The following is a 72,089-nucleotide window of genomic DNA, read 5'->3' on the forward strand; positions in this document are numbered from 1 at the left end:
ACATCATTTTCCCTTGATTTTCCATATTTTACGTGTTTTAGTGTATTATTTTGAGCCACAAGATGCATGTTTTTCTATTTTTTTGATTATGATCAACAAATAGTCATGGAAAACAGCAACATAAACAATTTTTATCCCACATGAACAACAGTTTATCAATCAAAAGCCATGAAATCTCAAATTTCCTTTGAAGAAATTGAATTACCGCTTATTTGCGTGTTTTGGGTTTCATGTCCATGGCTGCAAATCTAAAAATCAGCAGCACTTCATGCTCATGCCGATCACACGTCACCATTTCCAGCCCGTGGAGCGATCCGATCGATGCCGGACAAGCCTCCATCATTCTTTCTTCTTTCTTTTTCTTCCCGCATGAATCCCCCCTTAGAGGAGAGAGAGGGAGGAGAGAGAAAGTCTGATTTTCTCTCTCTCTCTCTCTCTACAGGCTGCCATTTCTCGCACAGCATGGAGCGATGCGGAGCATGGAATGAATGCAATACCCTGCTGTGATTTGTTTCATGGCTTGCTTGACAGCCATCATCTCGATTTGTGGGGGGGGGGGGGGGGGTTTCGCGGCGCCTCTCTGCAGCCGCCGCCCCTCTCCTTTTTTGTTTTTTTTAAAGGGAGGGGGGGTGCCCCTTCCCAAAGGCACCCCTTCACTCCTCCTTTTGGGCACCTCCCCAATTTTGACCGGCCTTTTGGCCCTTTTCTCGGCCTCTCTCGCATACGGTGTCCGAATCCAGTTCTGAAAATTTCTGTGAGCTCGTCTTGGCATCCCACAGTGACTAACAGCTCCACTGACTGGCACAGGCACATGGAAAAATTACTAAAAATTTGCAAGTGTTGCCCGGGCGTCCTTAGAGCACTTTGATGCTTAAAATCGTCCTAGGTCAAGCCGCCGCCTTTTACATTGGATATTTTTCCCTTGATATTCATAATTTTTAGCTATTTTTAAGAAATTTCCGGCACCAAAATTCTGCTCTCACCTGCATGTCCTTGGCCCTGAAGCTCCATACAAAGAGGCTGTCAATGAGTGTGATTGCTGAATCTCAACACCCCTCCTCAATCACAACTAGAAAGGCACAAAGTGTGTAGAGGCTGTAATGAGAACCACATGCAAAGTGTGGGCACACCACAAACATGGTAGACACCAGAGGTTGTCACAGAAAATGCTAAGTCTGGGCACCAAAACATGATGGACATCCAGAGGCTGTAATAGGGGCCTCACAAAGTGTACAGGGACCGTAATGCCAAGTTACATGAGGAGTTTACAAAGCTTATGACAAGAAACATTAGGGCAAGGAAATACAAGGCTTTTAAAACAGTCTATCAGAGTAATGAGAGTAGAAGGACTGATGAGTCTTGTCCTTCCGATCCTGGTGGTCTTCATCTTCATCTTCTTCTTCATCTTTTGGTCCATGGTCTTCTTCTTCTTTCACAGTTGCAAGATAGGCATTTTGGGACCCCTTTCTAGCATGACAGAACTTCTCAGTGTGTTCGGTCCTTTTGAAGAAGTCACAGAAGAGCAGTTCCTTTTTACCTTTGTATCTGTTGTTTACATATAACATTTGTTCATCCTTTGAAGTGCTAGGCTCTTCTTTTCTTTTAAGTTTCTTTTCTTTCTCTAGCAGAGAGGCTTTAATGTCAACAAGTTGAGGATCAGGCATATTGGTTAGAGTGGTTGATACATTATCATAAGCAGGAGGCAAACTTTTTAACAAGACACCAATACAAACATCTTCATCCATTTTTAGCTCTATCCCTACAAGTTGAGTAAGCAAGCTTTCCATGTAGTTCAGATGGGATGCTAGGGATGTATGAGGCTTCATATCAAGTCAGAAACATTCAATTAATAGACCATACTTAGACGACTTTGACCGTGCACCAAATAAGGTATCCACTTTGTCCCAAGTGTCATGGGACGTGTCACATGCATCCACATGATGGATGTAGCTATCGTCCAATTCTAGTTTAATGATGGCTTGTGCCTTGTCATCATTCTTCTGCCAAGTAACTACAAGGTCCGCATCTCGAGGTTTCTTCTCTTTGCCATTTGTGATGGCCCAAAGACCCTTCTTCATCAGGATGAGCTTGATGCGGGTTTGCTAGGTGTGAAATCCGACTCCTTTGAATCGAGCATTTGGAGAGTCTTTTCCCATGTTGAGGTTGCAAGATCAGCAGCAAATCAACTCCAGAATTGTGAGATTTTATCAATGGAAGAGCAGATTACAATGTGTCAAGAGACACAGGTAATGACAGTGTGAAAACACATTATGTTTGTGCTGATGTTGAGTTTGAATCTTCTTGTTCGGGGTCGTTGGGTCGTTCTTCAATCTTCTCAGGTCCTTCCCCTCCTTGATTTTGTGCTGGGATAGTGGGTCAGATAGGCTTTAGCTTGGTTTAGTGGCAAGAGTGAGAAAATGAGAGAAAAAATGAGCTTGGAAGATTTTGGCTATGGTGGAATTAGGGTTTCTGAGACAGGGCCTGGTTTTTCAACTGTTGTGACCTTAATACTTGATCATTTTCAAAAATGTTTACATGTCTAGGAGGCTTATGTCAAGGGCTATCAAAGCCCCATGGAGATCGTCCAAATCGCAGGTAGTACGACGCGAGCACTCGATCAGAATCGGTGCAGTTCAGGACAGGCGCAGTCGATTTCTGTAATGCCGGGGCCAGAGAGCAACAATTTCATCAGTTATTGTGATAGGGAGTTGCGCCTAGTGTTGGAGAACATCTTCCAAGAAGAGGTCATAGGCTGATTTGACCTGTAGAGGGAGATCTCAGCCCTCTATCAGAGGTATTTCCAGGCTGGCTATGGTGGCCATAGGACAGAAACACAGAACAATGACAATGCTGGAGCTATAAGAGCCCAATGTTGGATTGTTATGCAATAGAGGGAAGCTCAGGAAGTTTAGGAACAATCCTCCAGAAGAGAGCTTGGGGAGATATTGCCTAGTTCAAGAGATCTAAGAGATCAAAGGTAGGTAGGTGCAGGTTTGGCTATGGCTGCCAAACAGGGCAGTGAGAAAAAAGAGTAGAAGATGAAGTCTTGAGCTGGACTGAGCTCAAGCTGAGCTAGATGAAAGTGAAATGGAGCTGAAGGAGTAGTGCCATGCCCGTCTGTGCTTTGATACCATGTGAAAGATGCGGGATCTAGGACATGGCAGTGAGTTATGGCGGATGGAAGGAGAAGTGTGGACTCATGATGGAGAAGACAAAGACACTGTTTGTTACACAAGTGAATTAGGTTCCAAGATTGAGACTTGGACTCATAAACACAATCTTGTGTATGTGGACAATGACACTGACACTTCACTGAAAAGAAAAGAGTACTATCATTGCATTAAGAAAAGGAAGCAAGTACAATGCTTTATAGGAAAGTAGGAAACTGCAGTAGGCACCACTGTGCATATGGGATAGGTTAGCTTGCATGTCCTTGGCCCTGAAGCTCCATACAAAGAGGCTGTTAATGAGTGTGATTGCTGAATCTCAACAATTTTGGGTCTTCAATATTTCATAGCCCAATGGCCTCGAAGATCGCCCTCCAAAAGTGTGATGTGAAGAGAGAGTCACGATCACTAATGATTCTTCTAGGTAACCCATGTAATTTGAAAATCTCCTTGATGAATAACCTCGCGATGTCTGAGGCTTTATAGTTTGTCTTAACAGGGATAAGATGTGCTACCTTGGTGAGCATATCCACCACAACCATAATGGAGTTGTATCCTCCCTGAACTTGGGGCAGCAGGCTAATAACAAAGTCCATACTAATGAATTCCCATTTCATTTAGGGAATGTCAAGTGGTTGCAATTTCCCTGGAATTTTGACATGTTTGGCCTTAATGCGTTGACAAGACAAACATTCAGTGACAAATTTGAGAATGTCACCTTTAAGCCTATCCCAATAATAGCTCTTTCTGACCACATTGAGGGTCTTGGCATAGCCAGGATGTCCTGAGAAAGGGGAGTCATGGGCTTCCCAAAGTATCTTCTGCTTGAGTGATTGGCTTGTCGGAATACATAACCTTGTTCTATAGTAGACAAGTCCACTATTGATAGAGAATTCTTGATACTTTGTTTGTAGCTTCGGGTCTTGATCTTTGATGGGGATCTCCTTTAGCAATTTCTGATAGGTTGGGTCATGGCATGCCTCTTTCCTAGCTAGCTCAAGAATTGGGTTGTTTGGCATGGATATCTTTGTGGCTAGAGATCTTGCTATTGATGGATCTTGCAAAATTAGAGAATTCAGAAATGCCTTGCGACTGAGTGCATCGGCAACTACATTCTCCTTTCCAGGCCAGTATTTGATTTCCAAATCATATTCTTCCAGCACTTCAATCCATTGACATTGCCTCATATTGAGTTCATTCTGGGTGAAAATCCATTTAAGACTCTTGTGGTCTGTCACTAGGGTAAATTTGTTACCCAGCAAGTAGTGTCTCCAAAGTTTGAGAGCATGGATAACAGCCAACAGCTCCAGATTGTGGGTAGCATAGTTCCTCTCATGGCTCTTCAGTTTCCTTGAGGAGTATGCTACAGGATGACCTTCTTGCGTGAGCACACATCCTAAGGCTAGTGCGCTAGCATCAGTTTATCACTTCAAACTTCTTACTAAGATCTGAAAGTTTCAGGATGGGTGTGCTGATACCAAGCTTTGCTTTAGTTTGTCAAAGCTGGTCTGTTCAGCAGGTGACCATACAATTGATACTTGCTTCTTTAGTAGATCCGTCAAAGGCGCTGCAATCAAAGCATAGTTTTTGATAAAGACACTGTACCATCCTGTCAATAAAGAAAACTACGTATTTCTTTGACAGAAGTTGGTGTTGGCCACTCCAGAACATCTCTGGGGATCTACCAAAATTCCTTTTGCTGATACAATGAATCCTAGATATTCAATCTGTCACTTGAAAAATGCACACTTCTTCTTCTTGGCATAAAGCTTGTGTGCTCTCATTGTTTCAAGAACAATGCAAAGCTGGGGTTCATGATCTTCTTCCTGCTTGGAGTAGACTAGGGTATCGTCAAAGAAGATGAGTACGAAGTCATCAATATAGGGCCTAAAGATATCCTGCATCAACCTATTGAAGGTAGCAGGTGCATTTGTCAGCCCGAATGACATGACTAGGAATTCAAAGTGTCCATACCTTGTGTTGAATGCCGTCTTTGGAATATCTTCTTCCTTGATCCTTATTTGATAATATCTAGACTCGAGATCTATCTTAGAGAAGATCTTTGCACCTTGAAGACGGTCAAGAAGTTCATCTATTCTTGGAATGGGGTATTTGTTCTTAATGGTTGATTGATTCAACCCTCTGTAGTCAATGCATAACCGAAGCATTCCATCTTTCTTCTTCTGAAACAGCAGTGGAGCTCCCCATGGTGAACTGCTAGGATGGATGTAGCCTTGGTCTAACAGTTGCTTGAGTTGCTCCTTTAGCTCAATCACTTACGGGATGGACATCCTATATGGTCTCTTTGCAATTGGTGTAGCTCCTGGCGCTAGCTTGATTTTATGATCGACTTCCCTTTGAGGAGGAAGTTCAGTCAGCTCGTCAGGAAATACGTTTGCATATTCCTTTAACTATGAAGGTTCTTCCCTAGATTCTTGATTCATAACTATCTTATTTAGTTTAATCAAATAGACAGATAGCCCCTTTCTAACTCCTTTTATTATCCGTGTTGCTTTGGCCAGTTGAATTTTTGGCCTACTAGCCTTTCCTTGAGTTGTGACCAATTCCCGTTTAGAATTTTGAAAGGAGACTTGGCCCTTTCCACAGTGAATGTGGGCATCATTAGGTATTCGCCAATCCATACGGAGCAAACATTCGTGGAAACTTAGGTTCATTACCGTGAATCTGACCCTAGTCGACTTTTCACCTAGTAGGAATTTCACCTTAGCAGTTTGCCTGGTACAAGAGACCTCACGACCATTTGCTAATTCCACAAGTAAGGTAGGTGCATCTTTTTGGCTATTCCTAATCTTTTTGCACAGATTGGTGAAATGAAGGAATGTGTACTACCACAATCAATCAGGGTTTTTAAGCTTTTACCTTGGTAATCTGAAGGGGTTTGAATCACCGAGAATTGGCGATCCGGGCCTTTTTTGTGAAGAGCGGCATGAACTATTGAGCTCTCAATGTCAACTTCCATGGTTGGGTCTTCTTGTGTAAAATATTACACAGCGCAGTGAACAGAATCTGAGAAAGAGATAGAGAGTACACAATAGATAAGAGGAGAATCAGTAAATTCTTTAACTTCAAACAACTGATACAAAGATGGCTCTGTCCACCCGTGCGCTTCCACTCTGTGAAGCTTAGATGGCGATCTAGATAGAAGATAGGTGAAGAGATTAAGGCTAGCTGGAACAACCTCTGACTGGGTGAAATATGAGTGAGAGATGGCTGCGAAGGGGTTTAGCTTTTATAGCCCGCGAAGGTCGTTAGGTCAGCCTGCTGACCGACCTACCATATGAGCCTCCACTAGTCGGCCAGGGAATATTCCCTTTACCATCAGACCCCACAATAGGGGCCCCTTTTAACTCCCTTACCACGCAACTCAATGCAATGTGCCTCGAGTTGCTACCAGCTTAACCACTCCGTCTAACCCAAAGATTAGACCCACAACAGTCACCTTTTTGCCATTTGGTCACATAGACCTCATCTGATATGCAAGTCAGGACTCAACCAATGTCCGGGCTCACACTTGGCTTCTCCTCATAATGGGGGCCTTACAAATTTGAGCACCATGGATCATTGGTAGCACCTTATGAGGGTGGGGCATTGATCATATCTAACACCCCCCCTCAATGTCCACCCATAGGTGAACTATCTCCTCTGCCCAATGCCGAGTCTCTGAAGATGAACTTGAAGCAGATCCTTCGTAAGTGCTTTGGTGAAGATATCTACTCCATTCTCCTCTGTTGGACAATAGACCAATTCCACTATCCCATCCTCCATCAAATCACGCACATAATGATACTGGATCTCTATATGTTTTGTGCATGCATGAAACAGTGGATTTTTGGCAATGGCGATGCAACTCTGATTGTCACATCTCAACACAATTGGTTCTTCATCTTGCACTCCCATATGCCATAGAATCCTTCTCAACCATATGGCCTCACATGCAGCAAAACAAGTTGCCTTGTACTCTGCTTTGGTAGAAGACAATGCCATTGTTGGTTGCTTCTTACTAATCCAAGAGAAAATTCCTGAACCCAAAGAGAAACAATAACCAGAAATTGACTTCCTGGAATCAATGTCTCCTGCCCAATCTGAGTCACTGTTCCCCACAAGAGAAGTTCCGAAACTATATGTGATACCATAGTCAAGAGTTTTCTTCAAGTATCTGAGCACCTGCATCCCAGCCTTTGAATGACTCTCATGAGGTTTGTTTGAGAACTTGCTCAAAACACCAACAGCAAAACTGATATCTGGTCTGGTGTTACCCAAGTAGATCAGCCGACCAACCTCCTATACCTCCCAATGTCTGCTAGTGCTGATGTATCCTCGACGGATAACTTTGCATTCACCTCCATAGGTGTAGCTATCTCCTTGCACTCGGTCATGCCAAATGCCTTCAAGATCTCCCATGCATACTTCTTCTGAGAGATGAAGATCTTTCCTAGCTCTTGCCAGACTTCAATCCCCAAACAATAGTGCAGCAAGCCCAAGTCTGTCATTTTAAACTCAAAACTCAAAGCCTTTCGAGTTTGGTTGATCATATCTTCATAGTCACATGTAATAAGAAGGTCGTCCACATATGGGACAATCACTACAGACTTTTTACCATCCCTGTAAATATACAAGTTAGCATCTGAGGCACATCTTTTGAAGTTTAGGTTTAAAAAGAACCTATCTATCCGCCGCTGGTACCATGCTCTGGGGGCTTGTTTTAGCCCATACAATGCCTTCTTTAGCTTACATACTTTGTTCTCAGAATGGGGGGCCTCAAACCGTGGTGGCTGAGCCACGTACACCTCCTCCTTGAGGTCACCATTTAAGAACGCTAACTTAACATCCATTTGGTACATTGGCCACTTCTTGTGGGTAGCCACTGCAAGTACCGTGCGAATAGTGGTCATTCTGGCAGTTGGGGCAAATGACTCTTGAAAATCAAACCCTTCAACTTGTGAAAATCCTTGGGCAACCAGTCTAGCTTTGTACTTTTCTAAGGTACCATCAGCCTTGTACTTTACCTTCTAGATCCACTTGGTGCCAATAACCTTCCGCTTTGCTGGTCGATCCACTAGCTCCCAAGTGTCATTCTTCATTATGCTGTCATACTCCGCCTACATAGCAGCCTTCCATGATGGATCTGCAAGTGCTTCTTCTAAGTCAGTTGGCTCCTTTACTTCTCTCATAATCTCAACCATCAAGGCCATATTGACTATGTGAGCAGAAGCCCTCCTTTGCTCCTCTATTGTCTGAGACCTCCTTGATCCGTCTGCCTTCTCCTCAACAGATGCAGGCATAGGATTATTGTGGTCATAGAGCTGCTTCACCCAGTGCGGCAATTGCTTTTCCGGTGGGGTGATGTCAGGTTGGTGAACTTTTTCCTCATCATCTGAAGATGATGCTTCCTCCTCCTTAAGGATAGGGATAGCTCTCGGGACAGGTTCATAGTGGACTACTTCTTCACTTGATGATAAAGTGGAAGAACTTGCCTTCTCCTCCTCCACGTATGCGGCTCCTCCTTGAACACCACATCATGGCTCACGATGATCTTCTTTGCCTCTTGGTCATATAAATTGTAAGCCTTCTGCTCATCACTATAACCCAAGAAGATACATTTTCTACTTTTTGGTTGTAACTTGTTTCTCTTCTCATCTGGAACATGTGCATAACATTCACATCCAAAAATTCTGAAATGTGAGACAGATGGTTTCTTACCAGTGTAAGCCTCATGAGGTGTTTTTCCCTTGAGAGCTTTTGTATAGCTCCGTTTTAGAATGTAGACTGCAGTATTAACAGTTTCAGCCAAAAAATGGTTAGGCAATCCCTTGCCCTTTAGCGTGCATCTTGCCATCTCCACAATGGTGCGATTCCTGCGTTCCACAACACCGTTCTGCTGAGGTGTGTGAGGCATCGTCAATTGACGCTTGATCCCTTTGCTCTTGCAAAAGCCTTCAAACTCCTTTGAGTTGAACTCACCACCACCATCTGTTCTAAATTTCTTCACACTTTTCCCTGTTTCATTCTCAACAAGTATTAGCCATTCTTTAAACTTACCAAAAGCTTGAGCCTTATCACGAAGGAAGTACACCCACATCTTCCTACTGTAGTCGTCGACAATCAACATAAAATAAGAAGATCCCCCCAAGGCCTGTGTAGGCATCTTACCACACAAGTCAGCATGCACCAACTCTAGAGGATTCTGTGCTCTATTCTTGCTTTCTTGTGGAAATGCCTTTCTCTGTTGCTTGCCCATCATACAAGCTTCACATGGTTCCTTCAATTCAGTTATTGTAGGTAGGTGAGCAACCATACCTTGCTTTTGTATCTCCTTCAATACTGCAAATCCGATGTGTCCAAAACTTTCATGCCAAAGCTTACTTGTGCCCACTCCAGCGGTGGCTGTAAGAGCACTTAGCTCATACAGGTTGCTCATTCTTTCTCCTTTGCCAAAAACTGTGCCATCACTATCAATAATTTCTGCACCTGTCTTCTTGAACCTCACTTCATGACCAAGATCAGTTATGGCAGCAAAACTGATAAGAGATTTCTCCTGATTTCGGGAACAAACAACACATTTGAAAGCTTTTTAACTTCACCATTTGGAGCAACAAAAGAAATAGTACTTGTGCCCATAGTAGGGCATTTAACATCATTTCCAACCGTCACAGTGATGGATTCTTGTAGAGGCTGCATAGAACTGTATAGACCTTTCTTGTTGGTCATGTGATGGGAGGCCCCACTATCCAACACCCATGAGTCAGTGATAGATTCTTCTTGCGCCGAGGAGCACACTTCCTCAATGGTCGTCATGAATAATTCCAACTTTGCTTCAGCCGTATTGGCTGTCTCTTTCCCTTTACTTTTAAGGGTACCATTCTTTTCATCTGCCTTCTTGACACGACAATCTGCAATTGCATGTCCTTTCTTCTTGCAGTAGAAGTACTCTCCTTGAAACTTCTTCTTGCTGCCCTTCTTCTTTTTGTCACCATCATTTTTGGTGGAGGAAACACATTTGCCTTTTGCATTGGCAGAGAATGCAGCATCTCCATTGTTGCTTCCTCCTCGGACTTTTAGCCTCAACTCCTCCTCCATTAATAATGCACAAAACTCCTCAAAAGTCAAATCTTGAGGTCTCACCTTAGTATTAAGGGCAGTTACTAGTCCATCAAACTTTTGTGGACAAATCCGAAGACACCTCCAAGCTAGCTCTTCGCTAGTCTTTTGTATCCCAGCGCCAGCCATCTGGTCGCGCAGATTCTTAATCCGAGTGATGAATGCTTCAACCATCTCTCCTTCAGCAAACTTCTCCGCTGCTAGTTGATTCTCCATGTTTTGAATCCTTATTTGGTTTCGTGTTTCATACTGACTCCTTAGTACATTCCAAGCCTATGACGCTTTGGTTGTATGCTGAATCAAAGTCAAAACATTGTTAGAACAGCTTGTAACTAAGGCACACAATGCATCTGCATTCCTTCGTTTCCAAGCTTATAGAAGATCTGCATTCGAAGGAATCATCACACTAGGATTTGATGGGTCGGGGGTAGGCTATGGTTCTACGTCAATCCCCAACACAGTCTCCAGAAGCTCATAAGAATCAAGGATAGTTGTAATTTTAAACTTCCACAAGGCGTAGTTTGTACCATCTAACTTGCCTTCGCTGAAGGTTGGTGGATGAATCCTCAGTGTTTGAATAGCCGGTATAGCAACACCACCTCCTGCCCCGCTTTTGGAAGTTGACATAGTTTCTCTTTTCTATTGAAGCCTTTGCCTCTTACACACTCTCTGATCTCTAGAGCCCCCTGGGCTCTGATACCATGTAAAATATTACACGGCGCAGCGAACAGAATCTAAGAAAGAGATAGAGAGTACACAACAGATAAGAGGAGAATCAGTAAATTCTTTAACTTCAAACAACTGATACAAAAATGGCTCTATCCACCCGTGCGCTTCCACTATGTGAAGCTTAGATGGCGATCTAGACAGTTTATAGATACAGGAGAGCCTTTCACTTATGATGAGGCTATGTGTAGGGGTGACAGTCACTCTTGGGAGAGGGCTATGCAGTCTGAGATAGACTCCCTAAATAAGAATGACACTTGGGATTTGGTTTCCTTGCCTACGGGTAAGAAGGCCTTTGCCATTCAAGTGGGTGTACAAGCTAAAAAGTACCCTTGGACACCCCAAGCCGATATATAAGGCTAGATTGGTAGCAAAGGGTTTTAAGCAGGAGCATGGTGTGGACTTTGATGAGGTCTTTTCTCCTGTGGTTAAGATGACCACCCTGCGCTTAGTCTTGGCTTTGGTTGCTCAGCTTGACTTGGATTTATACCAGATGGATGTCAAGATAGCTTTCTTACATGGGGACTTGCATGATGAGATTTATATGGAGCAGCCTAAGGGCTTTGTAGAACCTGGCAAGGAGCACCTAGTGTGCAAATTGAAGAAAAGTCTTTATGGCTTGAAATAGGCACCTAGGGAGTGGTATCATAAGTTTGATGCCTTTATGCAGTCACAGGGCTACAGCCGGAGTGCTATGGATCCGTGTCTTTACACGAAGAAAGCTTGTGATGGTTCTTTGTTGATTTTGGTACTCTATGTGGATGATATGTTGATAGCAGGGAAAGCTCATGATGAGCTAGATGCTCTTAAGGCTCAGTTCAAGAAGAGCTTTGAGATGAAAGATTTGGGACAGGCCGCTCACATACTTGGTATGTGCATTACACGCGACAGGCATCAGGGACTCCTCTACTTGTCATAGAGGGAGTACATTCATAAAGTCCTTAAGCGCTTCCACATGTAGGACATAAAGCCTATTGGCTGTCCATTGCCTTCTTATGTAAAGGTATCATAGGCTGATTATCTGCAGACAAAAGAGTAGAAGGCCGAGATGGCCAAGATTCCCTATGCATCCGTAGTGGGCAGTCTTATGTATGCCATGATAGCCACTCGTCCAGATATTGCCTTTGTAGTTGGTGTTGTGGCATGCTATATGGCTACACCTAGCAAGAAGCATTGGGATTTCATGAAGGGTATCATGAGGTACCTGAAGGGCACTGCAGATATGTGCATATGCTATGGCAGCCAGGATACAGGAGTCGTGGGGTACACTGACTCTGATTATGCAGGACATACACATAGTAGGAAGTCCACTTTCGGCTATGTATTCACCTATGCTGGAGGTGCTGTTTCTTGGATGTCCAGGGTGCAGAAATACACGGCCCTTTCTACTATAGAGGCCGAGTATGTTGCAGCCACTGAGGCTTGCAAGGAGGCCATTTGGTTGGGTTGCTTAGTTACTGACCTTGGTATTGATGCTATCCCTACACTGCATTCGGATTCTATGAGTGCTATTCAGTTAGCCAAGAATCCGGTCTTCCATGTGAAGACGAAACACATTGAGATGAGGTATCACTTCATATGTGGGGTCGTTGAGGACAAGTCTGTTGATCTTGTCAAGATCTCGACTGACCAAAATCCTGCAGATTTGCTCACGAAAAGCCTCTCTACAGAGCGCTTTGCCTTCCTCAGGAGGTTGATGGGCATAGGATGAGATGATGTCTTTCCTCATCCTATTGTACATGTGTACATGTTGTACTGTCTTTTTTTTCTTTTTCTTTTCACTCCTCACTGGGGCAGATTCGCCTTCAAGTGGAAGGTTGTTGGGGGTAAAGGCACCTCTGCTTAGCCGCCCGTGTATTACTACACTGATAGTCATCGCCACTGCACACTGTAGGTGGCAGGCGCCCATCACCATCACTTTATTCTTTATTCTTTTAGTGACAGTTTGAATAAAGGAAGGCCCGGTCACACATTGTGACTGTTGGAGTTCCCATTTCTAGTCTCTCTCTTTCTTGCTCTTGCTCTCTCGCCATAGCTCTCAAGTGCAAGCTTTGATCCTTCTCACCTTTCAAGCTCTATTTGGTGAATGTATTCTTCAAATAGACTTACTTTAGTATGGATTGAACTCGTATCTTTTTACAAATGTGATTTCTTGTAGGCTTGTTTAGCCAACACTATTCGGTAAAAAATAAAAATGAAATCAAATAAGGATAAAATATTTAAAATTGCATCTTAAGTGAATATATCATCGCCTAAGCTATATTAAACATATGATACAATTCAAGCAATCTTTCAAACAAATAAACTTTATCAAATTTAATATTATAGCACAAGTCAAGTAATCTTTTAAATAAACACGTATTATTATTTTAACAAGCAAAGAATGGATGTAGGTACATAGTTCACTTATTAGAATCTCATTGTACTAATTTGGATTATTGTCTCTTAATTTTGAAAACAATATTCTAAGCTACACTACTAGAATATAAGTCAATGTCTAGAGTAGCAAATTACTAAAGTTAGAAATTATGACCTTAATTTATAAGTTATAGATCAAAGGTATTAATGGTTCATCAAAATTATGGTTGGTCCATCTCTTTAGTATGGATTCCATTCTAGAGACATATTCTTTCACCCATTCTCCAGAGGACGACATGAACTCCTCTCACATTTTCTCTTCAAAACCTTCACACCCAAATTTGGTGAGAAAGGCTACCTTTAGGTCATCCCATGTGTCAAAAGCTCATGTTGATTGTCTCTCATACCATCAAAAGGTCATACCTTTGAAAGTGGTAGGAAATATTGCCAACCAATGCTCTGGGTTTCTGGCATTGTTGCCTTTACATGCTACCATGAACTTGGCTATATGAAGATTGGGGTCTTCATTGTATTCTCCCTTAAAGATTGGCAATGAGACTACATTTGCTGGCTTGTCATCAACATTCCTAGGATGAATCAGGCTTAGAAGGGGACCTTGATTTGCCATTGGGACTTCTATAAAGAGTGTCACAAGTGTTGAGATATCGAGCTCCACTCGTGATATGCCAGGGTGACCGTTGTGCATTTATGTCACCGACTTGTTAGTTGTAGATGCGGTTGGTACACCGCCCATGAATAATAGCTAGATGACAGCTATCCTTATCTACTCTAGTTTGTGGCTCAGTTAGTATGCCACCTTAGTTAGTTGAGTTTGGTTTGAGACCCATATATAGGGTTCTTCTATTTCTATGTACTAGTGTTCTTTTGGCTTACACAACTAAGAAGAGGAAAACTGTTTTCAGCCTCCACCTGTATGTGTATTCCCCCATTGTGCAAGCAAGAAAGCTACAAGTGAGACTCCTTCCTTCTCTCCCACAATCTTGACATGGTATCAGAGCCTTGTTCGTGGTAAGGAGCTCAAGAAAGCAAACCAAGTTCGCGGTGTTCTGGTAAGAGGACCAATGTTGCTTTCATTTTTCCGTTTTGGGAACAAGTCTCTGCAGCAGGTAGCACAGCCGGAAAGTGCAAGAGTGCATTGTCTCAGATTGAGACGCCCTTCGCGGTGTAGCAAGAGGGAAGTATATGCTGCGGGAAGGGGCATTAGCCCTTGGTTGCTCTGTTTTTTTGATTTGAGGCCATTTTGGGGCCTGTTTTGAAGGCGGGAGTTTTCTGCACGCACTCATGAAAAGGCCCTGTTTTTTACTGTGTGACCACTGTTCTACACGGCGGTGAAAAGTTACTGTAGAAATTGCATCGTATGCCTATGCGTAGAGACATTGGGAGTTACAGAATCATCCTTGTTGCCTGCTGATGCAAAATCGTCACTAGGAAGTGATTGTGTGGTCAAATACCACTTTCGTCAGTTTTGCAGATTTGCCCTTGTGAGGCTGAAGCTGTGTTTTTTACAGTGACAGAATTTTTTGCAGTGTTCTGTAATGGCATCTAATTCTCTTTCACAGATTGTCACTGAAAAGCTTGACGAGAACAACTTCCAAGCATGGAAGTTTAGAATGACGAATTTCCTTATGGGAAAAGGATATTGGGAATTTGTTGCAAGAAATAAAGAAGAACCAGTTCTTCCTGATGTTCCCAATCAACAGCAAATGCAGGCATTTAAAGGATGGCATGAGAGAGCCAGAAAAGTTATGTACTGGCTGTCTATCAGTATTTGATGGACCTAGAAACGGGCAGCACTGGCTCATGCACTAGCCGGGCCTCGTCACTACGCACAAGACAACCCCTCGGCCTCGCGGCCAGGAGCGTCTATCAAAATCTTTGCCTTCCTAAACATTGCATTTGTAATACGTTGTAGTCCAATTGATCCTAACCCAATATTACTCCTCAGAGGGAGTCCCTTTCACATAGCCAAAAGGCTCGAATCACATACACATGGGGTTCTTCCTACGGCTGAATGCTGTCAACCCTCTGCGACTCTCCTACACCTTGGGGATTGGCCCCTTAGTGCGTCGCTCAACAAATAGACACATCCCACAAAAGTCGCTCAAGGTACCAAATAAGCGTGTCCAGGAATGTACCATGGTCCTTACTTCTCTTTCCCCTTTGGGACCGCGTCTATCTACAGCATGGGTACCTCACTGCCTCTCATCGTAGGTCATGTTCTAATAAACCAATTGCAATGCATGTCCAGGAGTTGGTCACTGATACTTTTAAATTCTTTTTCATGCTCTATGCATTCGGTGGATGCCTATTGTTCAAACATTTAGCACAACAGTATCGTGCACAAGTGCAAAACATTCTTTTAATGGTTTCCAACTACCGTTCGTGCTTCGTTGCATGGGCCTAGCACCGAGGTGATCCTCGTGCTACTAAGCTCTTAATTTTAATTATCATCCGTCCTAAAATGCTATGCATAAAAATCAGCAACTTTTCTATCACTTCACACGGCATTTAGACATATTTCAACTCCTCTACCCTTCCCCGTTTAAATATTGCGTCGTTGTATAGATTTATAGGGTGTTTTGACACCATTTTATGTATTAAAAGCGGGAAAAAACCACACTAGCACAAGAAAGTGGGGTTGAACTGAGGCAAATCCTCATGCTTCAGTCCCCACAAACATTCACAAACATTGCTCTTATTCATCCTTATTTTTCGGAACCCAAAATGTATTTTTTCCCTATTTTTAAGGGTTTTTTTCACCATTTTCTTGTATTTTCCCTTATTTTCTTGCATTATTTAATTACTGCAAATTCAAAACAGGTTATGGGCTGTGGCCCTTAGTTCCTTCTTGCAGAAAAATGAAAGTTTAGTTGATGTTCCTATTTACTTCCCCATTTTTATGCAAAAAAAAACCCTCATTTTCCCTTGATTTTTCATGTTTTTCGTGTTCTAATGTATTATTATGAACCACAAGTTGCATATTTTTCTGATTTTTTGATTATGACCAGCAAGAACTCATAGAAAACAGCAACATGAACAATTTTTATCCCACATGAACAACATTTCATCAATCAATAGCTATAGAATCTCAAATTTCCTTTGAAAATTTTAAATTACCGCTTATTTGCGTGTTTCGGGTTTCATGTCCATGGCTGTAAATTTGGAAATCAGCAGCACTTCATGTCCAGCACAATCACCAATCACTATTTCCAGCCCGTGGAGCAATCCGATCCATGCCGGACAAGCCTCCATCATTCTTTCTTCTTCCTTCTTCTTCCCACATGAACTTGCCTTTAGAAGAGAGAGAGGGAGGAGAGAGAAAGACTGAAATCAGAGATCTTCAAAGAGGGCATCATTGCGTGAGCGAAGGGCGGCGATAGAGTCAGGATTCAGAGGGGAATGAGGGCCAATGATGATCTGCATGGGTTGTTCACAGGCAAGAGGGAGCCTCCATGATCTTCAAGCGCATTTTTCGGGCGCAGCATGGCGTGATGTTCTCCTCCTTTCTCTCTCCATGATTTGGTTCAAACATTTCATGTGGCATTTCATTTTGGGCCCCAAGGGTCACTTACCCATTTGGCCAAACTTTGGTCCACCTTTTCAAATCTTGACCGGTTTCTTGGCCATTCCCCCGTTCGGACTAGGAATTGAGCTTTGAAAAATCCTGGGCATCCAGCTTAGCATCCCGCATTGGCCAGTAGCTCGTCTCAACCCGCACGACTGTCTGAAAAATTATGAAAATCAACAAGTGTCGCTTGGGCGCCTTTAAAGCACTTTGACGCTTAAAATCATCCTAGATCGAGCCGCCGCCTTTGACGGTGAATATTTTTCCCTTGATATTCATAATTTTTTGCTATTTTTAAGAACTTTTCGTCACCTAAATTCCGCTCTCATTGGCGACCACGGGATAGGGCGACTCAGCCCGTCGAATCCACGAACATATCTGCACATAAACAACTAACGAAGCATCAAACTGATACAAAACAAATATATAATAAAACTCAGCACAATGCTCCCCCTACCCCTGGACAGAACCAAGGCATGACATCCACAAGGAATAGGCCTAGCATCATCTAATAGAAGATCCGAAGTGAGTCACTAACCAGCTGCTCCAACACAGCCAAACTAAAAAAAACCTATCAAAGAGGTTGCCCTAAGTGGTAGTCTGCACTACTTACCAACTAAAAACAACACACCTAGGAGCTCCTACAAGGCGAGGTCTCCTATAGCCTGATCAAAGAGTATTTTCTTTCAGTACATGTCTTCTTTTAGGGTTTGTATTGGATGAACATACTTGGGCATGTAAAAAGGAGGGAGCTGAGCGTAGTGACCCAAGGAGAACAGGGCATCGGCCTCAGGACCTGTCTTGGCACCCAAGAACCTACCAAGCCCTCGCAAGGCGACACTTAATCCTTTTCTAACGCTCACTTTTATTTTCGCTCCAACCTTCCGTGTTGTGTCATTATTATTATTATTTTTTCAGCAAGAAGCCACCCCTAGGAAGACAAGGTATCAGCCCCAGGTCTGACTCGTCCCCAGGAACCTACCAGGCCTTCGCAAGGCAATGATCAACTGCTTATACATTTCTACTCCTTTTCTTTTCTTTGATAGGGGTTAGAACCCCTTTTTACACACCTTCGTATTTATATTCATCTTTTAGGATATTTCGAATTTCTTGGCATCATTATTATTATCTTCTGGCAGGCTTCTCTAACTGCCTCACTACTAACAAGAACTCCTAGAACGGCTGCCTAGCAGGCTAGCAGAACAGGGCCACTAGGACGTCCTTCTAAAACAGGTCTTTCAATGTCTAACAATGTCTTTGCAGGAGGCAATGACTACTCCGACCTCCCTCAAACATACTCAACCTAAACCTGGGACTTCATGCCTTGGTTTCCGGTCCCCAACAAAAATGTATCCCCTCGACAAGTACAAATACACCTATAACAGGAAAGAAATGTACTCGTAAAGGAGAAATATCACCTGGATTGGCCGCAAGAAGCTTCCATCGCAGCAAAGGCTCCTCCAGGCTCCACGAAATTCCACAAACCACGAAATCTGTCCAGCACAACACTTAAAACAAAAACCCGATTAAACGCACCCGCACTAGACAGGGAAACGGCCCTCTTGGCCTAATGAAATCAGACATGACTTTGCTACAAAACTGAATCGGTCCTCTTGGCCTAATGAAATCAAACAATACTATGCATAACATCCTCCTGGAAAAAACTATGATAGACATCAAAGCATACTATTCCCAGGGGAACAAAGGCTCGTAGCCCTAAACTAGATGCATTAGATTATGACCTATCCCTCCTGCATATATTGCAAGAGGTGTTCGCATCACATGTCGTCTAACCAGTCTGTGGGTCCAAGATAATAAAGGCAGATGAGTCTCTCTTACCCTCTGCATCACCCAGATCAACCATCGTCTGCCAAAGAGGGCATGTTTAGAAAGCATACCCCACAAACGACCAGGTCCTGTCTCACCATCAATAGATATATCGGGACAAGGGCCACAATTAAAGAAAAGGTCCTCTTCATACGCAAGATTAGCCAAAGAATCGGCAAACTGATTCCAATTCCGTGGAATCAGCTGAAAAGACACTCTATCGAATTCGCCTAGCAGGGCTATGGCAGTATGATGGTACATACAAAGGATGGGGTTCCGTACCATGTACGTCCCATTGAGTTGATTTAAAACCAATTGAGAGTCCCCTTTCACCAACAACTGGTGGATACCACCCTTCTTTGCAATATTCAAACCCATAATCAGGGCTTTGTATTCTGCCATATTATTGGTAAAATTCGCCCCGAGATAAGTAGCTAACTTCATGACAATGCGTCATCGGGGGTCTCGGATGACAACTCCTACACTTCCTTTTTTGCATGGACCCCTGGACGCCCCATCAAAGTACAAGGTGTACGTCCATAAAGGGTTTACATATCCTGCCATCCTGAACTCTACTCGTAATTATGGTAATCGAAATTCAGCATATTCAACGGGTGGACTGTAGGCTCCATCCCTCCATCGTCATTGAATTCAACGGGGATGCTCGTCAAAATTTGTAGGCAGTGATGGCAGAAGACCTTGATCTCCCAAATAAATGTCCCGCCTTCTTGCTCAATCACCTTGTATCCTTTGCTCCACCAAATGAGCTTTCCCTGATGATACCTTTGTTCTAAATATGGGTGTTCTAAATAAGGGATCAGACGACCCATCAACCTCTATCACGATTTCCTTGCAGATGTTTGATCAATCTCGCCTAGACCTGCAAGGCAGTCATAGCATTAGTGCAATCAGAAATAATAAGGTTTAATCTTATTAAGATTAACCTTATTTTTAAATTCTATCCCCTCAAGGTCAGCTAACAAGACTGTGGATTTATTCTTTCCTATTCTAACGATCCTATAGGGCCCATCCCATTTGGGCTCTAACTTGCCTGGAAATAATTCACGTCGTGCGTCATAATACAGAACAAGCTGTCCTTTCTTGAAGGTGTATTTCTTGGCTTTGAGGTCATGTAGCTGCTTCATTCGGCACTTCGCCACTTCTTGGTGCAATAAGCTCTGCAACTTAAGCTCATCTAAATGTGCCAGTGTCGTCAAGCGCTCAAAAAGTGCGTCTTCATCGCTCAAAGAATGATTGATGGCAAACCGAATAGTCGGCAGCTCAATCTCTAACGGCAAGACACACTCCTCCCCATATACTAACTTGAACGGGGTATGGCCAGTGGCTCGTTTGAAAGTCGTATTGTAGGCCCACACTACCACGTATAACTTTTTATCCCAATCCCGTTTCTTTTCTGACACAATTTTGGACAGGATGCCCACAAGCTGCTTGTTGGTGCTTTCAACTTGCCCATTGGCTTGCAGATTATATGGGGTTGTCTTGTTATGCTTGATTTGCCACATCTCTGTCAAACCTTTAATCACCTTATTCAGAAAATGGGTTCCGCGGTCCGACACTAATTCTTTCGGCGGACCAAACCGGCATATTATTTGCTCTAACAGGAAACTAGCAGTTTCTTTAGCATCATCTTTCCTTGTTGCATGTGCTTCTGACCACTTTTTGAAGTAGTCGGTTGCTACAGTGATGTACCTCTTTTGCGTAGTCGACGACGGAGTAATAGGACCCACAAAGTCTATTCCCCACTTCTCAAATGGAAGTATCGCCATAATAGGGGTGAGTGGTCGTTTCCTATTCTCTCGGCTATCATGTCGTTGGCAAATATCGCATCGCTTAACATACGCAAACGCATCCTAGAAGATGGCAGGCCACCAATAACCTGCTCTTAAAGCCTTTTGTGCTGTGAGCCGTCCAGCAAAATGGCCACCGCAAGCAGAATCATGGCACTCTTCCAAAATGAATGGCACCTCATCAGGCATCACACATCGGCGATAGATGTCATCAACCCCTTGCCGATATAATGTACCTGAGATCAAAGCAAACTTTAACGCTTGCTGCTTAATTTTCCTTTTCTCAGCTTTAGATAATTCGGATCCCGCTTCTCCTGTCGATAAATAATGTGTTATTGCAGCATACCAGGAGGGAATAGATGCCGTATCTATTTTAAACAACAACTCCATGTCACTACCTTCAGCCACAGATTCTTTCGGCTCCCCAAAGTCCACAAGACATTCCACGATGCCTTGCAACCTTGGTGGGTTACTCTTGATTTCATAATCAAATTCGTGCAAAGTGATCAACCACTTTGCTAGACGATCAGGCGGCTGTAGCTTATTCATCAATAGTCGAAGTTCCTCCGCCTTCGTATAAAGCACGACTTTCTCATAGAGAATGTAATGCCTGAATTTCTTGGTCCCAAAGACCATCGCTAGACACAATTTCTCCATGTAAGTATAATTGATTTCGGATACCCCTAGCTTCCGACTAGTAAAAGCAATCGGGTGGTACCACTTCTCTTCCCAAATTTGGGCTAAACAGCAGCTGATACTATACATGGTGGCTGCCGAAAATATATAAAACACACCTCTTTTAGGGGCTTTTAAAACAGGCGCTCTTGCTAGCTCTTGTTTCACATCCTCGAATGCTACCTTACAAGGGTCACCCCATACAAACGAGCAGCTAAAGGACAATAAATTTGTAAGTGGCAACGTTCTTTCTACTAAGGCGTTGATGAATCGACGGTAGTAACCAACCGAAGATAGAAAGCTATGAACTTCCTTCGGAGTGCGTGGTGGACCCATGGCAACTATAACTTTAACCTTCTCGGGGTCTGTCACAATTCCTACCAAACTGACCACATGACCCAGCAATAGCCCATAAGGTACTCCAAAAACACACTTCCGTGGGTTTAGGGCGATGCAAAATTGTCTACAGTGCTCAAAGCATTTTCTTAAAATGATTAACTGCCTTTCTCTCACGGTGGCGGCCCCTAAGTCATCAATAAACACCTTCAACTCTTCAGGGGATATGTCACCGAATGTCTTATCTGCTGTTCGTTGCCACGAACCAGGCACATTGCATAAACCAAAGGCCATCACATGGTACGCAAAAGTACCAAATACAGTAATAAAAGTTGTTTTCAACTTATCCTCTTCTGCAATTGCCATTTGGTTGTATCTTGCAAAGCAATCCATAAACGAATATATCTCCCTACCCGCTAATTGATCCAAAAACTGGTCAATAAATGGCAACGGATAGTAGTCCTTAACTGTCTGCTTATTCAGCTCCCTAAAGTCTACACATAAATGGATTTGATTATTCTTCTTCTTTCTAATCACAACTGGCGAACACCATTCTGTGTGTTGCACAGGAAAAATCAGACCCGCTTTTCGAAGCTTCTGTAACTCTTCAAATAGGCCGTCCCTCAATTCAAATGTCATACGCCTTACTTTCTGCCGTACAAGACGACTGCTCTCTTTCAACGGAATTGTATGAACAGCAAGACTAGGAGGAATGCCTCTCAACTCATCATAACTCCAGGCAAAGATATCCCGGAATTCCTGGATCAAGGCCACATAGTCCTCCCTTTCTGCTGAGATGAGCATAGAACCTAATTTGATTGGCCGCGAATCATCAGGCGTACCAAGGTCTAGCTCGATAACATCTGCATCTCTTATACGCTCTTGGCCCTCTATCGGCTCATTCAAAGTGATCTGATAGATGTCTTCCGTGGTGGATCCCTCTTTGGACTCATCACTTGATGATGTCTCACTGGCAGATAAATCTTCTAATGTCTCCAATTCTGTAGAAGATAGAGGAGCTCTCTCACTCTGCGGGGACTCAGGATAAACATCAACCACCACACGCTGGGCACCTCTACCAAATATCAGTCGACCGACAGGTATATCTACTTGGCAATCCGCTTGCAAGATCCAAGGTCATCCGAGTAATACTTGGTAACTTGGACGGCGTGCAAAACGAATCACCCTAAAGTCCAACAAGCATTCTACATTTGCAACAGTGACATGGACCTTAGTAATGCAGCCTTCTGGCTGTCTCAAACTATCATCTGCCATTTTGAGAATTGTGGAGGTATCTTTCTGGATTGCAAGACCCAACCTTTCCATCAGTTCAGAACTCATAATGTTAACCGATGATCCCGTGTCGACAATGGCATAATCTACTAATATCCCATCGACATAGGCTGCAAACCTTGGGCAATGCTTCTCAGCATGCTCGAACCAGTCATTACCAACTCGCGCAATACCCAAAGGTTCTACGATATACCCGGTACGTAGGATCTTTCTAAATTCCTTGCGTACTCATGGGGAAAGCTTAATAAGCTGCAAGAGATTCACATCCGGTTTGACTTCACAAAGAGAGCTCGCTAAATCGAATTCATGATAGTTCCATAGAGCTCGCTTTTCACGCCAAACCATCTGCTCTTTAGGCTGCTGAACTGGCTTTAATGCCTCTTTTTTAACTTTCACCTTCTTCTTTGGTGGTTCCTTATCGGCTTTACTCTCTACGGGCTTCAAAGGTCCCCCTTCCAGGGCAGGATCCAAAACTTGCATTCCTTTGTTGCCTTGTTTAGGGTTTCCATCGACAGGCTTATCCTTGTCGGCTTCTCTACCCTTTTGACCTCTTGTAAGGATAGCTCGCAGATTAGAGGTTTCAGCATCATTAACGCGTACAGCCTCAATCAAACTAACCCCACTACCACTTGGTAGCTCCTTTACTGTAGTCTTTGGTCGTTGAAGTATTTGCTTAGGCACGTCTTCTCGCTGGGAGTCATTTCCTTGGGCACGATGATTAACAGGCCCTGGTTGCTGACTTACTCGCTGGAGGGAACTGATCTTACTCCAGCAAGTAGCTGCTAAATGGCTGGATTTTCCACAGATGTCGCACTTAACATTTGGGCAATTCCTGGGATAGTGCTGCCCACCACACCATTTGTAACTAAACCTCGAAGGGGCACCCTCCTCTGGGTATCTACTTCCTATCAAATTTTGTTGTTTTTTAAGGAAGTTGACATCAACGGCTATTTGCCGATACTGCTTCGTAATCATGTCGGTATAATGCTTCATCATGTCCTTAACCTCGCCAAGAACATTGGAAGAACTCGACTCATAGCCTTGGTCATTACCATGTCGTTCCATCGGCCTAACAATTCGATTAGGCACTGGTTGTTGAGCCACAGGCATGGTGTTAGAATTGACTGCCTGGCTTCCACCATTTGGAATCATTTGACTGCCCGTAGGCATCAACATGCTAGGGGGAGTTGGTAATAAAGGGACATTCTATATCATGTTCCCTCTCCCATTAGGGTTAGCCATCGCTATCCCTTGGCCACTACTGCCATTGGCCATTGCCACATTATTTCCCAATACTAAACCCATGTTCGAATTGCCTCGAGAAGCATAGGCTGCTTGTAGTCGGGATTCCACCTCTTGTGCTCGTGTAATGGCAGTATCTATATCCCCCAAGGGGACACTACTCAACTGCAATTGGATATTAAAGTCCAAACCATGTAGGAAATATTGCAATTGGGCAGCTGCGGGGATAGGAATAGAGGTGTCCAACTTGCGGAAAACCTCTTTTATCTTCTTCGCATAAGCACGAATATCCTCGTGTGGTTCTTGGTGGGTCACGTTGAGTACACGCAACCAATATTGTCCACCCCTTTCAGGGGCAAACTCCCTTCGAAAAGCTCCATAAAATGCATCAATGTTCAATATGGTCCCGGCTTCTAAACCATGATACCATATAGCGGCTCTTCCTTTGAGAGTCATATTGAAGAACATCATTAAATGTCCTTCTTCTTGGATGCGACAATTAAACATCAACTTTTGAAACTCCCTAATGTGGAGTTCCACATCTTCCTCAACTAGCCCATTAAAAATGGGTAGCGGGTAACCTAGAGCCGGCAAATCTGTCGTTCCTGCTGGAATTGCAATAGGCTGCGCCATGACAAGGATTGGATTTGCACTAGGAATAGGGGACGGTAGGGTTACACCTCCCGTACTTGACGTGGACTGGCTTATAGAAGGAAGGGGAGCACTAGAGCTTCCACCTTCTCCTAACTTACTGCTTGTGGTACTAAGACCACTAGATCCACTCCCTCGTAAGGGTTCAACACCGCTACGCTTAGGGGAATATCTCCTAAAAATTTCAACACGTCGCCTAGCTCTTTCGTCTCTTTCTTGCTTTTGGATTTCTGCTAGACGTGCTTATCAATAAATAACGGATCAATCTTAGTATCCTTTGGCATAAACTGCTAGTTGGTCCCTAAACAACCAAGATTCGAGAACCGCCACTTTTAAGCGGCTCCCGGCAGACGCACCACTGATGGACCTAAAAACGGGCCGGCACTGGCTCATGCACTAGCCGGGCCTCATCACTATGCATAAGACAACCCCTCGGCCTCGCGGCCAGGAGCGTCTATCAAAATCTTTGCCTTCCTAAACATTGCGTTTGTAATACGTTGTAGTCCAACTGATCCTAACCCAATATTACTCCTCAGAGGGAGTCCCTTTCACATAGCCAAAAGGCTCGAATCACATACACATGGGGTTCTTCCTACGGCTGAATGCCGTCAACCCTCTGCGACTCTCCTACACCTTGGGGATTGGCCCCTCAGTGTGTCGCTCAACAAATAGACACATCCCACAAAAGTCGCTCAAGGTACCAAATAAGCGTGTCCAGGAATGTACCATGGTCCTTACTTCTCTTTCCCCTTTGGGACCCGCGTCTATCTACAGCATGGGTACCTCACTGCCTCTCATCGTAGGTCATGTTCTAATAAACCAATTGCAATGCATGTCCAGGAGTTGGTCACTGATACTTTTAAATTCTTTTTCATGCTCTATGCATTCGGTGGATGCCTAGTGCTCAAACATTTAGCACAACAGTATCGTGCACAAGTGTAAAACATTCTTTTAATGGTTTCCAACTACCGTTCGTGCTTCGTTGCATGGGCCTAGCACCGAGGTGATCCTCGTGCTACTAAGCTCTTAATTTTAATTATCATCCATCCTAAAATGCTATGCATAAAAATCAGCAACTTTTCTATCACTTCACATGGCATTTAGACATATTTCAACTCCTCTACCCTTCCCCGTTTAAATATTGCATCGTTGTATAGATTTATAGGGTGTTTTGACACCATTTTATGTATTAAAAGCGGGAAAAAACCACACTAGTACAAGAAAGTGGGGTTGAACTGAGGCAAATCCTCATGCTTCAGTCCCCACAAACATTCACAAACATTGCTCTTATTTATCCTTATTTTTCGGAACCCAAAATGTATTTTTCCCCTATTTTTAAGAGTTTTTTTCACCATTTTCTTGTATTTTCCCTTATTTTCTTACATTATTTAATTACTGCAAATTCAAAACAGGTTATGGGCTGTGGCCCTTAGTTCCTTCTTGCAGAAAAATGAAAGTTTAGTTGATGTTCCTATTTACTTCCCCATTTTTATGCAAAAAAAAACCCTCATTTTCCCTTGATTTTTCATGTTTTTCGTGTTCTAATGTATTATTATGAACCACAAGATGCATATTTTTCTGATTTTTTGATTATGACCAGCAAAAACTCATAGAAAACAGCAACATGAACAATTTTTATCCCACATGAACAACATTTCATCAATCAATAGCTATAGAATCTCAAATTTCCTTTGAAAATTTTAAATTACCACTTATTTGCGTGTTTCAGGTTTCATGTCCATGGCTGTAAATTTGGAAATCAGCAGCACTTCATGTCCAGCACAATCACCAATCACCATTTCCAGCCCGTGGAGCAATCCGATCCATGTCGGACAAGCCTCCATCATTCTTTCTTCTTCCTTCTTCTTCCCACATGAACTTGCCTTTAGAAGAGAGAGAGGGAGGAGAGAGAAAGGCTGAAATCAGAGATCTTCAAAGAGGGCATCATTGCGCGAGCGAAGGGCGGCGATAGAGTCAAGATTCAGAGGGGAATGAGGGCCAATGATGATCTGCATGGGTTGTTCATAGGCAGGAGGGAGCCTCCATGATCTTCAAGCGCATTTTTCGGGCGCAGCATGGCATGATGTTCTCCTTCTTTCTCTCTCCACGATTTGGTTCAAACATTTCATGTGGCATTTCATTTTGGGCCCCAAGGGTCACTTACCCATTTGGCCAAACTTTGGTCCACCTTTTCAAATCTTGACTGGTTTCTTGGCCATTCCCCCGTTCGGACTCGGAATTCAGCTCTGAAAAATCCTGGGCGTCCGGCTTAGCATCCCGCATTGGCCAGTAGCTCGTGTCAACCCGCATGACTGTCTAAAAAATTATGAAAAATCAACAAGTGTCACTCGGGCGCCTTTAAAGCACTTTGACGCTTAAAATCGTCCTAGATCGAGCCGCCGCCTTTGACGGTGAATATTTTTCCCTTGATATTCATAATTTTTTGCTATTTTTAAGCACTTTCCATCACCTAAATTCCGCTCTCAGTATTTCAGACTCTATGATTGTGCATATTCAGGATGCAAGTACGCCAAAGGAGGCATGGGATACCTTGTCAAAAATGTATAGCATAAATACGCAAGTCAGGAAAAAGCAGCTGAAGCAAGAGTTGCACAATGTGCAAAGAGAAAGTATGAGCATCAATGACTACCACATGAAGGTGAAGAAGATTGTAGATGCACTTGCTTCCATTGGGTCGCCAATGGAAGATGATGACTTAGTTTCTGTGACCTTGAATGGTCTAGGAAAGGATTATGCACAGTTTCGAACATCCATTTCCGTCAGTTAAAGATTTCCTGATTTTGAGGAGTTGATTGCTCTTCTAATTTCTAAGGAGCAGAGAAATGGTGGTGCATCTTCTTCAGGAGGAACTTCAGAAGAAACTGTCTTCTACTCAAATGCTGGAAGAGGTAGAGGTAGAGGTAGAGGAGGCCGATCTAGAGGCCATGGTAGAAATCAGAATATGCAGCAAACTCAAGAAAACCAGTCCTATGGAGGAGGACGTGGTAACTCTAGAGGCAGGGGGAGCCAAAGAGGTCGTGGTGGATGGCAAAGAGGCCAAAATGCAAACAACAATGTTGAATGCTACTACTGTGGTAAAATGGATCACATGGCTAAAGAATGCTATAAAAAGCAGAATGGCATCATGAATGGAAAATTGTAACAAGGGAATTATGCATCTTCTAGTAGACAGGGTGATGACAAAAATGAGCATTTGTTTATGGTGCAGCACATGAAAAATTTTGTGACAAGTGAAGAAGAAAGCAACGAAGTGTGGTATGTTGACTCAGGTGCGTCAAACCACATGACAGGTCATGCAGAATGGATGTAGGATGCAAGGAAAATGGAAAAACCAGGATTTGTGGAGACTAGTGATGATATTGCACATCCTATTGTGCAGATTGGAAAAATTCCTTTGTCTATGCAGGATGGGAAAAAGAAATACCTATCGGATGTATTTCATGTCTCGAATGTCACCAAGAACCTGGTTTCTGTTGGTCAAATGGTTGAGCAGGGCTTGTAGGTTAGATTTAATCCTCATGGATGCTTTGTTGAGGATATGAAAAATAAAGGTCGCTTGATAGCAAAAGGAAAGAAGAAGGGCAGAATGTTTACATTGGATTCAAACATGCGTGAATTGAGTGCAGCAATGTTTACACATGGAACCGGTGTAGTTGCAAATATTGATATCTGGCATAAACGCATTGGTCATGTTAATGTGCAGTGACTTAAATCAATGCAGGCCCAAAATATTGTTGCAGAATTGCCTAAATTCAAGGTTGCAGAAATGCATAAGGCATGTGAAGCCTGTCAATTTGGAAAACAGGCAAGGAAACCATTTCCTAGACATGTTCAAGAGAGTAAGAAGCCATTGGAATTAATCCACTCTGATGTATGGACTACTAAAGTTGCATCTATTGGAGGCTATCATTATTTTATCACTTTTATTGATGACTATAGCAGAAAAGTTTGGGTGTATTTTATGAAGAAGAAAAGCGAAGTTTTTGGGCATTTCAAAACTCTTAAAGCTATGGTTAAAAAAGAAACAGGCCTGTAAATAAAATGCCTAAGGTCACATGGAGGGGGAGAGTACCTCTCAAATGAGTTTGCAAGGTTCTTGCAGGAGCATGGCATAAAGCAGCAATATTCATGTAGTCATACCCCACAGCAAAATGGAATTGCAGAAAGAAAAAACATGCATATTGGAGAGGTATCTCGTGCCATGCTCAATGAAAAAGACCTGTTAGATTTTTACTGGGCTGAGGCAGTTGCTACAGCAGTCTACATAATGAACATGACTCCACTGCAGCAATACATGGCATGACTCCAGAGGAGAGGTATACTGGTAGGAAACCATATATTTCTCATTTGAAAATTTTTGATTGCATTGCCTATGCTCATGTGCCAGATGAGTTGAGATCCAAGTTGGATCCAAAAGTTGAGAAGTGCATCTTTATTGGTTACTCTCTGCAGGCAAAAAGGATATAGATGCTATAATCCTTCTACTCGTAAGTTTACAGTGAGTAGAGATGTTGTTTTTGATGAGATGAGTAGCTGGTATAAACCAGTAAATGTGATTGATAATGTAGATGCACAAAATGGTAATGCTGCACAAAATTCACAGCAGTAGTCTCAAGATATTAGTAGACCTGGAGTGTCCTCTAGCAGTGGTTCACATTCTTCACCATGGACAGGCAGATTGCGATCAGGAGAATCTTTTCAAAGCAATGCAGATATGGTATGTAGGTATCACGAAAAGGAGAAGAGAAGGTAGATCAGCCCATGTTTGATGTGAATGCAAGTCATTCTTATGTGGATGGTGAATCCAGTGGCTCAGAACAGAGCATTGATGATGAGTTGGGTATTCCCCCTATTGTTACATCTGGAGTAAGGAAGACCAGGGATGTTTTGATAGCACCTGGAAGTGAGCCTACTTTGCGTAGGTCTACCAGAGCTAGGCATCCTATGGATAGACTGAAATATGATGGATTTACAGCCATTCAATATGCCTATATAATCAAAGTGATACAGGAACCAAAACCCACTTCTTTTGAGCAAGCCATGGGAAAAGAAAAATGGGAGAAAACCATGGATGAAGAAATGGATGCTTTGGAAGCAAATACTACATGGGAATTGGTACCTTTGCCTAAAGATAAGAATGAAATTGATTGTAAGTGGGTTTATAAGGTGAAGCACAATGCAGATGGCTCTGTGAACAGATACAAGGCAAGATTAGTAGTCAAGGGGTATGCACAAACATATGGCATTGATTATGAAGAAACATTCAGTCTGGTTGCAAGGATGGCAACCGTAAGAGTAGTCATTGCTATGGCTGCATCAAAGGGATGGTCTTTACATCAGATGGATGTAAAGAATGCCTTCTTGCATGGTGATTTGCAAGAAGAGGTCTATATGGAGTAGCCACCAGGTTATGTGTATGCTGTTCATCCTGAGTTTGTTTGCAGGTTGAAGAAAGCCTTGTATGACTTGAAGCAAGCACCTAGAGAATGGTCTAACAAGATAGGACAGTATCTTGTCACTATTGGATTTCAGATTTCCAAGGCAGATTTCTCACTTTATGTGAGAAAAACAGAGAAATGTATTATGCTGCTTGTCATTTATGTTGATGATTTGATTATCACAGGTGATAGTGATGAAGATATCCTTCATGTGAAAATGCTATTGAAGCAGAAGTTTGAGATGAAGGATTTGGGAGAGCTGCGTTCTTTCTTGGGCATTGAGGTGATTAGATCACCAAGTGGGATATGGCTCTTGCAGAGGCAGTATGGATTGGACATGCTGTCCAAATATGGGATAACAGGCTGTAAGCCTATTTCAGTTCCTTTGGACCAGAATGTAAAGTTGAGCACAAATGCAGGTGAGCTTCTCGAAGACCCTACTATGTACAGACCCATAGTAGGAAGTTTGATTTATATGACTATCACCACGCCAGATTTGAGCTATGCTGTTGGATTGGTAAGTCAGTTTATGCAGTCTCCAAGGAAACCACATTTCGATGCGGCTAGACGCATACTCAGGTATGTGAAGTCCACATTGCAGTATGGACTATTTTATTAGACTGGGGTTCAGATATAGTTGAATGGATACACTGATGCTGATTGGGCAGGTAGTATTTTTTATAGATGATCTACCAGTGGATATGTGTTCTCTTTTGGGAGTGCTGCAATCACTTGGAGCATCAAGAAACAACCTACAGTTGCCTTGTCGAGCACTGAGGCTGAGTACAGGGGTGCAGCAATGGCTGCATGTGAGGTAGCTTGGTTGCATAAGCTACTTTATGATATGCATCAGTCTACAGATGGGCCAGTTGTCATTTATTGTGACAACATGAGTAGTATACACTTGGCAAATAACCCAGTCTATCATGCTAGAACAAAGCACATTGAGGTGCATTATCACTATGTGCGAGAGAGAGTTTTACTAGGTCTTATTGATCTAGTTTATGTCGGCACAGAGGATCAGGTAGCTGACATATTTACGAAGGCATTGGGTGCAGAGAAGCTGCGCAAGTTCAGAGACCTACTTGGTGTGTAGGAATTGGGATTGAGCTCGAGGGGGAGTGTTGAGATATCAAGCTCCACTCGTGATATGCCAGGGTGACCGTTGTGCATTTATGTCACCGACTTGTTAGTTGCAAATGCGGTTGGTACACTGCCCATGAATAATAGCTAGATGACAACTATCCTTATCTATTCTAGTTTGTGGCTCAGTTAGTATGCCACCTTAGTTAGTTGAGTTTGGTTTGAGACCCATCTATAGGGTTCTTCTATTTCTGTGTACTATTGTTCTTTTGGCTTACACAACTAAGAAGAGGAAAACTGTTTTCAGCCTCCACTTGTGTGTGTATTCCCCCATTGTGCAAGCAAGAAAGCTACAAGTGAGACTCCTTCCTTCTCTCCCACAATCTTGACAACAAGGGCATAAAGGAGGCTTCTACTACTACCTTATTCTTGGCTTTGATTTTTGCCTTCTCTCTTTTCATGTACCTCTAGATTCATTCTAGTACTTGCATCTTGAATTGCATCATTCATCAAGGATTTGGCTCCACCCAATTTGTCTATACTCAATACAAGGGAATCAGAGGGGCTTCAATCTTTGGAGGACTTTCTTGTTAACATTTCTTCTACTTCCTTCTTTTCAACATCTCTGAATTCATATTTCATTCCACTATATAGGCAAATATATTCAATTTTGAATGTATCAAAATTCATTCTTCTTTTTGAGGATCACCATAGTACCATTGTCATGATAATACCAATTTTGGATAGCATAGGTTGTAAAGAACACTCTATCTACTCACTTCTACTGGGTTTTCAATTGAGCAAATAGAAGGTTGTCAGTACACCAAGTATCCCACGTATCTTGTTGTTGTGCATCTATGAACAAATCCTAGCTCTTTTCCTTCTTATTCTTGTGAATCTCCACTAACCACGACTCCTAAAGCTTCTTCTCAATCTTCCAATTGATGATGTCTAGAAAATTTTCAATGAAGGAAAAATCTTCCATTGATACTCCATTTGTCCATTTTGCTCTTCACTTTTGTGAGAAACAACTAGCTATCATGATACAACTTTTGTGGCTTCAAAAGATAGTGGGATGAGTTTATCACATAGAGCTAGCATTAAGATAGTGACATGTTTCCACCATTGAGGAATGCACTTTTTGTAGAAAGTAGTTTTGGCAATAAAGATATTGTTGAGAAATACAGATCCTTGAGTAAGGTTTAGCTATGGACGATGAAAGTCAATGACAAGAGACACATGATGACCGAGACTAGACACATTGATTATTACTCAAGTGAATTAGGTTCCAGTATAGATTAGCTTGGACTCATAAACATAATCTTGAGTAGAGAGAGAAAGATTGAAAGTACAAAGTACAATAGCATTCTAATTCAAATGATTGTTAATTACATTACTTTATAGTTCCATGACAGTAGCACTTTCCCAATTGTGTCTATGGGATATAGGCAGCTCCTCCTAGGCTATTGCATGTCCCTTGCCCTATTGCTCCATAAAAAGAGGTTGTCTTAGGAGTGTGATTGCATGAATATCAAAACCCCTCCTCAATGAGAACCATAGAAAGCATTGAGTATATAGAGGCTATCATGAGTAGGACCTTGCTAAGTGTAGGCATAGAAAAAACAACCATAGAAAGCATTGAGTATACAAAGGCTATCATGAGTAGGACCTTGCTAAGTGTAGGCATAGAAAAACCAACCATATAAAGCTAGAGGTTGTCACAAGGCCTTATTAAGTGTGCAGAGGCTGTAGTGCATAGCTTACATGAGGGTTACAAGGGTTATGATTGGAGCATTAATACAAGTACATACAAGGCTTAAATAAGTCAGTTTGAATTCTAGGAATAGAAGGATTATTGAGGCTTGCCCTTCTGTTCTTAAGTGTCTTATTATTATTATTATTATTATTCCTCTTCTTATTCTTCATGGTCTTCTTCTTCTTTGGCAGTTTCCAGGTAGCCTTCTCTGATCTTTTCCTAGCATGAAATTTTTTTCAATGTGTCTCATTCTCTTATAAAAGTCACAAACAATGTCTTTCTTCTCTTTGTACTTGTTTACTGACATGGAGAACCTATTCCTTCTTTGAAGTGATTACTTCTCCTTTACCTTTGAGCTCTTTCTCTTCTTCTAGGATTGATGCTTTGATGTATACCTAGTTTGGATTTGGCATATTAATTAGTGTAGTGGAGATATTACCAAATTCTAAAGGAAGACTCTTGAGCAAGACTCCAATACATATGTCTTCTTCCATTTTTAAGTTAATCCTTGCAAGTTAAGTTAGCACACTTTCCATATAATTAAGATCACTTGTGAGGGATGTATTGGCCTTCATATCCAACCTGGAAAACTCAATCAATAATCTATATTTTGAGGATTTAGATTGGGCACCAAACAGTGTGTCATCCAACTATTCCCAAGTGGCATGAGATGTATCACATGTGCCTACATGGTGGATATAGTTGTCTCAAGCTCAAGCTCGATAATTGCTTGGGCTTTGTCGTCAATCTTTTTCCATATTCCTACAAGGGAAACATCTTTATGTTTCTTCTCTTGGCCAGTGGTTAAGGCCCTTCTTTATCAAGATCAACTTGATCCTTGTCTACCAAGTACGGAAGTCTGTTCCTTTGAAGTGGCATGATGGTATGGTGAGTCTTTCCCCATACTAGATGCTAGGAGCAGTAGCAAATCAACACAAAAAATATTAGATTAAACTAGCAAGTGAGTTGCTTGAATGTGTTAAAAGACACAAGTGCCAATCACTACTGAGTATCAAAAGATATTATGCCTGTTGAGCTTGATGTTGAACTTTGATGGTTTATTCTTCCCCTCCTTTTTGATTTGATGTGGCAATCTTGCTAGAACTTTAGTGATACAATGAATCAAAGTGGAAATGGGTTGGTTGAATTGAGAGGAATTAAGAAAATAGAGTGAAAAAATAGCTTGGGTGAAATTGGCTATGGTTGCCCTTTATGGTTACCTGGGTCTAGCTGGTCTTTTACTTATGGAAGCTTACATAGTGGACTTTTTGAGCTCAAAATTTATAAAGAGAGAGCCATAGCATTAGCTTCAAGAGCTCTAAGGTCGCATGGTAAATCACACTACTCCATGTAGATGGTGGGAGCTGTATGACCAATAACAGGGCACAATTTGAATAACAAGCTAGAGAAATTGTAATGTTAGGCTATTAAGTGGTCAATCTCATGAAGTAATATAACAAGGAGTTGCACCATGAGTTAAGAAACAATTCCCAAAAGAAATCTAGTTAAGAACTCGGTTGGATGGAGAGATCTAGGAGCTCCAAGACAAATAGGTACTGCTAGCTATAGTAGTCAAGAGAGGTAGAGTGAAGATAGAGTGAGGAGATGAAGACTTCTGCTGAAGTTGACCTGGACTCAGATTGTAGAGAGTTGGAAGAGGAATGTGTGGAGCTAAATTGTGCTCACCATGGCTCTAATACCATGTTGAGAAACATAGATTCTTAAGCAAGGTTTAGCTATGGAGGATGAAAGTCAATGACAAGAGACATGATGACTAAGATTAGACACTTTGATTGTTACTCAAGTGAATTAGATTCCAAGATAGATTAGCTTAGAATCATAAACAAAATCTCAAGTTGAGAGAGACAAGACTAAAAGTAAAAGGTACAATAGCATTCTAATTCAAATGATTATCAAGTACATTGCTTTATAGTTCCATGATGGTAGCACTTTCCCACATTGTGCCTATGGGATACAAGTAGCTTCTCCTAGGCTATTGTATGTCCCTTCTCCTATTGCTCCATACAAAGAGGCTGTCTTAGAAGTGTGATTGCATAAATCTCAACATATCTCCAATTCTTCAATAGTAGTAGGAATTCTACAATCTTTCATTACTTTTCTTCCTCTTCAATAATGCTACTACTTCCATTCTCAGCCTCTGTTGGTACTTGTTGATGGAAATATTTCTTGGCTGTGCACCAAAAACATGAAGCCCAAGAGAAATATCAAGAAAATAGAAAAAAATACTACAAGAAAATACATCTTGTTACACCAACAAGCATGTTCTTCATACTTTAATCAATCACAAGAAGAAAAAGAATACCAAGAACAACCAATCTTCATGTAGCATCATATAGTGAATCTTCCACAGATTTAATAAGACAAAACTTTAACATATTCTTTATATCTTTCATAGAAACCACAAAATAACAAAAAGAAAACAAAGAAATGATCAACTTTGAATGGAATTTATCACATAGTATTCATATTTCATCATCTTAATAGTCTTCATAGTCTTTCTCTCAATTTCTCACATGTAGATGCAATGTTTCTTCATAGAAATTGGCTCTCTCTTATAGACTATCTCTCTCAATAGTATGTGAGAATAAAAAAGAATCACATACTATTGAGAGAGGATTTGAGGTTAATAATGTGAGATTCTACTCAATAGTATGAAAGGCTACCAAAGACACTATAGTAACCTCTCAAGGCTCACTAAAAAGGGAAGAAATTATCCATGCTCAGGTTGTAGATCTTATGGTCTAGCTAGAGGAGGGAAAGGCAAGGTCATAATTTCTCACTAGAGAGTTAGCATAGGTACATCTGACTCAAGCACAAATGAAGATAGCTTTCACATGGCTATAGGGTACAATCGAAATGAGTCTAACTACTGCTATCACCCAAGTTGAGGAGAAAGCTAACATTGCTTATGAGAAGATGTTGTAGCAACCATTGACAAACTTGGCACATTCCCTTCATGAAAGGAATGCTAGTTTAAGCTTTATGTAGCTACCTATAAACATGCCCTTTCATTACAGTAAGAGCTCTATCAATAGGCCATTTGTAGTATACCATCCAAAAGCACATACGATGTGGAGGAACTCAAAGCTCAGTTGGGAATTACTACATGTGCCTTGGCCACTTTTGACCAAGTGAAGAATCTCACATTATTAACCTCAGACCCTCTTTCATGACATGGGGTACGTTTTCTCTCTCTTCTTCAAGGAAAGACAAGTGCCTTGGAAAATTTTGACCAAGGGAAGAACCTCACATTATTAACTACTTATATGACATGGACTATGATGATTAATAATTCAGAGATGGAGGAATGGTGCAACCAACATCCATTGAGCTATGTGACATACAACATGAGTTACTAGTTGAATAACCCATTACAATAGAGCCACTTGAAGACATGGGAGGAGGGAGCTATGGAGAAAACTCAAGAATCACCACCAGTACTTGATGGGACCTAAAATGGGCGAGCATTGGTTATGGCACTAGTCGGACCTCATGCATACGACAGACAACCCCACCACATGGCCTCGCAAGCCAGGAGCGTCACTTTGCACTAAATACTTATGATGATTTTGCGTTTCTATCCAATATGTAGTCCAACATTCATCTTCCCATCTCCTGAGAGGGAGATCCCATAACATATAGGCATAATGCCTCATAATACACACATAGGGAAGCACCTCTCGGCTGATTGCCGCGGCTCCACTGCGACTCTCCTACACCTCAGGGATTAGCCCCAAGATGCATCGCTAACACATATAACATTCGCACAAACTCCACTCTTTCATAATTCAGCATTCTAGGAGATCTTGATTTGCCTCTAAAAACTTTCCCCAACGGAAGCACCCGTCTAAACCTCTGGCTTAGGTTTCTTGTCCTCTCAGTGTTGGTCAAAGTTTATCAATCAATTGCAATGCATTCCAGGAGATACCACATGGCATGCTTGATGCAAGGTGTATGACAATTGTGCACAACCATTTTATGATTAAAAACTGCCATGTGAGGTGCAAAAAAAAACCCTTTCATGAATTTTAACTAAGCATTACGTGCTGTGTTGCTTTAGGGATTAGCACCGGAACTTCCGTGCTACTAGTCACCTACATTTAATTATGGAACAATCCCTAAATGCTATGCACAAAGAGGAAAATAAAAAATTGTATCTTTTCAGCAATTAGATCGTCGCACAAACCTCATCCCCCCCTCACCGTTAGGTGTTCTTGTGGTACATAGGTGTAAATGGTTGTTTTGTCTCATTTTTGTATGTAAAAAGCAATAAACTCAGACTATAACATAAAAGAAAAGGCCAAACTAAGGCTTAACCTCATTCTTTAACCTTGCCAAACGTTCACGCACATAAATCTTAAATTTTTATATTTTTTAAGCGCAAAAATCCTAATTTTCTCTATTTTTCACTATTTACTATTCATGAAAAATAGGCATTTTCTGATTTATTTGTATTGGCTTATTGTTTTGACTGAAAATTAATATTTTCTCTAATTTTATCCCATTTTCACCCCTTTTCTTCAACTCAAAATTAAAAAAAACCACTAATTTCCATTGAAAATGACATTTTACGGGTTTTAAAGAATTAATAACGACTCTAGATCATTAGTGGTTTTGTATTTCTGTAATTCCAGCCCTCAACCATGATGCAAACAAGGTTCAAACTAAAATTCATCACATATGAACAACATTTGGACCATGAAATAATAAAAACAAGCAAATTTCTTCATAAAATTGGAGCATACCGTGTGTCTTGCATGTTGCGGGTTTTTTAATAATTATTTCGGGCAGCCCCCACAGACTAATTGGCAACCATTCTTCAGTGTTGAACCTCTTTCCTCAGCCTCCTCTTTATCTTGAAGCAATCCGATCACAGCCGGATAAGCATTCTTCAGTCCCTCTTCTTCTTGATTTCTTGCACGTGAATAGCCTCTATGTAGGAGAGAGAGGGAGGAGAGAGAAAGACTAAAAACTAGCATTTCATTCCCTTCATCATATTGTATGTGGTTATCATCAAAATCTTGCACTCTCTGCATGGATCAGGGATGATTGAGTATCCAAGAGGCATATACATCCCAAAAAAATGGAGCATCAATCAAAAAATGCCCCTCTCTGCATCACAACATATTTTTGCATGTTTGCTTCATTTAGAGTTTCATTTCATTTCATTTATAAAATGTCCACTTTAAAAAAAACCACTTTCACACTACTATGGAAGGGTTTTTCAGCCTATTTGGGGGTGTAAACGGACTTCGATTCGTAATCCGATTGGACGACTGGCTCCGTGGCATCAAAATCTACAAAGCTGGGCTCTGTCACACTCATCTTGACTTCCAGATCTAGTAGCCACTTCACAACCCTGAACCTTGCGGGGATTAAATGGGGGATCAAATGACCTCGAAATTGAGATCTGAGACTTGCGTTGGATTCCTGACGTCATTTTGCATTTAGGACAACTCCAGCTCGGCCATCTGCCATCATTCGATTTTCCATGAAAATTAGCATTAGCACTTTAGGGACTTGCTGCTTAAAATCGTACTGATTGCCATCGTCGCCTTCGATGAAGTCTATTTTTCCTTTGATATTCGTAATTTTTGGCTGTTTTTGAGCACTTCTCGACATAAAAAATCATATGTTAGTACTAGACACGATATATGAGATCCAAGAGCACTTTGATAGGACGGTTCAAGTCCTTCGAGTGCTAGAGTATACCATTTGACATGTAAGGCATAGAGGAACAAAGAGAGGATTTGGATGAGCCCATTAAGGCATATGTTAGCCTGAGTCCAAAGAAAGTGCAAAGAAAGCAAAGAAAATTAGAAAGATGTAGGATAGAGTGAAAAAAGATGACCCAATAGGAAAACAGAAGGAAAAGAGTCAAAAGTGCAAGAAGGAAACTCAAAAGTCCAAGGCAAGTGCAAAATGGGAAAGACACATTTTAAATATAAAAGCACACCCTAAATCCTTGTAAAAGAGTGCCATGCTCCCTCCTATGTAATTTGTAAATGTAGACGGGCATGGGTGAAGGAACAATGTAAATATGAAGGGAATAGGAAAATAGCACCTAGGCTAAAATGGCCGATAATGTAAAAAAGGAAGAAGTGCTCGAGGAGTATGGCATGTTTAAAAAGGAAAAAAGTGAATGAAGAAGCTCAATCTTGTGTGTGGCCAAAACTAGCTCTCCTCCTCCTCTTCTTCTTCTTCTTGTTCTTGCTTGTGCTTATGCTTGAGAGAGGGAGTGAGTGTGTGAGGGTGAGGGACTGTGGAGGAGAAGCTCTCCATCTTCTCCTCTCTTCTTCTTCTCTTCTCTTGTCTCGCACATAGCAATGGATCTTGGAGCTTGGAGCTTGAGGATCGAGCTTTCTTGAGCTTACAAAACACTTGAATTAATTGCTCTTGGCTCTTGGCAATCGAGCGACAAGCTCCCACATTTTGGTTCTATTGCTAGGACCAAGTGATTCAAGCTTTGAGTGCTTGCATGCTCTAAATTGAGCATTGGAGTAGGGTTTTCCCAAATCGATGCTTGACTTAGATAGAAAGCAAGTTGGAAGGCATTTGATCTCTTTTGCAAGTAAGTTTTATGGTTTTTTAGGTTTAAGCAAGTGGGTTATAGCAGCTTAAGTTCTTAGTTGTGATTTGAATGCATTTAGGTACGAAAAATAAAGAAAAATAATAAACAGTAGGGTTACTCCTGTAAATAGGGTGAAACATGGAGAAAAAGGGGTTTCAATGCATTGAGAGAGAGAAGAAGGGGAGTGAAATATTGAAGAACAAGGGGTTTAAGAGGTAGAGAGAGCAAATGGGAGCTCATTTCTACATTTAGAGTTTGAGAGAGAGAGAGAGAGAGAGAGAGAGAGAGAGAGAGAGAGAGAGAGAGAGAGAGAGAGAGAGAGAGAGAGAGAGAGAGAGAGAGAGAGAAAGAGAGAGAGAAGTTGGACAAGTTGTTATAGGGTAGTAAGGAGGCAAGGAGAGATTTGTTTCGTGCAACCACACACTTTCACGGGCTATAGGTGAGTTGGTTTGATTACTAAATCCTTAGTCTTTGATCTTGGAGCTTGCTAGAGGTTTGAAGGGAGCGTAGGTAGGAGCATTGCATTGGATTTTTGTCAAGTTTGTGCCCGTTTTCATTGCACGATGCAGACAGTCCAATTTCTAGAATCAAACCAATCCGATTGCCCCAAAGTCATCAGATTATGAAAATCAAACGCAATCAAATTGTCAAATCAAAAAAACTTTGACTAATATAGAATCAGGCATCCCAAAAATTGGATAGTGAGAGCGGAGTTTTGAGCCTGGGATGTGCCTAAAATTTGCCAAAAAATCCAGAATTTAGGGAAAAAATATTTAACATCAAAGGCGGCGGCTCCAGCTAGGACGATTTTAAGCACCAAGTGAAATACGACTCTTAAAAGGCGCCCGATCGACACTTGTGGATTTTTGATAAATTTTCAGACTGCCATGTGGGTTGCCAAGAGTTACCAGTCAATGCGCGATGTAAAGCTAGACGCGCAAAAATTTACAGCACTCGAATCGGAGCCCGGACGGGGAAATGACCACAAAATGCTCAAGATATGAAAATGTGGACACTTGGGAGGCCAAAATTGGGCATGCCTTTTGAGTTTGGACCCCCCTCTAGAATTTTATGCACCTTATGAAGCAAAAAACGTGGAGAGAGAATGGAGGAAGAAGGCGCCATCATCTTCATGCCGAAATTTGCGCCCTCTCTCATGATGGGGGAGATGGCAGGTTACAAACAACCCATCCAACTGATCATGGCCCCGATCTTCTCCTTTCTTGCTGGTCTTATCGCCTGTCTTCACCTGTGAAATGACTGTGGGAATGAGAAGAACCAGATCTAGTCTTTCTCTCTCCTCCCTCTCTCTTCCTTAAGGGGCTCTTCTTGTGTGGAAAAAGACAATGAAGAATGGTGGATGAAAGCTTGTCCGGATGAGACCGGATTGCTTCCGGATGGATGAAGACATGAAGAGTGCTGTTCTTGAAGATGCTGAGCATTAAATGCATGCTGGAAATCAGTCCTGTAATCAAGACCAAGAAACCGAGACCTGGAAATAAGCGGTAATACTATTTTTACAAAGGAAAATGATCTTTTTATGCTATGTGCTTTATGAAACCTTGTTCATATGGGATGAAAGTTCATTATGTCATTTTTTTCCATGAGTTTCAACTATTTGCAACCTGAAAATCAGAAAATATAAGGCTACATGGCCGGAATTAGTGTCAAAGTACATGAAAAACACGCGTTTTAAGGGTAAAATTGGGGGTTTTGCTATATAAATGAGAAATATGATATGTCACCCCAACTAAATCTGAGTTTTTGCTGTCAATGAACCTAAGGGCCACAACCCACAATCAACTTTCATTTTCAGTCATTATTTATTAAAGGAAAATAGGGAAAAACTGCCCAAAAATGGAAAAAATGGGTTTAAAATTAGTGAAAAATAGAAAACGGGCTGCGGAAAATTAGGAAAAATTATATCTATGTTTGTGCAATGTATAACGATGTCAAAGCATGAGTTTGGCCTTGGTTTGTTCCCATTTCTATATTTTGTACATATTTATCGGGTTTTTAAAAGGAAAAAATGCATAGAAACCCTATCTAACCGATCAATGATGTAAAATGCTAAGAGTTGGATGAAAAGGGGCTAAAACACTGAAAGATGAAGGAAATATTTGATTTATGCATTGTACTTGGCATATAGGAAAGGTTTAAATAAAGGGAATGGTAGCATGGGCATATGGCTTGGTGCCTCCTTTCAACGCAACACGCACTAGTAAAATTCATGGAAAGAATGTTTTAGGCACCATGCACGATGCTGATCTTTCTTTTGTCTGAGCACATAGCCATACACGATTTGCATTAAACATAATAATTAAAAGGTATCAGAAAAACCTCTTGGATGCATGGCACCTGTCTTCCTTAGGTTGTGACCAACGATGAGCGTGAGAGGATGTCCTAAGCTGTAGGTTAGTCGTTGGGTCCTAAGGGAAAAGTGTAGTGAGGAATGGTACATCCTGGAACGTAAAATATTGGTACCTTGAGAGGATTTTGTGTTCGTTTGTGTTATATGTCGAGCATCGCATCAAAGGGCCAATCCCTGCGATGTAGGAGAGCTGTAGTGGGGCTCCGACTATTAGTTAGTGGAGTGCCTCCTATGTGTGTGTGACGAGGCATTATGCCTATGTACTTTGGGTTCTCCCTCTGAGGAGCTTAAGGGAACCGTTGGACTATAAACTATAAACGCATGAATTAAGCTTTAGGGCAGCTTGTCCTTTAGCATTAGATTGATGCTCCTGGTCCGTGAGGCCGTGAGGGTGTTTATGTGTCATGAGCATGAGGTCCGGTTAGTGCTATAGCCGGTGCCGGCCCATTTTAGGTCCCATCAGTGGTGCCTTTGTCGGGAGCTGCCGATAAGTGGCGGTCTCCGAATCTTGGTCTCATAAGGGACCTATTAGCTTTATTCTATTGGTCGATAGCCACCTTGAAGAGGTGGATATCAAGTTAGTCTGACAAAAACCATGGTCATTAGTATGACAGTCAATCCAAGAAATCCCCAACACCCAAAGGATACTTTGTCTATCTTGAACAGTCTAGTGGGATCTTTGACACGTCGGGTGATTGACTATTTTACCCTCTGCCCTGAAAGTGATACCATGCTTGAGTTTGGGTCACTATGGGAAAATACCCATGGAGTTGCGTCTAAGATTAACAACCCATGGAGATTAGAGAAAAGGGAAAGTGAAAGTAGTGCTAAGATGGCACAGTCATCTATGATCATTCATGATGATAATGTCATAGAAAAGACTATGACAACGATGGTTAATATGCACATAGGAGGACATGATGATTATGATCTAAAGATACATCCGATGCTAGTGCCCGACGCAATTGGGTACCGTAATGTGATTGCCAAGATTCATAAAGCATTGGATGATGTCCATGTGTGCGGAAAACCATTGTTGGTGAGAGCGGAATTTTGGTGCCAGAAAGTGCTTAAAAATAGCTAAAAATTATGAATATCAAGGGAAAAATATCCAATGTCAAAGGCGGTGGCTCGACCTAGGACGATTTTAAGCACCAAAGTGCTTTAAAGGTGCCCGAGCGACACTTGTTGATTTTTCATAAATTTTCAGACAGTCGTGTAGGTTGACACGAGCTACTGGCCAATGTGGGATGCCAAGCTAGACACCCATGATTTTTCAGAACTCAATTCCGAGTCCGGACGGGGAAATGGCTAAGGAAATTGTCAAGATGCGAAGAGGTGGACATTAGAGTGGCCAAAGTGGGCATGACCTTTGGGAGCCCAAGAAATTTCATGCTACATGAAAAGTTAGATGAAGAAATTGTGGAGAGAGAGAGGAGAGAAGGCGCCTGCAACATGTCCGAAAAATGCGCCATCATGAGGGGAGATCAAGCATGCAGCCTGCGTACAACCTACCCAACAGACATTGGCCCTTGCTTCCCTCCTGAATGCTGACTCTATCGTTGCCCTTCGCCCGTCAATTGATGGAAGATAGAAATCTAGTCTTTCTCTCTCCTCCCTCTCTCTCTTCTAAAGGCAAGTTCATGTGGGAAGAGGAAGGAAGAAGGAAGAATGATGGAGGCTTGTCCGGCATCGATCGGATTGCTCCACGGGCTGGAAATGGTGACTTGTGACCGTCATGAGCATGAAGTGCTGCTGATTTTCAGATTTGCAGCCATGGATATGAAACCCGAAACACACAAATAAGCGGTAATTCAATTTTTTCAAAGGAAATTTGAGATTTCATGGCTTTTGATTGATAAAGTGTTGTTCATGTGGACTAAAAATTGTTTATGTTGCTGTTTTCCATGAGTATTTGCTGTTTATAATTAGAAAATCAGAAAAATATGCATCTTGTGACTCAAAATAATACACTAAAACACGTAAAATATGGAAAATCAAGGGAAAATGATGTTTTTGGGCATAAAAATGGAAGAATGAATAGGAACACCAACTAAATTTTCATTTTTGTTGCAAGAAGGAACTAAGGGCCACAACCCATAACCTATTTTGAATTTTTAGTAATAAAATAATGCAGAAAATAAGGGAAAATACAAGGAAAATAGAGAAAAACCACAAAAAATAAGAAAAAAGTGCATTTTGGGTGCGAAAAATTAATGAAAATTAAGAACAATGTTTGTGAATGTTTGTGGGGACTGAAGCATGAGGATTTGCCTCAGTTCAACCCCACCTTCTTGTTCTAGTGCGTATTTTTCCGTTTTTTACACATAAAATGATGGCAAAATGCCTTATAAATCTATACAACAATGCAACATTTGATCGATGGGAGGGTAGAGTGGTTGAAATGTGTCTAAATGTGGAGTAAAATGATGAAAAGGTTGTTGTTTTTTGTTTGCATGCCATATAGGTCAGTGAATAATTATAGAATGAGAGCCTAGTAGCACGAGGGTTTCCTCGGTGCTAGGTTCGTGCAACGCTGCATAAGAACGGTAGTTGAAAATCATTGAAAGGATGTTTTCCACATATGCAAAATATTGATTTCATAATGGTTTGAGCACTTAGCATCCACAATATGCATAAATAATGGAGATATTTAAAGGTATCATAAATCCTGGATACACAGCAATTGCTTTCATTAGGACCTTGACCCACATTGAGTGAGAGACAGGATATCCTAAGCCATAGGCTAGTCGTGGGGTCTAAGGGAAAGAGGAGTAAGAACAATGGTACATTCCTATATACGATTAAATGGTACCTTGAGTGGATTTTGTGCGAAATGTTTATATGTTGAGTGGCGCATCGAGGGGCCAATCCCCAAGGTGTAGGAGAGTCGCAGAGGGGTGGCGGCATTCAGCCGTTGGAGGACTCCCTATGTCTGTGCTTCGTGCCATTAGGCAATGTGTAAGGGACTCCCTCTGAGGAGTAGTGGGTGAGAGAAGAGCGCATTACAAACGACGTAATACAAACGCAAGATGTCTAGGAAGGCAATGTATGTGTCATCAACGCTCCTGGCCACGAGGCCGTGGGGTTGTTGAGCGCGTGAGATAGAGGTCCGGCTAGTGCATGAGCCAGTGCCGGCCCGTTCTAGGTTCCATCAGTGGTGCGTCTGCGAGGAGCCGCTTAAAAGTGGCGGTCCTTGAATCCTGGTTGTCTAGGAACCAACTAGCAGTTTATGCCAAAGGATACTGTGATTGATCCGTTATTTATCGATAAGCATCGTCTAGCAGAAATCCAAAAGCAAGAAAGAGATGAAAGAGCTAGGCGACATGCTGAAATCTTTAGGAGATATTCCCCTAAGCGTAGCGGTGCTGAACCCTTATGAGGGAGTGGATCTAGTGGTCTTGGGGCCACAAGCAATAAGTTAGGAGAAGGTGAAATCCCTAGTGCTCCCCTTCCTTCCATAAGCCAGAGTCTACATCAAGTGTGGGAGGTGTAACCCCACCTTCCCTTATTCCTAGTGCAAATCCAATCCTCATCATGGCGCAGCCTATTGCAATTCCTACAGGAACAACGGATTTGCCGGCTCTAGGTTACCCGCTACCCATTTTTAATGGGCTAGTTGAGGAAGATGCAGAACTCCACATTAGGGAGTTTCAAAAGCTGATTTTTAACTGTCGCATTCAAGAAGAAGGACATTTAATGATGTTTTTCAATATGACTCTCAAAGGAAGAGCTGCCATATGGTATCATGGTTTAGAAGCCGGAACCATATTGAATATCGATTCATTTTATGGAGCTTTTCAAAGGGAGTTTGCCCCTGAGAGGGGTGGGCAATATTGGTTGCGTGTACTCAATGTGACCCGCCAAGAATCACACGAGGATATTCGTGCTTATGCGAAGAAGATAAAAGAGGTTTTCTGTAAGTTGGACACCTCTATTCCTATCCCCGCAGCTACCCAATTGCAATATTTCCTACATGGTTTGGACTTTAATATCCAATTGCAGTTGAGTAGTGTCCCCTTGGGGGATATAGATACTGCCATTACACGAGCAAAAGAGGTGGAATCCCGACTACAAGCAGCCTATGCTTCTCGAGGAAATTTGAATATGGGTTTAGTATTGGGAAACAATATGGCGATGGCCAATGGCATTAGTGGCCAAGGGATAGCGATGGCTAACCCTAAGGGGAGAGGGAACATGATGCAAAATGTCCCTTTATTACTAGCTCCCCCTAGCATGTTGATGCCTACGGGCAGTCAAATGGCTCCAAATGGTGGAGGCCAGGCGGTCAATTCTAATACCATGCCTGTGGCTCAACAACCAGTGCCTAATCAAATAGTTAGGCCGATGGAACGACATGGTAATGACCAAGGCTATGAGTCGAGCGCTTCCAATGTTCTTGGCGAGGTTAAGGACATGATGAAGCATTATACCGACATGATTACGGAGCAATATCAAGAGCCCGCGAAGGTCATTAGGTCAGACCTACCATATGAGCCTCCACTAGTCGGCCAAAGAATATTCTAGGGAATATTTCCTTTACCATCGAGCCGGGGACACTGCCCTTGGACCCCCACCAGGGAGGCCGTTGGCCCCCCTGGGACCCCCCAACCAGGGGCCGCTTCTGCGGCCCTCAGACCCCACAATAGGGGCCCCTTTTAACTCCCTTACCATGCAACTCAATGCGATGTGCCTCGAGTTGCTACCAGCTTAACTACTCCGTCTAACCCAAAGATTAGACCCACAACTGTCACCTTTTTGCCATTCGATCACATAGACCTCATCTGATATGCAAGTCAGGACTCCGGGCTCACAGTTGGCTTCTCCTCATAATGGGGGCCTTACAACTTTGAGCACCATGGATCATTGGTAGCACCTTATGAGGGTGGGGCATTGATCATATCTAACATCTTCATCACCGAGCTCCTGGTTGGCAACATTGGAGGTTCTCCCTCTGGCCATGACGGTGGCTCCTTGGCCATTGGCGGCTGCTTGGAATGGCCCTTGACGTTGTCCTCTGTTAAGCTTGGGACATTGCCTTTTGAAGTGACCAGGCTCGTTGCAATGAAAGCAATGGAGATTGCAGACATTACCTCGGGTAGGAGTGAAGTTGTTAGTAGCATTCGCCCTAGCTTTCTTCCTTTGTACCTGATTTTGGCCCTACGCCCTATTGGCCTGAGATCTATACACTCCCTTGTTTTGATCCTTGTAAGACCAAGTCCTGGTATTTCTTGACTTGGTCTGCACCTCCTGTATTATCGGTGCAGCTCGAATGAGCGCGTCTTGAAGGTCTATTGGGTGCATTGATTCTAGGTGGGTGTTTATGGGTGGGTTTAATCCGGCACAAAACTTTAACACCTGTTGTGTCATATCCATTTGTGGCATGTACTTTAAGAGAGAGACGAACTTTGAATAGTATGCATCAAGGGATAGTCCAAACTGCTTTAATTCATAGAATTCGTTCATCTTTTGCGTGCAGTAGGCAGGTGGTAGATATCTCCCTCGCACAGCTCTTTTGAGATTCTCCCAAGTAATTGACCCTTCCGAGATCCTTTGGTCTCTGCACCATTGCTTCCACCAAAGTCTTACTTTGCTGGTAAGCTTCAGTTTGGCGAGCATAGCTTGGTTAGCGGGTGCAGTTCCTACTGCTTCGAAGTAATCCTCCATGGATTCGATCCAGACCTCAACGTCAGTTTGGACATTCCTTCCCTTACCATCAAATTCAGGTGGCTTGATTTGTTTAAGAATGAACTTCTTTTCCTGAATTACAGCCGTACTTGGTGTAGGGGTCAGACTAGGAATCAGCACTTGAGGTTGCGCCTGGGCATTAAGATTCTTTACGTCAAAAACTTGCTAAATATTTCTCACATTACATTAACATGCCCAGTTCAACTTTTAGCCAAGTGACCTAATCACTTAATTCCTTTACCAACACTTACAGCCAAGACAAATAGTGATAAAATGTCTATTTCATTCATATGGGCATAGCCCTTTCGAGTACATTTATTTGGTAAGGTAGAACAAGCTGATTGGCACATCAATTTGGGGAGAATAAGATTGTGTTATATTCGGCTACGGGAACTGAGTAATAATATGGAGAGGGATCATGGATTTTCAGGAATCGATAGGTCATAGGAAGCTTGGGGTATCCCTTCCTTTGATACACATTCTTCTCATAGTATCCCAACACCTTGATTCTGTCGACAAGGATTATTCAAGTCATTTCCTCGTACACATACATGTTCTGCTTGACCTTTTGACCACTGACATGTAGGGTTGCGTTTGTGTGAGCCTCGACAAAGATGTATAGCTTCACGATCTTCAAATCCTCCATCCACTTGATTCTCTTCAAGTTGGTTTGAAGGTACGCAAGTCGGTGGGCAGCTATGTAGTAAATTCCTGAATCACCAGTCCATCTCCGTTTTTCATACAGGGGTGAAGGATTGTAGATGCGGTCTAGGATATTCATCATACCTAGCCTCTGCTAATAATCCGAAGCACACATTGTAGTCATAAACATAACCTAGAAGACCAAGAATTTGTTCCATGCTTCGCGACTCTACAGGCCAGCATTGATAAGTAAGGAAATGTTCTTAACAGCAACATTTTCTCTACTTCTCCTCATCAAGTTTCCTTGTAAATATTAGATCCTCATTGGTTTGCTTTGATACCAACTGTAACGTGTCCCCCTGTCCACTTGCAGGACACGTCTTAGTAGCCCATCGGGAAGAGAGTCTAGAAAGCGCCTCTCGGCACTCCCAAGGAATGTCACGGGGTTTGTGATCTAGGTCTTCCTGAGTCTGCCACGAAGCGGAAGCATTATGGCCATTCCCACTTAGGACCGACATGAATCAGGGTTTTCCTAATAGTCAAGTTCCTAGAAGGTAGCTAGCATTGAGCCCCGAACTACTTTGCGCAGAAACATCAGGATCAAAGCGGATTTATACTACACTTGGTTCAAGGAGAATGGGAAATGAGAGGGATGCGAAGCTCGACCTCTCTGCCCGTAAGGCATAGTCCCACTCCATTCCCCTAAAACAATATAAATCGGGACTCTAGCACTCTAGATTCTAGGTCATTATTTACCTTGCTGTCAATTCCTTTGAGAAAAGTTTCCGGCCAATCGGGACCACCCTTTTGTAGGACAAACCCATGGTCACATTCGTCACACTTTCCTTAGGTTGCTTTAGTTATCTAATTACCTACCACATTTAATTTGACAAGGCAAAACAGCTTCCTTAATTAGCTAATTAATCATCGGTTCCTTCATGTAACTTAGGCACTGACATAGAAAAACAATGTCAAGAAAATTCATTTTCAACATTTGATCTTTATTTATCAATCTTTGGAATACATCATATAGTCCGCCCGAAGGCTATTCCACTCGAAGGCTATTCCAGCAATCCTCAGGGATCGCTATTCCAAGTTCCGCCCGTTGACTAGTATGCAGGCCTTGAGATCCCATCTCAAGTCACGTCGACCTCTTGTGCAAGATCCGGAGGCAAGGGATTTACGGCCAGAGCCTCCCCTGGCACCCAAGCGTCCTCCTGCTCCAAGTAGCACCCACGGAGAGACCTCTTTGCGGCGAGTTCGGTCCACATACCCAGCGCGGCTAACAACCCCATTGGATAGGGTGAGGCAGATAGTCAGAGGTAAGTGATACTACCTCTCCCTCCAAGATTTCAATCTGAAGCAATAGTTATATTTCCAAAATTAGTTCCTTGATCAAAGAAGTACAAACACTACTCCTAAATGTACAAACACAAGCACTCCAATAGTCGTTTATATGGCCAACTACTAAGGTGTGAATCCTTCTCTCTGAATACATCCAGCATTCGATCCGGGACCAATCGCGACTTGGCAAGATCCCAATGGTTTCGTAAGCTAAGTTGCTTGTTTACCCTTTATCCTTGGGTTAGGGTTATACCCTATCAACCCAAATTATCACTACCTTAGGTTTCCTTATATTAAGGTCAATAAATCTTGGGCAACCTTGTCACCCTAACTTGCTTGGACAATTACTTTCTTGGAAAATTTGTAACTCCCCTAGCTTGGCAAATCAGCCCCAAGGAAGGGTGATGTAGCAGGATGACTACTCATCCTCTAGAAAATTAGATTTGTACTTAAAACTTGCCAAACCTTCTTCTAAGGAGTGGCAATACAATTTTTTTATTTAAACACAAAACCATGCGACGATGCAACTTGTTGCACAAGATAGGTGTCAGCACCTAACTTGTGGGATTATTTCTCCCATCACACGATATTCCTTGGTCAGGAATACCTTTGACCAAGATATAGGGTTTGGGAGCCCTATTGACCCAATCCAACCCTAACCCTACTAGGATGATAACGCTTTGGCCCTAGGGATCCTAAATTCATGCGGAGGTTTAGTATTTGGTCAATTGATCCTTAGGGTGAGGACCCTAGATCATTCTTGCATAGGCGTTTAGCTAACCCTAACATTCCGTGAATGTGGGTAGGACCTTTAAGATTGGAAGTATTAATTGGGAAACCCAAATGCGATACTAGGCATAATTTTATCATAGCTTAACCCTACCTAACACATTGAGGTGTTCATCGTACTAACTATTTATGCCTTTATGAAATCCCATATGAGTTACACAATCACAAGCGATTTACCTAATTGATCTAATTGTCTTACAACAAGAGGTGATCTTTCCTTAGAGATGCAAATACTTTCCCTAAAGATGTAAATAACTGCAAGATAGGTGAGATGCATCATTCCATGCAAATATGCGATTTCAAGACCATAGACCTTTTCCTTCTATGTAGCTATAAGATCTACAATGAACGTTACTTTTCCTTGCTCTAAACTATAATGATTAACGATTTAGAGCTAACTCTTATAAACCCTATGTTGATGCAACAAATCAAGGTTTTAATATTTTTAATGAAGATGCATTCAAACTTTGATAAAAGGACTCCATGAATGAGCGAATACCATGAGTCCATCATTAAATTAATCCTTTCTTTAGCACTTAATCCGACCCAAAATGAACTATCATCGCATGTAATTTGCAAGGTACATAAATCCTTTCCATGCATTGCAACTATTCAGACATCATTTAATTTCCATCTATGATTACCTTAATCGTGAGACACAACCAAGAATTTACTACATAAATGCATTATGAGTTATATGTCCTATCCTTTGCGAGGTGCAACAAAGATGCCTTTGCACAATTTTGTCTTTTTACTTATGCATCATGCGTTCAGGATTGCATCTTGACCATGGAAGTGCAAGCAATTGCAAATGCACGACATGTAACTAAATTTTGTAAATTGGTAAGCAAGTAAAATTCCCAATGTATTTAAACTTTCCTACAAGAATTAAACATGCTTAGTGCATCCTTTTCATGCAGGATATTTATCGGAACCTGGGCATTAAGATTCGGGGTGTTGTCCACTCACGTACTCGGGGTAGAAGCTCCCGCATGTGTGCGCCTCGTGACTTTTGCTTAGGATCCATCGAGGATGTAGATCTCAACTCAGCAAACTCTCATTGCCTCTTTTTTCCAATTTTCGAACACCCTTCTGTCCATGAACTTACTTCCCTTCATAGGAATCGGGCCTTGCAAACTTGGTTTTAAAACTTGGGGAAGGCACGGGTGAATAGGGACTATGGAATGCTTTAATAGAAGCCTCCAAGATTCTGGATAGAGATATGATGATGTGGAGATGGGGAGATGATTGGAAGGATGACGACGATGCAGAAGAAGAAGATGATGAAGGTGGAGGCGCGGCAGCTGGTGGCATGGCCTGGTGGTGTGGTAGCGTGGCGGACGGGCAGTGCGATCCACAGGGTAGCAGCTCCATGATCTCCCTCTCCCCCCTCTCAAGCTTGAGGGGGGGTCATATAGATCTAAGAGAGGGGGGGGGATAGCCACACACGTGGCAAGTTGCATGCCTCCTCCCACCCATGCTCTCCTACTCCACACTCAAGCTCCTCTCACACTCCCTCTCCCCCGCCATGCAACTGAAGGGGAGGGGAGTTTTAATAGAAATTTTTTTGCCAAAAATTCATCCATTATCTCTTTTTTCCCCTTGAAGGGGTGCTCTCGTGTAGGCCTACGATGGCTCGCGGTTTTCAAGCCACGGCTTCCTATACATCACATGGAGTTGGAGTTTGCTATTGCACGAGGGTGGAGCACTTAGCCAAATACTTTTCCATTGTGGGAGATTATTTTGAATCGCTTTTGCGCGAGATTTTGGGTCTTCAATATTTTGTAGCGGAAATATTACATACCAATATACTCCTTAAGAGCTGAATCCTTCTGTCGGTCCGCATGTCGCGCTCCTCCTTGCCTTGATGCAAAGTCATCTATATACAATATGTCCTGACTGACAAAGTCGAATCAAACAATATATTTAGTGACTAACCTAGAGTTATCAAAAAGTGATGAAACTTGATGCTAGGGTACGTCAGGTCCCTTGGAGTCCACCGATGAAATCTTGAAAAAAAATGATGCCTGCAGCTATCGTGTCCGAAATCTGGCATCTAGGGCCACTTTTTGGCTAGAAAGTGGCCCTAGATGCTAGACTTTGGATAGCTGCAAATGCCAGGCAACTAGCCAAAAAGTGGCCCTAGATGCCAGACTTCAAACAAGGCAGCTGTAGGCATCATTTTTTGCCAAGATTTCACTAGGGGACTCCAGGGGACCCGACACACCCTATTATCAAGTTTCATTGCATAAAAATATATGGTAGCTAGAAATCTCACCTTCTCTAGATCATCTTGTATCTTCATTTCCTCGTGTGTCAGGGAGGCACCTCTTTGGGCAGAGGAATCTACAAACTCCTTGGTAGGAAGTTGGGGCCTTGGTCCGAACAAATCATGCTGTAGTGCTTCAAATTCAGCATCGGGCACAAGGTAATCTTCTTCAATCCAGGTTATATGCTCATGTGCTACTATGATTGCACTCACAGTATCTAAGCTTGTGCCATCATATCTTCCAATCTCTGCCATTGTTGGATGCACATTCATGTAATCATAATCGATCAGGTCTTCCATTGAATCCCTGACTAGGATAGAAAACAACTCTTCTTCTTTCATTTCCAAGTATTGCAGTACATCTGATAGAAGTAAGTATTGTACACCATCTACTTCAATGGGTGTCAAGGAGGTAAGGTTGGGTTTGTAGACTTGTGGCTGTTCTGAAGAAGATGGCACCATGAGAGACAACCCTTGCTCTGTCACCACTCAATGTTCCTCTTCAACATTTATGAGCTCTTCAATCGGTTCTTCTCCCGTGTATGTGATAGAAACAACCTATGGAGGAGTTGTATCTTCATCGCTCTCCTCCTCTAAAGTGTATCCAATGCAAAGAGGCCAATGCGCAATCACACTCCAAAGATCCAAAGGTGATGTACCTGGTGCACTTCCCATGGGAACAATGCACACTCTATGCGAAGGATCCACATGGGCCAGACACCTACTCACCACTTTTTGGTGATTTTTCCCTACCTAAAATACCATGAGCTGTTCCAGAGGCACCCAAGTCATGTCGGATCCCTCGATGGAGTATGTGCATGTAGCAATGGTGCTCACAAAGTCTTCGAAAACCTAAAGGGGGGATCCAATGATGAGAGCACGCTTTCAAGGTTGAAGTTCTTAGAGAAAACCTAGAATATCTCGTCACCCTGGTTGGCAAAGATAGTCTCATGGACCCACTCATCAAAGTGTGTGTGAACATCCATCGTAGTAGGTAGGAGGGATGTGGTGGATATAAAGAGATGAAGAGAGAGAAAGTGTGAAATGAAATAATGAAACAAGAACTAAACTAGTTCTACCTTTAAAACCTTAAGTTTCAAACCATTAAGGGTTGTTCGCATATGATATTTAGTTATGGCTTTATTTACATCTTTGTAAAGTTTACATGCATATGCAAATGTGTTGATGTGGAAAGTGTATAACAAGTGTATGATTTTGCATAAATACCATAATTTTTAAATATTGCAAGTTTGTAAGTGACAATATTCTATTGGCCAAAAAAATCCAAAAATTTACAAGTGTTGGATATTACAACTTGTGGTGTTGGGATTTTTAGGGAGACTCTAAATTTTCTTTTCGCTGGTAATAGTATCCTCAGCTCTGTTTCCAATTTTCCTACCATATAGTTTAAAATAGAAGCTAATTGGTGGATTCTGCATTAATATTGTAATTTCCTAGCGCATTATACTCAAGGGCCAATCATCCTCCCTTTGCAACACTTGGGGCTCACGGCCCTCACAAATGATAGTAACATCCACAGCTGCACTTTGACGCATGTCTTGATCAAGGCACAACCATTTACCCTTGAGCATCCTCCATCTACGATACTTGAACACTAGGCATAAAGTTTGTCGTGCAGCAAAGTACCTGTAATTGGAAAGGAAAGTTAGCCGATTCATCCCAAAGTAAGATAATAGTCAACTAAGAGAGAAATTTTTTACCTGAAAGCCATGTCCCTTGTTGTGACTCGACACTCCACTGTGTCAGGACTGTGAGTTATTTTTTATGTCCAAGTTTTGCTTAGAATCCTTGTTACATAATCCTCTGATGTATTTTTTATGACATATGTGCTTTTGGTACGTCTCAAACCCTTACATTCCTTGAACATGTGTGCAAAAATTGCAATCGGTATGAACCAGCTTAGATGTACATTCTTTGAGCCGGTGTTTGGCTTCATAGAATTCAATATGTCTGCTGAAATTTTTGTGCTACACCTGTGCAAAATGTCGCTACTAGACTATGGCCATTCTATGCTATTGAGATTCGATATGTGCATATACTCAAGGGTTCCATATTCTCGACTCCCCTTGGGTAATATGTACTTGGAGTCATAGAAAAAAACAAGGTCCTTTGTGAGTTGCTTAGCTGTACGGCCCTCAAAGAGCAATCTACCAATTTCGAGGTGGTAACACTTAAAAAAACCAGTGAAACTCTCAACATTTTGCCACTCATCATAGCAATCCTTACTATTTGCAATGTTTTGTTGAAAGGGCACTGTGGGTGCAATGTGTATTTGTTTTTGCATGAATACATGTTGTACAAACACCTCTGTTACAAGGTGAGAATCAACATTCCTTTGTCTAAGAGCTAAAATTTTACCCTTCCAGTGCTTTGATACATTTGCAATTGCAGATTCTTTCACCCTGAAAGCTCCCTTCATACTTGGATGCATATGTACCCAAGACAAGTAATGATATGTATTAGTGATCCAATTCCCTTCTTCACCTTTTTTGTTGCGTACTTCTATCGAGAGAATTCTTGTTCTTCTCTTAGGCATTATAACCTATGCATTAGATGTAAAGAAGTATGTATTAATCCCTAAATAATAAGCATTTTAATCTGTCTAGTAATATGCCATACAATTCAACATGGCATTAAGAGATGTTTACACTTTTGTAAACATACATAAACATCGATATCGAAACGCATGTGGATATATACATCAACACAAAGTATAGATTTAATTTCAAGACATCACTTTAATCATACCATTTACATGAAATATAATGAAAAGAATAGCACAAGAATACTCAGAGAATTTCGCCAAAATAAATTTTATTATAATGAAGAGGAGTCTTATTTGACTCAATACATTGTATGAAATGTGGGTATTATAGAGTAGTTGTTACAAGGATAACAACCACATGGCATGCAAATCTTAATAGGCACATTGGACTGACACTTGAGATATTCTAAGACTCAACACATTGTGTGTTATATGGATGATATGATACAAGAGTTTCATGGATCATTGCCAATTGGCATGGAGATCCAAATGGACACATAGGACCAATAAAGCAGAGGATTTTTGAACCATCGACTTCAAGCAGATCCATATCATCCAACACAAAGGAATCACTCACCACATCAAAATAGTTGATGGAGAATTATATGCTTCACCTAAACCTTGTACAATAACTACATGTATAAAACAACACATGCATGAATCCCTTTTAACAAAAATACTTGCATGAATCCCTTTTAGCAAAAAATATCTAGATAACTGCATGAATAGAAGCAATACAAAACAAGGCCAATTTACCTATAAGCTAATTTGCTGAAGATAAGATTGAATCATTGCTAATCAAAACCCATTGCAAATGATGGACATAAGAAAACATCAATCCCATCAAATACAAAAGTCACTAATTAAATGAATAAATTTTGACACTGCAAAATATGGTAGATTTACCTGTAAATTGAGCTACAAAATCTCTACTCTACACCTTGTGTTAAGTGCTGCAACAACAATTGATCCTTAAGTTAGAACTAGCATCAAACCCTATTGTAAAGATAGTAGAAAAGGGATAATGTAGAGAGGAAGAAAGAGAAAGTTTATGTGAGTACGCGGGAGAGAGAAAGAAATGAGCACCTATCCAATCTTGCCCAAATTGATCTCTGCAAAAGACAATTTTGCAAGAGTTAGTATTTACATGAAGTTATACTGAAAAAACAATAGAAAAGAGGAAACATAGACAAAGAAAGAGAGAGGGAGAGAGAGATAAGCACTTATGCAATGCCACCCAAAATGATCTCTGCAACAAAACAACAAGGGTTAGGACTAACATTGTGTTGTATTGAAAAGATATTAGCAAAAAAAAAACAAACAGAGAGAGAGAGATTAACACCTTTGCCTCTTGCTCCAAATAAACTCTACAAGAAAACAACAATTAGAACCAACATCAAATTCTATTGAAAACACAACATAAAAGAGAAACAACACATAGAGAGAGGGGGGAAAGAAAGGAGAGAGAGATGAGCACCTCTGTCTCCTGCCCCAAACAACCTCTGCAATAAAACAACAACAATAGTAAGAAATGACATCAAACCCTATTGAAAAAATAGCAAACAAGAGAAAATGCAAGGAGAGATGGGCACCTGTGTTTTGCCCAAAATCTGGAGCTGCATGGAGAAGAAAGTGCAGAGGTAAGAAGAACGCTCAAAACCCTAATTACTCTCAGCTGGGAGCTTCAATGGAAACGGAAATTCTTGAGTATAGAGAAGAGAGGGAAAGTGGTCTGTTGCTCAAATTTTGGGTCAAACTGATTTTGTGAAAGGGAAAAAAACTGAAATTGAAAATTTTCCAAAAAAAGGGGGGAAATACAAGGTGAGAGAAACTCAAATTTTGTGTACTATTCATTCTCCCTTTTTTTAATCTCCCACTGCCCTTTTTTTAAATAGAAAACCCAAGATTTGGAGAGAGAAGATTCACCCTCCATGGATGTCAACATCTAGCCTTCCTATTGGACAATCCGAAAGGCCCACATCTTAAACTATATTATTTTTAAGAGTCCATTTATGAGTTCATTTTTTTCCTAATGATTCAAAAGAAAAAAGAAAAAAAATGAGAGGATAGGGAAAGAAACAAGGGTAGAGAAGTTACCATGTGGTAGCACAACTTTGCTTCCCTCGACAAGGCAACTTTGCAAAGCAACCTATTCTATCTTTCTTGAGTTTTGAGATTTAGTGACTGAAAATGAGGTGTATCATTGCCTTGCCAAGTTTCAGTGATGTGTTGTTTTATCTTAACCTTTAGTTGAGAAGTGGTTTGTAAATTCTCTAGCTTTTTGACATGATGTAGGCTTGTCTTGAGAGTATCAACACTTGGTAGTGTTGACTTCCATGCTAGGGGGTGTGGAGTGATATGTAGATTATTGCAACTAATGTTGTTTTAGAATGGTAAATGGAAAATGTGTGGGGGCTTGCTCCTTGAGAGTGGTGGTAAAGGATTGTAGAGCTAGATGAGAGGATTTTTTGGGGTTGCCTTGAAGGAAAAGGGAAGATTTATAACACTTCTTGTAGAGGGCGTGTGCCAAGGTTCTATAACACTACAAGACCAATGGTATGCATAGAACGTTGACTTCACCTTTCCTTAGTCCCTCATTGAATATACCTCTCACACTCTCTCTCATAGTTGCTCTCAAAAATGGTTGCAAGATGATAGAATGAAAGAAGTGAATAGAAATTTTTAGTAGTTGCACTAATAAAGCTTTTGCAGCATAGGTACACCAAAGGATAAATACACTTAAGACCTCCCACCCTTATATAGACACAAATGTGGATTATGGTTAGGTCAACTAGCTTAACTGGCATCCTACTTTAGGGTTAGAGTTTGTATCCCTCTTGCATTTAGGGCTTCCACAACTAAGAATCAAGATTTACACCCTCTCTTAGGCATTCTATCCACATAAAGGACTCCAAGCTAGTCAATCCTTAAAGCATACTTTTAGCCTACACTATGACAATCACAAATAATCCACCGAAAGATAGTATTTGCACTTGTGCTTTGACTTTGTATTCTCAAAATAATATTTGAGCTAAAAATACCATCATTCGAGAATTTGGATTAACTTTTATTGTTTTAAAAGTTGCAACTCACTTCAACAATAATCTCTCACTTTGTCTCTCAATGCTCTACTCTAACTAACCAAGCATCCTCCTCTCTATCCTAAGAAACCAAGAACATAAGACTAGCTTTGAGGTGTAGTGAACTCACCAACCTACCTTCATTTTTTGTAGTCCAAAATCTTGAAGACTTGAAGATGGTTCTGTGACCCAAGAAACATGTTCTAATATCATTGCTCCTTTATAACCACCACCAGCACACCATTGAATTGAGAAGCTAGTAAAGAAGAAAAAGAAGACAACAAAGTTCTTTACCTTCCCTTAGTCCCTTATACTGAACACACCCTCACTCACTTTCTCTCAATCACTCTCACCAATGGTTGCAAGATGATAGAATGGAAGAAGTGAATAGAAAGCTTGAGTAGTTGCACTGACAAAGCTTTCACAATATAGATGCACCAAAGGATAAATATAGTTGAGACCTCCCACCCTTATATAGACACAAATTAGGGTCTCTCTTGAGTGGCACACCACTTTAGGATTAATGTTTGTACCCCTCTTGCATTTATATTTTCCACAAATGTGAATTAAGGTTTACACCCTCTCTTAGGTATTCTACCCACTTTAATGGGCTCTAGGCTAGTCAATCCTTGAAGCATACTTCTAGCCTAGGCTATGACAATCACAAATAATCCATCGAAAGATAGTATTTGTACTTGTGCTTTGACTTTGTCTTCTCAAAATAGTGTTACCATTATTCTTCCCCTAGACGAGTGTAATAAAGAAATTTTCATGCTACCTTAGTTAGGAAATTAGCCTATTTCAAACTGGAGCATAAAAGGCAAGAAGGTGCCAATGTAAATCATCTTTTAATCATTTTTAAGATCTCCACTTCTTGGAGCTTGAAGGTAATTCTAAGGGGTGATTTCCTTGAAACATTAGATGTCATCAATTGATTCTCAAGCTTCCATGGCTTCAATGTCTCTTGTAATTCTTGGTTGTAAGACATCTTGAATAAAGAAATGGCAAGCTATGGTCCTTAGCATTTCTTATTAGTCTTTGTGTTATTTACATTGAAGAGGAAACCTTCATTACATTGGTATAAGAGCATGGACTTTGATCCATGGGAAGAGTCACTTTCATGGAGAATTTAGACATAGGGACAGGTAGCAGGTAACTGGAGTACCAAGATTTGGTCATAGGGTTTGGTACAATTCAAACAGTGACTAGTCGGGATTCTCTCAACAAGTCGGGATTAATTTTGGAGGTTTCTTGAAGGAGATCTTGAGGAAGATGGAGGTTATTGGCCAAAATAGCAAGTCATGGTCGATTGAGGCCCATTTTGAAGGTTCTTGACCCTAACTTGAGTCTAAAAAGGGATTACTGGAGTTAAACCTTGGTTACCTTTCTGAGCCAGCTTTTGTCTCTTCTTTCTCTCAAGATTTCTTCAAGCTTTTATGGTGGATCTTGTCTTCTCCTTTCTTCCAGGCATTTCCATGTCTATTTGCATTGAAAACACACCCCCTTACCTCACGAAAAATGTCAGCAATATAAGCCTTGGCTATGGCTTTACCAAGCTTCTATAGGGATTCTTCAAGCTTCCCAGCAAGCACACAGAGCTATTTCTCATTCTCATGATCATTCTTGACCTCCCAAACCCTGGTTATGGATGAATTTATGACAACAGTGAAATCTCTTGAAATTTCTTGAAGAGACCAAAGGGCTTTTACTCTATCAAGCTTCTTGGAGCTTCCTCAACACCCAAGGGACCGACATTGAACCATTCTTGGACTTGAAGCTTCAAGGATAGTTGGCTATGGAGTCAAAACAAGGTAGCAAGCTTTAGGCATCAAATTTTTGGATTATTCTCTTCCATTTCATGGGGCTTTCACTCTAAATCACTTCAGGGACCTCTCTTCTACTTCAAGTATTTAAGATATTGAAGAATCCAAGCAACGCATTCAAGATTGAAGGCCAATTTTCTCTTACAAGTATGACAGAGATTGAAGAATTTCTTTGAAATCTCCATAAAAGAGACTTCAAATTGAAGGGATTTTTGTCTATACTACGGAGATCCAAAACCTTGAGAGAATACCTCGTCCAGTGGAAAGATTATCCTGAAGAGGATGCCACTTGGATGGATGAAAGTACTCTCAACCAACAATACCCCCAGCCCTTCTCAAGATGAGGACATCTCGATTCCTCTAAGGGGGAGAGAATGTAATATTTCTGCCTCAAAATATTGAAGACCTGTAATCCGCGCAAAAATCAAACTAAAATAATCTCCCGCATTGGTAAACGTTGGCGGTTAAGTGCTTACCCCGCACACGCATCAATAAACTCTAGCCGCATGGAGCATAAGAGCCGAGACTTAAACCCCGTAAGCCGCACGAGAACATCTCCTCAAAGGGGAAAAAAAAGGGATAATGGTTAAAATGGTGGCAAATTTTGTTAATAATAACCCCGTCCCCTCAGTTGATGCATGGTGGGGAGAGGGAGTGTGGGAAGGGCTGAAGCTAAGTGGAGTAGAGAGGAGTTGGGGAAGGGATCATGCCTCCCTCCACGTGTGTGGATCTCCCCCCCTTAGTCCATTAAGACCACCCCCTCCCCAAGCTTGAGGGAGGGGAGAGGAGAGAGAGAGGAGCTACTATCCTACGCCCTAAAGAAGCTGCAATCGCCAGCTCGTTGCCGCCCAGCCTGCCACCTCGCCTCTACCTGCACCATCATCATCATAATTCTTCGCTTCATCGTCAACATCCCTCCTCATCATCACCTCCATCCCTCATCTTCTCTCTCCACGATCATTCTGACAGAGAAGCATTAGAAGCTTCTTTGGAAGCTTCTAACTTAAGCCTCCATAAGCCTTGGTTCCCCATGTTTTCCCGGTTTCCCTTACTACCAAGTCTCCAAGGCCCGTATCCTGTGCGGGGGATAAGTTCATTAGATAGAGAGGATCTAATATGCAGGAGTGACCCAATGGGAGTTTTTGAGACAAAATTACTATGTCAAATGGCCCCCAAACAAAAGACGTGAGGCGCACATGCGGGAGCTTCCACTCAGAGTTCGCGTGTGGGCGACACCGAAACCTCAATACCGAGGTTTTTTTAAAATTGATTCTTGCATGAAAAGAATACATTTAAGCATGTCTTTAATTCACCTAGTTGAGTTAAATACATTTGGAAATTTTAAATGCAATTATTCATTCATTTTACAAGGTTTAATGCATGCCGATTAATTGAAATTGCTCGCACTCCCATCAACAAGGGCAGTTGCAATCATCTTGAATGATAATGCATAAATTAGAAGAGGATATCATGCTAAGAAGGATAGAGCTTATGTCATATGTTGCACTTATGATTTAAATTCATGGACGTGATTCGTATGAGATAATTGTTGACGTCCATTAGATGTTATCCAAGTAGTTGCATTGCATGAAAGGGATTTGCGTACCTTGCAAATTGCATGCGGTGAAAATTACAACCTAGGTTGGGGTTAAGTGCTGAAGGACGAATTGAATCAATAATGGTCCCACTGCATGGACTTATTTATCAAAGTTGGATTTGGGAATGGATGAAATTGTCATATTAAAGCCTGAATTCAATACATTAAGTAAAGGGTTATGAGCATAGTTCTTGATGAAATTCAACATAGGGTTTTTATATGAGTTAGCCCTAAATTGTCAATCATTATATTTTAGGCAAGGGAAAAGAAATGGTCATTGTAAATCTTATAGTCGCATAGAAGGAAGAAGTCTATCAATCGCATACTTGCATGGAATGTTATATCTTGGAATTATTTACACCTTTTAGGAAAAATATTAGCATCTCTAAGAAAAGATCACCTCTTGTCATAAGACAATTAGATCAAATTAGGTAAATTGCTTGTAATGGCATAACCCACATGGGATTCATAGAAGCATAAAAAGTTAGTACGACGAACACCTCAAAGTGCTAGATAGGGTTTAGTACGTTAAAAATTCTGCCTAGAATCGCACTTGGGATGCCAAGTTAAGACTTTCAATCCCAAAGGTCCTACCCACATTCACGCAATGTTAGGGTTAGTTAGCCGCCCATGCAAGAACGATCTAGGGTTCTTACCCTAAGGATCTATTGGCCAAATACTAGACTTGCATTTGAATTTAGAAAACCTAGGACCGGTATGGTTAGGGTTGGGTTGAGTCAAGAAGACTCCCAAACCCTACATATTGACCAAAGGTATTCTCAACCAAGGTATATCGTTTGATGAGAGAACTAATCCCCCAAGTCAGACGCAACACCTATGCAAGAAGTTGCAATGTTGCATGGCTTTGTGTTTAAATCACAAGATAGATTTGCCACTCCTTGAAACAAGGTTGGCAGGTTCTAAGTATAAGTTTAATTTGCAAGAGGATGGGTAGTCATCCTACTACATCACCCTTTTGTGAGGCTAAGTTGCCAAGTTAAGGTAACTATGAATTGCCTAGCAAGAAATTGACCAATCAAGTTGGGGCGACAAGGTTTCCCAGGATTTACTGTCTTAATTTAAGGAACCTAAGGTGTTGTTAATTTGGGTTAACAGGGTATAAACCCTAACCCAAGGACAAAAGGGTAAACAAACAACAAAACCCTTGGGGATCTTGCCAAGTTGCAATTGATCCTAGATCGAAAGCTGGATGCATTCAAAGAGAAGGAATTCACACCTTAGCAGTTGGCCAAACAAACGACCACTGGATTGATTGTGCTTGTATAGTGAGGAGAACTATTTGTACTTCTTTGCTCAATGAATTAAAGCTGGAAAAACAATTAATGCTTCAGGTTGAAGGCCTGGAGGGAGAGGCAGCATCAGTTATCCCCGACTATATGCCTAACCCTATCCAAGGGGGTTATTAGCCGTGCCAGGTACATGGACCGTACTTGCCGCGAGAGGTCTCTCCGTTGGTGCTACTTGGAGCAGGAGGACGCTTGGGTGCCAAGGGGGCTTTGGCTGTAAATCCCTTGCCTCCGGGTCTTGCACAAGAGGCCAATGTGACTTGAAATTGGATCTTGAGGCCTGCATACTAGTTTACGGAAAGAAACTTGGAATAGTGATCCCTGAGGATTGCTAGAATTGCCTTGGGGCGGATTATGGAATAGCCTTCGGGCTGGATTACATGATGTATTCCAAAGACTGATAAATAAGATCAATTGTTGAAAAGGAAAATGTCAGTGCTAAGATTACATGAAGGAATCGGTGACTAATTGGCTAATTAAGGAAGCTATTTCTGCATATCAAACTAAATGTGGTAGGTAATTAGATAACTAAAGCAACTCTGAGGAAAGTGCGGTGGATGTGACCATGGGTCCGTCCTATGGAAGGTACACACAAACACCCTCACGGCCTCGCGACCAGGACAAACTGCCCTAAAGCTTAATTCATGCATTTATAGTTCATAGTAAATGTTTCCCTAAAACTTCTCAGAGGGAGAACCCAAAATACATAGGCATAACGCCTCTTCACACACACATAGGAGGCACTCCACCGACTAATAGTCGGAGCCCCTCTACAGCTCTCCTACATTGCAGGGATTGGCCCTTTGATGCGCTGCTAAACATATAACAGAAACGAGCACAAACTCCTCTCAAGGTACCGATATTTTACATTCCAAGATGTACCATTCCTCACTACACTTCCCCTTAGGACCCAACGACTAACCTATAGCTTGGGACATCCTCTCATACTCATCGTTGGTCACAACCTAAGGAAGACATGTGCCATGCATCGAGGAGGTTTTTATGATACTTTTTAATTATTATGCTTAATGCAAATCGTGTATGGCTATGTGCTCAGAAAAAAGAAAAATCAGCATCGTGCATAGTGCATAAAACATTCTTTCCATCAATTTTACTAGCGCGTGCTGCGTTGAAAGGAGGCACCAAGCCATATGCTCATGCTACCATCCTCTTTTTATTTAAACCATTTCCTATATGCCAAGTGCAATGCATAAATCAAATATTTTCTTTATCTTTCAGTGTTTCAGCCCCTTCTCATCTAACTTTTAGCATTTTGCATCATTGATCAGTTAGATAGGGTTTCTATGTATTTTTTCCTTTTAAAAAAATGATAAATACGCACAAAACATAGTAACAGGGACAAACCGAGGCCAACCTTGTCCTTTGCCACCATTATACATTGCACAAACATAGATATAGTTTTCCCTAATTTTTCTCAGCCCGTTTTCTATTTTTCCCTAATTTTAAACCCATTCTCTCCATTTTTAAGCATTTTTCCCTATTGTTTTTAATAAATAATGACTAAAAATAAAAGTTGATTGTGGGCTATGGTCCTTAGGTTCATTGACAGCAAAAACTCAGATTTAGTTGGTGTGACATATCATATTTCTCATTTATATAGCAAAAAACCCAATTTTACCCTTAAAACGCGTGTTTTTCATGTATTTTAACACTAATTCCGGCCATTAGCCTTACATTTTCTGATTTTTAGAGCATAAACTGATCAAAATCATGGCAAAAAATGTCATAATGAACTTTCATCCCATATGAACAAGATTTCATAAAGCAAACAACATTAAAAAATCATTTTTCTTTATAAAAATAGCATTATCGCTTATTTTCAGATCTCGGTTTCTTGGTCTTGATTATGGGACTGATTTCTAGCATGCATTTAATGCTCAGCATGACCCCACATTGCCGTCTCCAGTCCCTCTTCATCCACGGAGCAATCCGGACGAGCATATGCCATTCCTTTTTCTTCTTTCTTATTCCCGCGTGCACCACCCCTTAGAGAAGAGAGAGGGGGGAGAGAGAAAGACTGATTTTCTCTCTCTCTAACCAAGCCATCGTTGTCTATGTAAAGACCAACGATACGAAGCGAAGGACTTGTGCATCAGTCATGTAGCATCATTGCTATGGCTTATTTGCAGCCACCAAATCGATTTTGAGGGGGGGGCGTCAATTTTCGACCGTTGATCTGATCCACGACGTGCCGCCATACATGAAAATGAAATGGGGGGTTGGGGGGCTCCAAAGGGCACCCCCACTAGCCACAAGATTCATGCCTTTTCAAATTTGGCCAAATTTTGGCACCTCCTGCGTTTGGCGTCCGATTTGCAATCCGAAAAATCCTAGGCGTCCGTCTCGGCATCCCACACTGGCTGGTAGCTTCCCTAACTTGCACAGGCACATAGAAAAATTACTAAAAATTTGGAAGTGTCGCAAGGGCACCTTTAAAGCACTTGAAGCTTAAAATTGTCCTAGGTCGATACACCGCCTTCGACGTTGAATATTTTTCCCTTGATATTCATAAATTTTAGCTATTTTTAAGCACTTCTCGACATCAGAACTTTGCTCTCATTGGCGACCATGAGATAGGGCGACTCAACCCGTCGAATCCCACAGTAGATCTGCACAAAACAACCAAAGGAAGCATCAAGCTGATACAAAATAGATACATACTAAACCTAGCACAATGCTCACCCTACCCCCTGACAAAACCAAGGCATGACATCCACAAGGAGTAGGCCTAGCATAATCTAATAGAAGGTCCGAAGCTAGTCACTAACCAACTGCTCCAACACGGCCAAACTAAAAAGAACTATCAACGAGGTTGCTCTAAGTGGTGGTCTGAACCACCTTCCTAACTAAGGACAACACAACCAGGAGCTCCTACTAGGCGAGGACTCCTATAGCCTAATCAATAGGTATTTTCTTTTAGCACATTTCCTCTTTTAGAGCTTTATTTTATTGACATACTCGGGCATGTAAAAAGGAGGGAGTTGAGTGTAGTGACCCAAGGAGAACAGGGCATCGGCCTCAGGTCCTGTCTCGGTACCCAAGAACCTACCAAGCCCTCGTAAGGTGACACTTAATCCTTTTCTGACGCTCACTTTTATTTTCGCTCCAACCTTCCTGACTTTCTTCTTTTCTAGCAAGACGCCACCCCTAGGAAGACAAGGCATCGGCCCCGAGTTTGACTCGTCCCTAGGAACCTACCAAGCCTTCGCTAGGCAATGATCAACTGCTTATAAACTTTCCTTTCTTTCTTTTCTATTTTTATAGGGGTTAGAACCCCTTTTTACACACCTCTATATATATTTATTGTCTTTAAGATATTCAGGGTTTCTTCCCTTATCATCATCGTTTTCCTTCTACATGCCTCTCTAACTACCTCACAACTAAGCAAGAACTCCTAGAACGGCCGCCTAGCAAGCTAGCAGAATAGGGTCACTAGAACTGCCTTCTAAAACAGGTCTTTCAATGCTTGACAATGTCTTTACAGGAGGCAATGACTACTCAGACCTCCCTCAAACATACTGAACCTAAACTTGGGACTTCATGCCTTGGATGCCAGTCCCCAACAAGAAATGAAAAACCCCTTAACAAGTACACAAACACATATAGAATAAAACCACAGTACTCATAAAGGAAAGATATCACCTGGATAGAACCACGAGAAGCATCCATGCAACAAAAGGTTCCTTCCAAGCTCTTCTTCTGAACCTGGCTAGCACAAAACTAAAACAAGAAACCATTAACTGTACCTGCACTAAACAGACAACTGGCCCTCTTGGCCTAATGAAATAAAGCACTTCACTAAAAAACTTAATCGACCCTCTTGGCCTAGTGAAATAAAGCAATAACACCTCGCAAAACTAGCCCTCTTGGCCTAACGAAATCAAACAGAATAGCACCTACACATCCCTCCTTGAAAGAATCCAGATATACAATAATAGGCTCCTTCCCAAGGAGGAAAACACAGGGCTCGTAGCCCTAAACTAAATGCATAAGGTTATGACCCATCCCTTCTGCATATATAGCAAGAGGCGTACGCATAATATGTTGTCTAATCAACCTATGGGTCCAGGATAATAACAGTAGATTGTTCTTGGCTACTCTTTGCATTACCCATATCAACCATCGTCTGCCATATATTGCATGCTCTGATAACATTCCCCACAAGCGATCGGTTCATGTTTCACCATTGATCACAATATCCAAACTAGGACCACAATTGAAGAAAATATATTCTTCATAAGCAAGATTTGCCAATGAATTCGCAAACTGATTCCAGTAACGTGGAATCAGCTGAAAAGACACTCTCTCAAACTCTTCAAGTAGGGTCATCGCAGTCCGATGATACATACAAAGAATGGGATTCCGCACTGTGTATGTCCCATCTAGCTCATTCAGGATCAACTAGGAATCCCCTTTTACTAACAATCGACGAACACCACCTTATTTGGCAATATGCAGTCCCATAAGCAAGGCTTTATACTCCGCCATATTGTTAGTGAATCCTACCTCGAGATAAGCAACTAACTTCATCGTAACTCTACATCAGGGATCTCAAATAACTAATCCAACACCCTTTTTTATTAGGGCCCTTGGACGCTCCATCAAAATATAATGTGTACATCCACAATGGGTTTACACAGCCTGCCATCACGAACTCCTCTATTTGTAATTATGGAAATCAAAGTTTAGCATGTTGAGAGGATGAACTGATGGCTCCATCCCACCTTCTTCATTGAACTCAAGAGGGATATTTGTCAACAGTCATAAGCAGTGATGGCAGAAGACTTTGATCTCCCACACAAAGGTTCCATCTTCTTGTTCAATCACTTGGTATCCTTTGCTCCACCAGATAAGTTTCCCCTGATGGTATCTCTGCTCCAGATATGGGTGCTCCAAATAAGGAATTAACCGCCCCATCAACCAGCTTTAAAGCTCTTTTGCAGGTCTCAAATCATCCCCAGCATGGACCTGCAATGCATTTCTCTATATTAGTATACTTAGAAATAATAAGGTTTAATCTTATTAAGATTAACCTTATTTTTAAACTCTACTCCTTGTAGATCGGCTAATAGGGCCGTAGACCTATTTTTCCCTAGCCTAACAATCTTGTAGGGCCCATCCCATTTAGGTTCCAACTTCCCTGGAAACAGCTCCCTACGCGCATCGTAATACAGAACTAATTTCCTTTTTCTTAAGGTATATTTCTTCCCTCTAAGGTCATGCAACTGCTTTATCTGATGCTTGGCTACCTCCTGGTGTAATAAGCTCTACAACTTCAGCTCATCCAGGTGGGCTAAGGTCGTGAAACATTCAAAAAGGGAATCCTCATCTCCCAAAGAGTGGTTAATTGCAAACCGTATGGTTGGCAATTCGATCTCGAGGGGTAACACACACTCTTCCCCATAAACCAATTTGAATGGAGTATGGCCGGTAGCTCGCTTGAATGTCGTATTGTACGCCCATACTGCCACATACAACTTCCTGTCACAGTCTCGTTTCTTCTTAGAGACTATCTTAGACAAGATATCCACAAGCTGTTTATTAGTACTTTCCACCTGCCCATTTGCTTGCAGATTATAAGGAATCGTTTTATTATGCTTGATTTGCCAAGCTTCTGTCAAGCTTTTGATCACTTTATTCAGAAAATGGGTTCCACGGTCCGACACTAATTCTTTCGGTGGACCAAAACGGCAGATAATCTACTCTAAAAGGAAACTTGCGGTATCTTTTGCATTGTCCTGCCTCGTTGCCCGCGCTTCTAACCATTTTGTGAAATAATCAGTGGCTACTATAATGTACCTCTTCTGAGTAGTAGACGACAGGGTAATAGGACCCACAAAATCAATGCTCCACTTCTCAAATGGAAGGATAGCCATGATAGGTGTAAGTGGACGATTCATGTTCTCTCTATTGTTATGGCTTTGACAAGTATCACATTGCTTCACATACTCAAAGGAATCTTGGAAGATGGACGGCCACCAATATCCAGCTCGTAAAGCTTTCTGCACCGTTAACCGTCCCGCGAAGTGCCCTCCACATGCAGAGTCATGACACTCCTCCAAGATGAAAGGAACCTCGTCAAGCATCATACATCGGCGGTAGATATCATCAACACCCTGCCGATATAGTATCCCTGTGATCAAGGAAAACTTCAATGCCTATTGTTTGATTTTCCTCTTTTCAGACTTTGATAAACTAGCTCCAGTCTCTCCTGTTGATAGATAATGCATAATAGTAGCATACCAAGATGGGATAGAAGCTGTATCAATTTTAAACATTTTCTCAATATCACTTCCTTTAGCCAAAGTCTCTTTCGGCTCCCCGAAATCCACAAGGCATTCCACAATACCCTGCAACCTCGGTGGCTTACTCTTAATCTCATAATCGAACTACTGCAAAGTGATTAACCACTTTGCCAAACGATCAGGCGGCTGCAGCTTGTTCATAACCAATCTAAGCCCTTCCGCCTTTGTATAGAACACTACCTTTTCATAGAGGATGTAGTGCCTGAATTTCTTAGTCCCAAAAACCATCACAAGACACAATTTCTCCATGTAGGTATAGTTGATCTCTCAAATGCCCAATTTTTGACTAGCAAAAACTATCAGATGATACCACTTTTCCTCCCAGATATGGGCTAAACAACGGCTTATACTATGCATGGTCTGCTAAAAATATATACAACATCTCGCCTCTTTTAGCTGCTTTTAAAACGGGCGCTTTTACTAGCTCCTGTTTCACATCCTCAAAAGCTACCTTACAAGGGTCGCTCCACTCAAATGAATAGCTAAAGGATAATAAGTTTGTTAATGGAAACATTCTTTCTGCCAAGGCATTTATAAACCTCCGATAGTATCCTATCGACACAGAAAGCTATGAACCTCTTTTGGAGTGCGTGGTGGGCTCATAGCAACTATGACCTTGATCTTTTCAGGGTCAATTGCGATTCCCACTAAGTTGACCACATGACCTAGCAGTAGCCCATAAGGTACTCCAAAGACACACTTCCGTGGGTTAAGAGCGATACAAAATTGTTTGCAACGCTTAAAGCATTTTCTTAAAATAATCAACATCCTCTCCCTTATAGCAGTGGCTGCCCCCAGGTCATCGATAAACACTTTCAACTCATCCGGGGAGATGTCACCAAAGGTCTTGTCTATTTTTCGTTGCCACGATCCAGGTGTATTGCACAAACCAAAGGCCATCACATGGTATGCAAAAGTACCAAAACAGTAATAAAAGTTATTTTCAACTTGTCCTCTTTTGCAATTGCCATCTGGTTGTATCTTGCAAAGCAATCCATAAACGAATATATTTTCCTACCCACTAATTGATCCAAAATCTGGTCAATAAATGGCAAAACAGGTTGTAATCTTTAACTGTCTGCTTATTTAGCTCTCTAAAATCCACACATAGTCAGATCTGGTTGTTTTTCTTCTTCTTGATAACAACTGGTGAACACCATTCTGTGTGTTGAACAAGGAAGATTAAACTAGCTTTTCTTAACTTCTGTAACTCCTCAAACAACCTGTCCCTTAATTCAAAAGTCATACGCCTTACCTTCTGACGCACAGGATGACTGTCTTCTTTTACAGGAATAATATGAACAGCTAGGCTGGGAGGAATACCTCTCAGCTCATCATAACTCCAAGAAAAGATATCGCAGAATTCCTCAATAAAGGACACATAGTCTTCCCTTTCTGCTGAACTGAGCATAGAACCTGATTTAATTGGCCGCAAATCATTCGGCGTGCCAAGCTCCAACTCAATCACATCCGCATCTCTTATCCTATCTTGCGGCTCTATCGGCTCATTTAGAGTTATCTGATAGATATCCTTTGTAGTGGACCCCTCTTTAGATTCATCACTAGTGGATGATGTCTCACTACCAGATGGATCATCTGCTGTCTCTAATTCAGTAGAAGATAAAGGAGCGCTCTCACTTTGAGGAGACTCAAGGTAAGCATCGACTATTACTCGATTAGCACCTCTACCTAGAACCACTCGACCGGCGGGTATATCGACTTGACAGTCTGTTCGTAAGATCCAAGGCCTCCCTAGCAAAACTCGATAGCTAGGACGTCCTACAAATCTGATCACCCTAAAGTCCAAAAAGCATTCTACACTTGCCACTGTAACATGGACCTTAGTAATGCAACCTTCTGGTTGTCTTAGACTATCATCAACCATTCTAAGAAGGGTGGAGCTATCTTTTTGGATGCCTAGACCCAACCTCTCCATCAATTCTGAACTCATGATATTGACGGAGGATTCAGTGTCTACAATGGCATGTTCCACTAATATTCCATCTACATAAGCTGGAACCCTAGGGCAGTTCTTTTTAGCATGGTCAAACCAATCTTCCCCTACTCGTGCTATGCCCAAGGGTTCTACAATATACCCAATACGCAGGATCTTCTTAAATTCCTTGCGTACTCCTGGAGATAATTTGATCAATTGCAAGAGGTTCACATCTGGTTTGGCTTCATAGAGAGAACTTGCTAAATCAAAGTCATGATAACTAGCCAAAGCTCTCTTTTCTCGCCAAACCATCCTCTCTTTGGGTCTTTGGACCGGTTTTGGTGCTTCTTTCTTAGCTCTTGCCTTCTTTCTTGGCACTTCTTCATCCTTCTTAGGGTCGCCTTTCCCGTCAATCAGCTTTAGCGGTCCCCCTTCTATACTAGAATTCTGGACTTGCGTCCCCTTATCCCCTTGCTTAGGGTTTGCCTCAACCAGTTTTGCATTATCTTTATCAACCTCTTTAGCCTTTTGGCCTCTTGTCACGGATCTTAAGTTAGAGGTTTCAGTATCATTGACTCGCACAGCCTCAATAAGGCTGACTTCGTTGCCTTGTGGCAACTCTTCTATATTTGTTTTTCCCCTCTGCAATATTTGTCTTGGTGCATCATTCTGC

The sequence above is a fragment of the Lygodium microphyllum genome, chromosome 22 (assembly GCF_053477565.2).
Source record: "Lygodium microphyllum isolate KBCC chromosome 22, Lygodium_microphyllum_v1.1.10, whole genome shotgun sequence".
NCBI classification, from domain to species: Eukaryota; Viridiplantae; Streptophyta; class Polypodiopsida; order Schizaeales; family Lygodiaceae; genus Lygodium; species Lygodium microphyllum.